This window comes from Notamacropus eugenii, chromosome 5 (genome assembly GCF_028372415.1).
Source record: "Notamacropus eugenii isolate mMacEug1 chromosome 5, mMacEug1.pri_v2, whole genome shotgun sequence".
Lineage (NCBI taxonomy): Eukaryota > Metazoa > Chordata > Mammalia > Diprotodontia > Macropodidae > Notamacropus > Notamacropus eugenii.
The window spans coordinates 13,867,986-13,940,074 of NC_092876.1; the positions used below are offsets into that span (position 1 = coordinate 13,867,986).

The 72,089-nt window shown below is 41.8% G+C and overlaps 1 protein-coding gene across 1 annotated transcript; it reads left to right on the forward strand.

Annotated features, from left to right (window-relative positions):
- Positions 1 to 19,309: 19,309 nt before the first annotated feature.
- Positions 19,310 to 31,605, forward strand: LOC140503492 (immunoglobulin superfamily member 1-like). Its single transcript, XM_072607526.1, has 7 exons — positions 19,310 to 24,765; positions 24,976 to 25,251; positions 27,070 to 27,366; positions 27,692 to 27,991; positions 28,967 to 29,266; positions 30,040 to 30,321; positions 30,733 to 31,605. The coding sequence occupies exons 1-7, from the start codon at positions 24,747 to 24,749 to the stop codon at positions 30,864 to 30,866; spliced, it is 1,608 nt and encodes a 535-aa protein (XP_072463627.1). The 5' UTR covers positions 19,310 to 24,746; the 3' UTR covers positions 30,867 to 31,605.
- Positions 31,606 to 72,089: the final 40,484 nt, after the last annotated feature.

The following is a 72,089-nucleotide window of genomic DNA, read 5'->3' on the forward strand; positions in this document are numbered from 1 at the left end:
GTCATGTTGCTTAGAAGAATTAAAATGAATGGGAGAAATCATGTAACAAGCCAAAACATAATCCAAAAGAAAAGTATCTGCTACATTCTGTGATTGAATTCCATAGTTCTTTCTCTGAATATGGAAGGCATTTTGCCTTCAAAGACCACCGGGAATTTTTTAAGTCCTTGCATTGCAATGAAGTTCTAAGTCTACCAGAAAAAATCCTCACACACTGTGGTCGTTGTTGTGTACAAAGTTCTCCTGGTTCTGCTCCTTTTGCTCAGCATCAGATCATATAAGTCTTTCCAGGCCTCTCTGAAGTCTTCCTGTTCATCATTTCTTGTAGCACAATAGTATTGCATTACATTCATATACCACAATTTGTTCTGCCATTCCCCAACTGATGGGCATCCCCTTGATTTCCAGTTTTTTGCCACCACAAAGAGTGCTACTATAGATATTTTTGTACATGTGGGACCCTTTCCCATTTTCATGATCACTTTGGTATACAGGCCTAGAAGGGGTATTACTGGGTCAAAGGGTATGCACATTTTTGTAGCCCTTTGGGCATTGTTCCAAATTGCTCTCCAGAATGGTTGAATCAGCTCACAGCTCCACCAACAGTTAGTGTTCCAACTGTCCCACATCTTCTTCAACATTTATCATCTTCCTGTTTTGTCATGTTAGTCAATCTGATAGGTGTAACATCATACCTCAGGTCGTTTTGATTTGCATCTCTCTAATCAATAGTGATATGAAGCATTTTTTCATATGACTATAGATATCTTTAATTTCTTCCTCTGAAAACTGCCTATTCATATCCTTTGACCATTTATTAATAGGGGAATGACATGTATTGTACATTTGACTCAGTTCTCTATAGTATAATTTGTCTCATTCTATAAAGAAATCCTTGGTAATTTGTTGATATGGAAATGAGCCTACAAAATAATTTGTTTCAGTATTGTCTCTTCATCCTAGCATGACTCAGTCATAAGCAATTTTGAGGCAGTGACAGATAGGATCCCTATTTTATTGGATCCCCATTTTACTCCAGTCAGTTTGATATGATTCCAGAAAGGTGGTGTTTATAAGGTCTGTGTATCAGACCCCCAAGACTGTAAAGTGAAGATTCTAGTTCACTTGCTTAATCATAGGAAGCTAAGTAGAGGGCCTTGACCCTTGTTGCATTGTGGTGACCAAGCACAGTGTCACAAAAGTGACTCAATTATGTAGAAAGTCCCCCAGCTATTTTTGTTGTTCCCCCTGTCCTTCATCATCCCTCTATCACCCAAAATGGAGAGATGACTATGAGTATTTGGCAAATAAATGACCCTGTTTGCTGACCTGTATCCTGCCTTTGTATGAGCCCATCGGTTCACGGAGATGTTTTCACCTCTCTTTATCATCCCAGAGCCACACCATGTTTCTGCTCATCAGCTTGGCAGGATCTCCTGAAAGCTCAAGATATGTCTATCAAGACCTGCTCATTAGCTTGTTTGTCAAATGGTAGGATTCAGTATTTTGTGTAGACCCCCATGAAGAGTCAAGGGAAAGGTGTATCAACCAGTGAGATTCTGTATTTTTGGTTTGCTTCATCGGTATTGTCTGGGTATCAAGCACTATAAAACTAAGGCCCTCAAGGAAGCAGGCATTTCAGATCAAGAGGGAGATCTGAGGTCCACTTCATTAGAGGGGACCATGGACTTTTTAATGAAATGCCATTGTCTCAGAGCTCTGACCACAACATAAAAGCCAACAAGATCTTCATTCAAATCCCATTCTAATGGTTCTATAGCTAAGGGCAATTCATTTAACCTCTCAGGGCTTTTAGGCAATTTTTAGATTCTTAAGTTGCACGGGAGATGGCCAGGTGCATTGATAGTGTGAATTTCATCACCTGGCAGTTCCCTGTACCAATGAAATCACATGCAGGGTCACTAACCCCATGATTAAAGTTTGTCTTTATTATTGAATTCCTATGTTTCCTGTTTTTGCCTTGATACTAGAAGCTCTTTGTTTTTATCTCTTTCTAATGAGTTTTGTTGGCAACATTAAGATTCAGGGGTTCCTTGGGTTCGTTTTGGATCATGAAAATTTACCAAAATTTCTGTTTCTATTGATTTTTAAAAAAAAATTTGACTCTCCCTGGTTCACCAATCAAACCATCCTATCATCTTCAAGAAAGTAGAACTTTTAAAATAATATTTTATTTTTCAATTACATGTAAAATCAATTTGTAATATTCATTTTAAAAGATTCTGAGTTCCAAATTCTGTCTCTCATTCCCTTTTTTCTCCCTTCCTTGAGTTGATAATCAATTTGATATAGGTTATATATGTTCAATGATGCAAAACATATTTATATATTAGTCATGCTGTAAGAAAACAGACAAAATATGAAAAAAATAAAGTAAAAAATAGTATGCTTCAGTTTGTATTCAGACACCATCAGAAAGCATTTTTTTATCATGAGTCCTTTGTAGTTGTATCAGATCATTATGTTACTGAGAATAGTTAAGTAATTCACAGTAAATCCTCATACAATATTGCTATTACTATGTAGAATGTTCTCCCAGTTTTGCTCGCTTCACTTTGCATCAGTTGAAGTAAGGATTTCCAGCTTTTCTGAAAACATCCTGCTTGTGATTTTTTGTAGCACAATAATATTCCATTATAATAATATACTGCAACTTGTTCAGTCATTCCTCAGTTAATGAACATCCCCCAGTTTCTAATTCTTTGCCACCACAAAAAGAGCTGCTTTAAATATTTTTGAACATTTAGATCTGTTTCCTTTTATTTTGATCTCTTTGGGATGTAGACCTTGTCATGATATTTCTGCATCAAAGTGCATGCATAGTTTTATTGCCCTATTTTTGCATAGTTCCAAATTGCTTTCCAGAACGGTTGGATCAGTTCACAAAAGTGTCCCACTTTCCCATATCCCCTCCAGTGTTTACCATTTTTTTTTGTGTCATATTAGTCCATAGACATGAGGTGGTACCTCAGAGTTGTTTTAATTTGCATTTCTCTGATCAATAGTGTTTTACAACAATTTTTTTTAATGATTATAGATAGTTTTGATTACTTTGTATGAAAACTACCTGTTCATCACCTTTGACCATTTGTCATTTGAGGAATAATTTATATTCTGATAAATTTAGGTCTGTTCCCTATATATTTGAGAAACTGAATATAAAATTGCTCCCCCATACCCCTGCTTCCTTTCTCCTATTGGCTGAAATGGTTTGTTAAGATGAAAAAACTTTTTAAATTTAATAAAATCAAAATCATTCATTTTACATCTCGATGTTCTTGTTGGTGAATCGATTCAGTTGTTTCTGAGTCTCCATAATCTTATTTGGGATTTTCTAGGCAAAAACACTGGAGTGGTTTGCCATTTCCTTCCCAGATCATTTTACAGATGATTTAGTGAGGTTAAGTGACATCCCAAGGTTGCACAGCTAGTAAGTATCTAAGCCCAGATTTTACTCAGGTCCTCCTGCCTCCAGGCCCAGTATTCTATTCACTGAGCTACCTAGCATCTCACAATGCTCTCTATATCTTGTTTGGTCAAAAATTCTTCCATTATCCATAGTTCTCACAACTAAACTACTTCTTGCTCCCCTAATTTGATTATGACATCACGCTATCTAAATCATGTATCGTTTTGAACTTTTGTTGATATATGGTGTGAGATGCTGACCTATACCTAGTTTCTACCAAACTGTTTTCTATTTTCCTGGCACTTTTTGTCAAAAAGTGAATTTCTGTCTGCAAACCCCAAATCTTTAAATTTTTCAGACATTAGATTATTATGGTCATTCAGTACTGTATGTTGTATACCTAATCTGTTCCACTGAGTCACCATTCTACTTGTTAGCCAATAGAAATTTTTTTTTTGATGATTACTGATCTGATATGGCCACCTTCCCTTATATTTTTCATTAATTCCCTTGAAATTCTTGACCTTTTTTTCCTCCAGAGAATTTTGTTTTTAATTTTTTAGTTCTATAAGGTAATATTTTGGTACTTTGATTGCTATCACATTAAATACGTCAATTAATTTAGGTAGAAAAGTCATTTTTATTATGTTAGCTCAGCCTATACATGAGCAATTAATATTTTTTCCAGTTGTTCAGATCTGATTTTATTTGCGTGAGAAATGTTTTGTAACTGTGTTTATATAGTTCCTGGGTTTATCTTGGCAGGTAGAATACCAAATATTTTATATAATTTCTGTCTATTTTAAATGGAATTTCTCTTTCTATCTCTTGCTGTTGAGTTATTTGGTAAAATATAGAAATACTATTGATCTATGTGGATTTATTTTACATCCTATAAATTTGCTATAGTTTTTAATTATTCCAACTAGCTTTTTAGTTGACTTTCTAGGATTCTTTAAGTATATCATTATATCATCTGCAAAACATGATAGTTTTCTTTTCTAATTCCCTATTTTAAGTACTTCAGTTCCATTTTTCTTCTCTTATTACTATTACTGTACTATATAAGTATAATACTATACTATTACCTATTACTTCTCTTATTACTACCCTCTTATTGCTATTATTAGAGTTAACATTTCTAGTACAATATTGAAAGATAGGGGTGATGATGGATATCATCTGCTTCACTGCTGATCTTTTTGGAAAGGCTTCTAGCTCATTCCCATTACAGATAATCCTTGCTGATTGTTCTAGATAGATACTATTTATCAATTTAAGGAAAACTCTTATTATTTCTATGTTTTCTAGTGTTTTTTTTATAGGAATAGGTATTGTATTTTGTCAAAAACTTTTTCTGCATCTATTGAGATAATGATATAATTTCTGTCAGTTTGGTTACTAATATTTTGACAGTTTTCCTAGTATTGAATTGACCTTGCATTCTTGCTATAACTTCCCACTTGTCATAGTGTATGATCTTTGTGATATATTGATGTTACCTTCTTGCTAATACTTTATTTAAGTTTTTGCATCAACATTCATTATGAAAATTGGCTTATACTGTTCTTTCTCTGTTTTTGCTCCTCTTGGTTTAGATAACAGCACCATATGCATGTCATAAAACCAATTTGAAATTATTTCTTTGCCTGCTTTTTCAAATAATTGATTTTGATTTGGAATTAATAATTCTTTAAATGTTTGATAGAATTCACATGTCAGTCCATCTGGTGTTGTTGGTTTTTTTCCTTAGGGGCCTCCTTCATGACTTTTCAATTTCTCTTTCTAAGATGGGATTATTTAATTATTCGATTTCCTTTTTGATTATTCTGGATGATTTACATTTGTGCAAATGTTCATACATTTCATTTGGATCGTTACGTTTATTGACATGTAATTGAACAAAATAGTTTCTAATAAATTGTCCAATTTCATCTTTATTGTTAGTGAATTGAATTTTTCTTTCTTTTTTGTTTTGATCAATTCAACTAATAGTTTATCTATTTTTTCTATTAAAATTAGCTCCTAGATTTATTTTAGTTTAATTATTTTTCTTTTTCCTTTTACTTTCAGTTCTAATAATCTTTTCTTTGATTTTCAGGAAATCCCTTGTTTTTAACTGGGCATTTTCATTTGTTTCTTTAGTTGCATGTCCAAATCATTGATCACTTTTTTCTCTGTTTTATGAATACAAGTCATTAGAGGAATACATTTTCCCCAAACTGCTTCTTTGGCTGCATCCCATAAACTTTGATATGTTGTCGCATCATTCTCTTTAATGAAATTAGTTATTATTTCTATAATTTGTTCTTTGACCCACTTATTCTTTAAGATTAGATTATTGGATATAGTCTCTTTGTCTAAGAGCATGATTGATTGCTCCCTTGCCTTTTTTTTAAACTTAAGTGTAATAGATTCTGCTCTAGACCCTAACCTTTACTCTGTTTCTCTGTTTCAGGTGTGTTTCTTGTAAACAATATGTGTTGAACTCTAAATTCTAATCCATCTCTATCCACTTCCATTTTATGTGTGAGTTCATTGTACTTTTAATTCACAATTATGATTATTGTGTATTTCTCTCCCTCCTGTTTCTCACCTTGTTTATCTTTCACTCTCCTTCACCCTCTCATTCTTATCAATGTGTTTTGCTTCTGACTGATAATGCCTCCCCTGATCTGCTCTCCCTTTTATCAGTTCTCCCTTCTCTTAATCCCCTCTTCTACCACTTCTCTGTAGGGAAAGATAGATTTCAGTATCTATATGAGTGTAATATGTTATTTCCCCTTTGAGCTAATTCCATCGAGGGTAATGTTCATGCCTTTCCCCCCACATCCTCATTTCCCCCTTCCCTGTAAAAGCTCTTCCTTTCCTCTTTCTTTGTGTGAAATAATTTATCTCATTCCACCTTTCCCTTCCCTTTTCTCCTTCAGCAAACTCTTTTCTCACTCCTTCAATTATATTTTTTTTAGTCTTCCCATCAGAGCCAACTCACACTTAGCTTTGGATCTATATGTACTCCTTCTAACTACCCTAAAATTTAAAAATTTCAGTTTTGTTTCATTTTTCTAAAAAATAAAACAATATCCCTCCCCCCCACAAAAAGACAAGAAGATGGGAACACTTATTATTAGGGGTATTATAGAAACATAGGTGCACTCTTGTGTTGTTAATGGAGTTGTGAATCAGTGCTACAATTTTGAAATGTAATTTGGAATTATACAAATAGTGTGACCATGAATGTCAATAATCTTTAACTCAGACATTCTAGAGGATATAGAGATTGGTTTTATTCAGCAGGGAGGGCATTGATAAAAAGAGAAGACCCCGAATATACCAGATCATTTATAGCAACACACTTTGTTATAACAAAATATTTGAAACAAAGTAGATGACCATCGATTAAAAAATGAACAAAAAAATGTTGATACATGGATGTTACAGCATATTACTGTGATATAGCAGAGAATGCATATGCTGAATTCAGAAAAGCATGTAGATATTTACTCAGTTCAATGCAGAGTAAAGTAAGCAGAACCAACACACATACACACTCACACATACACACACGCACACATACTTTGGACCATCTGTCATGTCTATAATGCACTCCCCCTGACTCCTGCCTCACATTAACCCTACATTCATTTAAGTCACTGCTCATACCCACCCTTCTCACACAAACTTTTATATAATCACAGGGATGCATTTTTTCCTTGAATTGATCCTGTATATATTTGTTCTGCACAAACATCCACCTGTGCACATGTTTTCTCACCTGAAAGAATGGGATCTCCCTGAGAACATTTGTCTTTTATCCCCAGCACTTTGCTTACAGACTGGCCAACCCTGATTGCTTAATAATTGATTATGATTATGCATCAGATAAGGAGCAGTGATCATCTGACCTGCCATAACACATGTGTACCCATCCACTTTTTCCATTCACAGGAAATGAAAATTAAGTCATTCTTACTTTTTCTTTTCATTTTTCCTTCCTTTTTCCTTTTTTAACTTTTCTTTTTCCTACCTACTCCCCTTTTCCCTCTGGATTCTGAGCCATGGCCTGCCCAACCTAAATGTCTCTCTGACCAGCAGACTCACTTCTATCAGGCTTATCTATTTCACTCTAATTCCCTCCTGTCTCGCAGCAGGCCATGTAGCAGAAACTTCGTAGATGGTCACTGAGTTTGAGTTGGGTCTTGTCCAGGTGGGAGTTTGCCTGCTTCAGGTGGCTCTGTGCTAAGATAATGCTGAATTGTACAAGGCATACCAGAACTGACAGCTTTTATGATGAAGGGCTCCCAAATATCCTATTGAAGGATCAGCTTTCAGGGTAAGTACCATACCTGATCAAACTGCCATCAAAGCAGCCAATGGGCTGAAAGGGGCTGCCATTGCAGCATCTTACAAGAGATACCTGGGTCATCTCCAGTCATCCTGATGAATATCTGGTCACTGGATTCAGAAGGCTTTGGAGGAGAAGTTAGGCTGGTGACCTTGCATAGCTCTTCATCACTCACAACAAGGTCAAGTGCAAGTCATGTCATCATTTCTTGAATGGCATGGCCTTCTTCGGCAATGAAAGATGAACACAACAACAGCAACCAGACATGCAGTACCTGAGCCATTCAAATTCCTGGGAGTCTGGTGTCCCAAGACCGCACCAAATGCCCATCTTGCCATGTTCATGATTTCAAGTAATTTGGCATCAGGAAGACCTGAATTCAAATTCTGCCTTAGAAGCTTATTAGCTCTGTGAGCCTGGCCAGTTAACTTAACTTCTGTAGACCACAGTTTTCTTTAAAATGGGAATAATATTGAGCTTAACTCCCATGTTTTTGTGAGGCTAAAATGAGAAAATATTTGTAAAATACTCTGTAAACCTGAAGGTGGTATATAAATGATGGCCATTTTTTGTTATGTTATTCACCCCAAACCAGCAGAAGATGAGATTGACCCAGAAGGACTATCACACATGGAACCTATCCTCAAGAAACAACTGAGTCCAGGGTCTGAGGCATAGTCTTCCAAGGGCAATGGCCTTAGGCCTTGGTGTCCAATCTTGGTCTTTTCAGGGTAAACCTTTTGTGAGGGACCCAGGTCATTTCCAGTTGAGTCTCAGTAGTTTTGGCCCCAGTCTCCTTCAGTAGTCTACAATACTAGTTACCCATTAGATTCTTGAGTCCTTACAAGTTACATTTACCTTAAGACAGCAAGCATCATGGTCCCTCATTCGTCACCATAAGAATGGAAATTGTGGGGCCTGGGTTTAAGAGGTATAAGGCAGCTGTATGGGACACCACATCCTGGGTCAGCCTCTAGTTCATGTACCTTTTCCCCTCTGTACCGTTCAGGCAGGGCAGCTGAGGATGGAGCTGAAGACCAAGCATTTTCCCCACAGTCACTTTCCTGATCTCCATCGGTGAGTGTCCATGATCAGGCCTGGGGAGGGAGGGACATGGTGACAAGTTCCTTGGCTGAGGGACAGAGAGGAAGCGTAAGGAGGAGACAGAATCAGTTAGGGTGGAGCAGCAACCCAGGCTCTGCTGAAAGGGCTCTTCCTTCATATTCTGACTAAAACAGAATTAGAGATTCATAGGCTTGGGTGAGAGCTGGGAATGGGTCAGGGTGCACTGGAGGGGAGGCATCTCTTACAGGGAGCTTCTCTTACAGGGCTGTGTCTGAACTGGATGGTGAGGGCACAGATAGATGAGTCCTGCCCCCAATATCTCACTATTCTCTCTTCCCTTCTTGAGCCAGATCAATCCCAACAACTCTCCCAGCAGGGACGTTGGGATGAATGGATGAGGTGCCTCTGGGATGGGCTTCTGAACCTGAAGTTGAAAGATGCAGGGGCCAAAGGAATCTCTGAGGATCCAACTTGTTTCCTTCTCAGACTCCCTTCTGAGGTCCACCTTCTGGGTTGTCCTGAGTACTGTGGTCCCTGGGGAAACAGATGTGACCCTCAGGTGTCAGGACCACCTGTGAAGTGACTGATTCCAGCTCTGGAAGGATGGAGAGCTCAGACTGTAGAGAAATGCTTCCTGGCAACAGGCAGAGTTTGTGCTCAGGAATGTGGATGATTGGAGAGATATGAGAAGCCACAACTGCTGCTCTGAGCAGGGTCCCTTGTGGTCAGAGCTCAGTGAAGCCTTGGCCCTGGTGGTAACAGGTGAGGAGGTGCTGATCTACAACCATCCTTGGTGGGGGGGAGGCCAGTCCTGAGAGAGCAGCCCAGACCCCTCTCTGGTGAATCACTTACAAGTGGGACAAACCTTCAGGCTTGACTGCTTGCCTCCCCCTACCATGCCACTTTCCCAGGCTCTGGGAATGCCTGGCCTCCCTCCTCACATGCTGGGGGCATAGATAAGGTTGTGAAATCTTTCCCCTCAGTAACCCTGTGAGGAAGGAACACATGTGCCATGACTTGCCTTTTAGAGATGGGGAAACTGAGGGCTGGAAAGGAAGTAAGGTGACTTGAGCAGGTCAAAGGGCTTTTCATGTGGGGGCCAAGATTTGAACCCATGTTTCCCAGCCTCAAACCACAGGATCTTTTCCTGTCTGGTCACTGTCCCCTGATGACCCAGCTGGGAGAACTGGACTGCTCCTTCCTCAGAGCATACACAGCAGCCTTTGAGATAAAGGGCCCACAGCTGTACCAGAAGAAACTTTATTTACTTATTTATAAATTATTTATTTATTTATAAGTTATTATTTTATAAATTTATGTAAATTTATAAATTATTTATTTAGATAAACTTTTTCTGTCTCCTCCAAGGCCCAAAATGGCAACATCCAACCTATCCAGTTGTATCTACCCTTGTTCCCTTTTGCCCTCATTATGTTCTCCTCAGTCTGAATGAATTACAACCATCATCTTTCATCATATTCTCCCCTTCTCCCTTTGCTCACCCAGTTCCCCTTTCCTGTGATGCCCTCCCACCTTCATCCATCACTTTCCTACACACACTTAAAGTCTAGCTCAGATCCTGGCTGCTTCAGATGTTGTCCATGATTAAATCAAATGACCCTTTTCTTGGCCATTGGCCCTTTCAGTGTGGTGCCTACCTCTCTCTTGGGTGCCTTCACCTTCTCAGCTATTTCAGGGAATGATTTGATGGGGTTAGGTGGAGAGATCAGGTTCCTAACTTTCTTCCTTCCTCCTTTCACAGGAGCTCTCCCCAAACCCTCCATTTCAGCCTCACCTGCCTCCACAGTATCCCTAGTGACAACAGTGACCATGTGGTGCCATATCTCAACAGGCATCCACTCAGGACTACAATTTCGCCCTGCTGGAGGCAAAGAGCCTGGAGCTCTTGCAGAGACAGAGACTTCTAGGGATCTGCACTCCTTTCTCACTTCTGACTGTGAGACCCAAGGACACTGGGAGCTACAGCTGTATTTACTACAGTAAGACAGCCCCCCACATGGGGATTGCATCCCAACCAGACCCTGGGGCTGACTGTCCTTGGTGACTGAAGATGGGAATATCTGGGCTGGGTTGAGCTGGGCTTCAAAGAGTATTTTAAAAAAATATAGGATTATGTATCTCCAGTTCTTTCACCTTAATGTATTGAAATGCTGTCTACTTTTTACTAGTTCCCTTTCCCTCAGTTTCAAAACCTACCCCACTGCCATGAACAAATGATAATCTAATTCCCTGGTTTTAGAATTTTGCTTATTTTTTTCCTTTTCTTTCTTGATTTTGTCTAGTTATTTGTTTTTCCCCTCTCCTTTCCTCTCGGCTAAGTAATTGAGCTGTAACCCATTCCTCTATTGACTTTCAACTTTTTCATTAAAATTTCATTTTCTGTACATTTTTGTAAAATACGATAAATTTCCTCTCATTCTCTTCATGATTTAATTATATTTTCTGTCTAGTAATCCTGTCCACATGAAACCACAATACCAAATTTGGATACTTTCATTTGCTTCCTCCCAGTGTCTCTGCAATATTAGTGGTAGGTGATAGTAGTCATTTATAGTGCAGGGTTCCTGAGACACACTGAGAAAGGGTAGCATCAGGATTCTTTAAGGATGCAGCAAGAAAAGCAATTTGATACCTAAAGGGACCTATATGAATTGTCTTCAAATAAAAATAAAGGGACCGTAACTGGGAACCGTATTACACATTTTGGTATATGGGCTCTCTGATCTTGAGCCCATTTTCCATTGCACTCTGTGTGTGCAATGATGAAAGGATTTGTCAATGACATTTGGGGGTATAGCAACGTTTTGGGCCAAATATTCTTGCTCTTTTATCTGAATGAATACACTTTCCAGAAAGCTAATTACCTTTAATTGACTATTGTTATCAACTGACAGTATGGGGGACACAGTGATGGGGACTCAGGAGCGGTAGAAGCCACCCCCCCAAACCACACCTCTGCACTGAATACGGTCCCCCAAATTCTTTGGTAACATGTAGAGACTTCAATATTTCTTGCTGTCATTTTCATTCCTAGATTCTCCTCTTCCTTTTCTGAGATTCACAATATCCAAATCATTTTCTCAACCCAATCCTGCTTAATCTTCTCTACTAATTACCAACACACTTACCTTCCTCAGTGAGTTTTACCCTGACAGTCTTCCTCCTTAGTCCATTTTTTTTCAGTAAAAAAATAAGGTAAAAGACGAGAAGACATCCTTATCCCACTCCTCAACAAAGGGGAACTCCATGATTTTGGTACATTGCACATATTTTTAGACTATATTATGTATTGAATGGATTTGCTGTTTTTCATCTTCTTTTTCTATTTTCCCTTAATAATGTCATGAGTTTTATGGGGAGATGGTCCGTGAAGGAGAAGTACCAATGGTATACTAGAAGAACTACTGAGGAAGTAAAAATTCAAAACTATTAGTAAAAAGTTATTTTTAAAATAAAGGTACCAATGATGTAACTCAGTCTTTTATTAATCAAGCTAAATTTTATTAACTAGACTAAAAGGGCAGCTAGGTGGTGCAGTAGATAGAATACCGGTGCAGAGGATAGAGCACTGGTGCAGGAGTCAGGAGGACCTGAGTTCAAATCTCACCTCAGACACTTGACACTCACTAGCTGTTTGATCTTGGGCAAGTCACGTAACTCCAATTGCCTCATCTTGGGTCATCTCCAGTCATCCTGATGAATATCTGGTCACTGGATTCAGATGGCTCTGGAGGAGAAGTGAGGCTGGTGACCTGCACAGCCCTCCCTCCCTCAAAACAAAGTCAGGTGCAAGTGATGTCATTATTTCTCTGATGGCATGGTCTTCAACAATGAAGGACTAACACACAGCCAGGCTAAATATATCTCAGTTCTTTTAGCCTATCCACATATGTAATGATCTTCCATTTTCCAGTATTCATTATTACATTAACATTTCTGGGGCTCCAATTTCTTCATCTAAAAAATGAGTGGATTGGAGTAGATCTCCATTGAGTTCCTTTCTCTCAGTAGATTGATGATCATCAAGATCATTCCACACAGGAATTTTTTCTCCAGTTTATCCACATTCTTCTTACAGGATTACACTCACCACTAACCAGAGTACTCTGGATGTGGTCTGACATAGGGATGGTACAGTAGCTCTGTCACAACATGTATTCTCAACACCACTTTTCGAACTGCGGGAGATAATATCTGCAGTGGTAAGTGTTACTGCCTTACCACATTGTTTATATTTCAGCCTTTCCACTCACAAAACCACCAGATCATTAGATGAAAAACTGAGGGTGATATTTTCACTATACCGTTAAAGTTGAGTGTAAGTATATACACATATCTGTATCTATCTTGGAATGTATCTTTGTTTGGATCATCCATCATATTTATAATGTCCTCCCCCCTGACTTTTGCCTTACAGGATCCTTCCATTCATAGAAGGCCCAATTAATGTCAATACAATGAAAAATGACTGAAGGAGCTCTACTAAATTCCTTTTATGACACAAATATACCCAAACCAGGAAGAGTCAAAAGAGAAAGAAAATTATAGACAAATTTATTTAACGAATATTGATGCAAAATTTAAATAGGATGTTATCAAAGTGATTAACATCACAAGAATCATACACTTTGACAAGGCAGATTTTATACTGAGTGTGCAGGGTTGGTTCAATATTAGGAAAACTATTATTATAATTGATATCAATTAAAAAACAACAGAAGTCAAATGATTATCTCAATAGATGCTGACAAAACACAACACCTACTCCTATATTTATCTAAAACCATTAACAAGCACTATTTCTAATGCAATGAGCTAGAAGACTTCCCAATACAATCAGGGGTGAAGAAAGGATGTCAATAAGCTACAGCAATAAGAAAAGAAAAAGAAATTGGAATAGGCAATGAGGAAACAAAACTATCCCTCTCTGCAAACAATATGACATTATACTTAGAAAATCCTAGAGAACTAACTAAAAACCTACTTGAAATGATTAATTACTTTAGCAAAGTTGCAGGATACAAAATAAACTCACAGAAATTATCAGCATTTCTGTATATTACCCACAATCTGGCAGCAAGATAAGGAAAGAGAATTTCAATTTAAAATAACTGTAGACAATATAAAATACTTGGGAGCCTACCTGTCAAAACAGACCCAGGAACTATATGAATCCAAGTATAAACCTTTTCACACAAATAAAGTCAGATCTAAAAATTAAAAAAACTGCCAATTGCTCATTGATAGGCTGAGGTAATATAGTAAAAAAGACAAATCTTCCTAAATGAATTGATTTATTCAATGCCATACCAATCAATCTATCAAAAATATTTTATAGAGGTAGAAAAAATAATAAAATTCATCCAGAAGATTAAAAGCTCAAAGATATCAAGGGAATCAATAATATAGAAAAAGGTGGTCTAGCTGAATCAAAACTCAAGTTATATTATAAAGTAGAAATTATCAAACAATCTGGTACTGGCTAAGAAATAGAGGGGTGGATCAGAGAAACAGATCAGGTGCAAACTACATTATAGCATATGGTCATAGTAATCTAGTATACATAAATCTAAAGATCCAAGCTTTTGGAACAAAAATTCATTATTTGAAAAAACGGTGCTGGGAAAACTAGACAATATTATAGCCATAACTGGGTAGAATGAACATTTCACTCAGTATCAGTTCATGTAAGTCTTGGTTTTTCTGAAGTCCACCTGCTCATCACTACTTATAGCAAAATAGTATTCCATTACATTCATACACCACAACTTGTTCAGCCATTCCCCAATTTATGGACATTCCATCTGTTTCCAGTTCTTGGCCACAACAAAAACAGCTTCTATAAATATTTTTGCACATGTGGGGCCTTTTCTCATTTTTATGATCTCTTTGGGATACAGTCATAGAAACAACATTGCTGGGAAAAGCGGTATGCACAATTTTTATGAGAGATAATTTGCCCCATTCCATTTCTCCCTTTCTCCTCCCAATATATTTCTCTCTCACTGCTTGATTTCATTTTTTAAAGATATGATCCCATCCTCTTCAATTCACTCTGTACACTCTGTCTCTATGTGTGTGTGCGTGTGCGTGTGCATGTGTGTGTGTGTAATCCCACCCAGTACCCAGATACTGAATAGTTTCAAGAGTTACAAATATTGTCTTTCCGTGTAGGAATGTAAACAGTTCATCTTTTGTAAGTCCCTTATGACTTCTCTTTGCTGTTTACTTTTTCATGCTTCTCTTCATTCTTGTGTTTGAAAGTCAAATTTTCTTTTCAGCTCCGGCCTTTTCATCAAGAATGCTTGAAAGCCCTCTAATTCATTGAAAGATCAATTTTTCCCCTGAAGTATTATACTCAGTTTTGCTGGGTAGGTGATTCTTGGTTTTAGTCCTAGTTCCTCTGACTTCTGGAATATCCTATTCCACGTCCTTGGATCCCTTAATGTAGAAGCTGCTAGATCTTGTGTTATCCTGATTGTATTTCCACAATATTTGAATTGTTTCTTTCCAGCTCCTTGCAATATTTTCTCCTTGACCTGGGAACTCTGGAATTTGGCCACAATGTTCCTAGGAGTTTCTCTTTTTGGATCTCTTTCAGGTGGTGATCTGTGGATTCCTTGAATACTTATTTTGCCCTCTGGTTCTAGAATCTCAGGGCAGTTTTCCTTGATAATTTCATGAAAGATGATGTCTAGGCTCTTTTTTTGATCATGGCTTTCAGGTAGGCCCATAATTTTTAAATTGTCTCTCCTGGATCTATTTTCCAGGTCAATTGTTTTTCCAATGAGATATTTCACATTATCTTCCATTTTTTCATTCTTTAGGTTTTGTTTTGCGATTTCTTGGTTTCTCATAAAGTCATTAGCCTCCATCTGTTCCATTCTAATTTTGAAAGAACTATTTTCTTCAGTGAGCTTTTGAATCTCCTTTTCCATTTGGCTAATTCTGCTTTTGAAAGCATTCTTCTCCTCATTGGCTTTTTGAACCTCTTTTGCCAATTGAGTTAGCCTATTTTTCAAGGTGTTATTTTCTTCAGCATTTGTTTGGGTCTCCTTTAGCAGGGTGCTGACCTGCTGTTCATGCTTTGCTTGCATGTCTTTCATTGCTCTTCCCAGTTTTTCCTCCACCTCTCTAACTTGATTTTCAAAATCCTTTTTGAGCTCTTCCATGGCCTGAGCCCATTGAGTGGGCTGGGATACAGAAGCCTTGGCTTCTATGTCTTTCCCTGATGGTAAGCATTGTTCTTCCTCATCAGAAAGGAAGGGAGGAAATATCTGTTCACCAAGAAAGTAACCTTCTATAGTCTTATTTTTTTCCCCCTTTTCTGGGCATTTTCCCAGCCAGTGACTTGACTTCTGAGTATTCTCTTCACACCCACTTCGCCTCCAGGTCCGCCCAGTCAGCACTTGGGGTCTGAGATTCAAATGCTGATTCCCAGCCTCAGGGCTTTGGGAGGGGGCAGAGCTGCTATTCAGTGTGAAATTAAGTTCAGGTGCTCAAGTGGCGGCAGGGCCGCCACACGGGGCTCAGTTCCCTCAGGGGGTTTATGCAGAGACCTTCAACAATGGATCCAGGCTCCTGCCTGCTTGGGAAGCCCTGGTCTGCTCCTGCCTCCGCTGCTGCATCCTGAGGGGGCCTGAGTTATGGGGGCACCCCACTTCCCTCTCGACCCACCAAAGAGACCCTCTCACAGACCCTTGTCACCTGTAGGTGGAGGGACCCACATGGCCGCTGGAGATTGCGTCGCTGAAGCCTGCTCGTATCTGCTCCTCTCAGTGCTGTGTGGGCAACTCAGGGCTCAGCTCTGGGGCCAGGGCGTGATGGACCTTTTGTGAGAGGTTTACAGGGCTCTCTGGAACAGAAGTCTCGTCAGCTCCGTTGTTCTGTGGCTTCTGCTTCTCCAGAATTGGTTAGGAGTTCTTTTTTACAGATATTTTATGGGCGGTGGGTTCAGAGCTAGCCTATGTGTGTCTTTCTACTCTGCCATCTTGGCTCTGCCCTGGTATGCACATTTTTGTAGCCCTTTGGTCATAATTTCAAATGGCTCTCCAGAATGGTTGAATTAGCTCACAGCTCCACCAACAATGAATTAATGTTCCAACTCTCCCACATCTTCTCCAGCACTTATCATCTCCATGGTTTTTCATGTTAGCCACTCTGATATGTATGATGTGGTACCTCAGAGTTATTTTGATTTGCATCTCTCTAATCAATTGTGATTTAGAACATTTTTTCATGTACCTATGAATAGCTTTTATTTCTTCCTTTGAAAACTGCCTATTCATATTCTTTGACCTTTTATCAATTGGAGAATGACTTATATTCTTGTAAATTTGACTCAGTTCTCTATATATTATGAGACCTTTATCACAGACACTAGTTGTAAAAATTCTTTCCCAGTTTTCTGCTTCCTTCCTAATCTTGGTTGCATTGACTTTCTTTGTGCAAAACTTTTCGATTTAATGTATTCAAAATTATCCACTTTCCATTTCATAATATTCTCTATCTCTTATTTTGTCATAAATTTCTCCATTCTCCATAAATCTGGCAAATATACTATTTCTTGCTCCCCTAATTTGCTTATAGTATCAACCTTTACATATAGATCGTGTACTCATTTTGACTTTCCTCTAGTATACAATGTCAGGCATTGGTCTATGCCTAGTTTGAGTCACACTATTTACAAGTTTTCCCAGTGGTTTTTGTCAAAAAATGAGTTTTTATCTCAGTAGACTGCTATAATCATTGACTACTGTGTCTTGTGTATCCAACTTTCCCCACTGATCTACCCCTGTATTTCTTAGCCTGTAGCAAGTGGGTCTGATGATTGCTGTTTTATAATACAATTTTGAGATCTGGTATGGCTAGCCCAGCTTCCTTAGCATTTCTTTTCATTAATTCCCTTGTTATTCTTGACTTTTTGTTCTTCCAGATGAAATTTGATAGTACTTTTCCTAGCTTTAGAAAATAATTTTCTGGTAGTTTGATTGGTATGGCACTGAATAAGTAAATTAGTTTAGGTAGAATTGTCATTTTTGTTATATTAGCTCAGCCTACCCACAAGCAACTGATGTTTTTCCAGTTACTTAGATCTGACTTAATTTGTGCAAAAAGTGTTTTGTAATTGTGTTCATATAGTCCCTCGGTTTGCCTTGACAGGTAGACTTTCAAATATTTTATTGTGTCTACTATCTTCAAGTGGAATTTCTCTTTCTGTCTCTTGCTGTTGGACTTTGTTGGTAATATATAGAAATGCACATGATTTATGTGGGTTTATTTTGTATTCTGCAACTTTGCCAAAGTTGTTTATTATTTCAAGTAGCTTTTTACTTGATTCTCTGCAATTCTCTAAGTATATCATTGTGTCATCTGTAAAAAGTGATAACTTAATTTCTTCTTTGCCTTTCCTAATTCCTTCACTTCCTTTTTCTTCTCTTACTGCTAAAGCTAACATTTCTAGTATCATATTGAAAAATAGTGGTGATAATGGACATCCTTGTTTCACCCCTGATCTTATTGAAAATACATCTGACTTGTCCCAATTACATAAAATGCTTGTTAATTTGTTTAGGTAGATACTACTTATTATTTTATGGAAGGCTCCATTTATTCCTATGTTTTATAGTGTTTTAATGGGAATGGATTTTGAATTTTGTCAAAAACTTTTTCTGCATCTATTGATATAATCATATGATTTCTTTTAGTTTTGTTGTTGATATAATCAATTATGCTGATAGTTTTCCTAATACTGAACCAACCTTGCCTTTCTGGCATAAATCCTACCTGATCACAATGTATTATTATCATGACTATTTGTTGTATTCTTTTGGCTAATATTTTATTTAATATTTTTCAATCAATATTCATTAGGGAAATTTAGTATATAATTTTCTATCTGTTTTGGCTTTTCCGGGTTTAAGTATCAGAGCCATATTTGTGTCATAAGAAGAACTTGGTAGGACTCCTTCTTTGCCCATTTCCCCAAATAGTCTTTATAGTATTTTAACTGTTCTTTAAATGTTTGATAGAATTCATTTTTAAATACATTTGACTCTGGAGATTTTTTCCTAGGGAATTCATTGATGGCCTGTTCAATTTCTTTTTCTGAGATGGGGTTATTTAAATATTTTCCTTCCTCTTCTGTTAATCTGGAAAATTTGTATTTTTTAAAAATATTCATCCATTTCAGATAGATTTTCAAATTTATGGGCGTACAGTTGGATGAAGTAATTTCTAAACATTGTTTTAATTTCCTTTTCATTGGTGGTGAGTTCACCCTTTTCATTTTTTATGTTAGTGATTTGGTTTTCTTCTTTCTTTTTTAAATCAAACTGACCAAAAGCTTATCAATTTTATTGTTTTTTCATGAAACCAACTCAGTTTTATTTATCAGTTTAATAGTTTTCTTAATTTCAATCTTATCAGTCTCCCCTTTGGGTTTCAGTATTTCTGATTTGGTATTTATTTGGGGATTTTCAATTTGTTCTTTTTCTAGCTTTTTCAATTGCATGCTCAATTCATTGATCTCCTCTCTCTTTTACATTCATGTCATGTAAGCATTCAAGGATATCAAACTTTCCCTAACAATTGTTTTCGTAGCATCCCATGTGTTTTGATACGTTGACTCTTTATCATCATTCTCTTGAATGAAGTTTTTGATTGTTTCTATGGTCTGTTTTTTAACCCCCTCATTCTTTAGGGTTAGATTGTTTAGTTTCTAATTAATTTTTGGTCTATCTCTCCATGACACTTTATTACAGATTTGAAAAGATTTGAAAAGGATTCATTGACTATCTGTGCCTTTCTGCACTAGATTGTGACGTTTCTATGCCCTGTTACATCATCAATTTTTGTGTATGTGCCATGTAATACTGAGAAAAAAGATATAATCATTTTTATCCCTATTCAGTTTTACCCAGAGTTCTATCATATCTACCTTATTCAGAATTCTATTCACCTCCTTAACTTCTTTCTTGTTTATGTTGAGGTTAGATTTTTGAAGTTCAGAGAGGGAGAGGTTAAGGTTGCTCACTAGTATAATTTTGCTGTCTGTTTCTTCCTTTAACTCCTTTTAACTTCTCCTATTAGAATTTGGATGCTACACCACTTAGTGCATATATTTTTAGTAATGATATTACTTCATTGTCTATAGTGCCTTTTGTCAGGCTATACTTTTCTTCCTTATCTCTTTTGATTAGATCTATTTCTGCTTTTTCTTTGAGATTAGGATTGGTACCCCTGCTTTTTTTTTTTTTTTTACATCAGCTGAAGCATAACATATTCTGCTCCAACATTTTACCTTTATCCTGTGTGTATCCCCCTGTTGCAAATGTGTTTCTTGTAAACAACATATTGATGGATTATCGTTTTCAATCCATTCTGCTATCCACCCCATTTTATGGGAGAGTTCATTCCATTCACATTCACAGTTATGATTAATCTATGTGTCTTTCTCTCCATTGTATTTCACCTCATGTTTATGCTTTTATTTCTCCCTTCCCTTCCTCAACAAAGTTTTACTTTTGACCACGATCTCCCTCAATCTTCCCTCCCTTTTATCAGTCCCTCTCTATTTTATTCCTCCTTTCCTTTACCACTTTTCCCCTCCTTTTTAATCTCCCCTCCCTTTTCTTTCCTCTTTCCCCTCCTACTACCTGTAGGGCAGGCTTGATTTTTATACTTAACTGAGTATGTTGTTCCATCTTTGAATTGAGTCAGATGAGAGTAAAGTTCAAGCAATGTGCACATCCCTTCCTTCTTTCCCTCTATTGTAGTATGTTTTTGTGCGTCTTCCTATGATGTAATTTATCTTTTTCTGTCTCCTCCTTTTCTCTTCTCACATTATAATCCTTTCACATCCTTTAATTATGTTTTTTATCATCGCATCAGTTAATCTATATCTACTTCTTCTATCTATGTATATCCCTTTTAAATGTCATAATAAATGTATAATTCTCAAGATTAACAGGTCATCCTATGTAGGGATGTAAACAATTTGTCCATATTGAATAACAAGTTTTCTCTCTCTTTACCTTTCTCTTCCTTTCTTAAGTCTTTTATCTGAAGATCAAATTTTCTATTGAGCTTTGGTCTTTTCATCAGGAAAGTCTGGAAATCCCTTATTTCATTGAGTGTCCATCTCCTTGCCTAAAGTATTATGCTCAATTTTGCTGGGTAATTGATCCTTGATTATAGACCAAGTTCCTTTGCCTTACAGAATATCATATTCTAATACCTCCAGTCTTTTAATGTAGAAACTTCAAGGTCCTGTGTTATCCTGATTGTAGTTCCTCGATATTTGAATTGTTTGTTTCTGGGTGCTGGAAGTATATTCTCTTTAACTTGATAGTTCTGAAATTTGGCAACAGTATTCTTTGAAGTTTTCAATTTGGGATCTCTTTCAGGAGGCGATAGGTGGACTCTTTCGATGACAATTTGCCCTCTGGATCTAAGACCTCAGGGCAGTGTTCCTTGATGACTTCTTGGAAGATATTGTCCAAGTTCTTTTTTTTCCATCATGGCGTTTTGGTAGTCAAATAATTCTTTGGTTTTCTATCCTGGATCTATTTTCCAGGTGAGTTTTTTTTCCAATGAGATATTTTACATTATCTTCTATTTTTTTCATTCTTTAGATTTTATTTGACTGATTCTTGATGTCTCATTACCTTCTACTTGTCCAATTCTAATTTTTAATAATTTTTTTTCTTCAGTTAACTTTTGTACCTCCTTTTCCATTTGTCCAATTGCTCCTTTAAAGGAGTTATTTTCTCCAGTTGGGTTTTGTACTTCCTTTTCTATTTGTCCAATTTTCCCAGTTAGACTTTGTGTTTCTTTATTCATTTATTCAATTTTCTTTTTAGGAGCTGTTCTCTTCAGTGAATTCCTTTTTTAATTTTGTCAATTGTATTTTAAAAACCATTAGTCATTTTTATCTTCTACCTCTCTAATTTGTCTTTTAAAATGATTCTTGAGCTCTTCCAAGAATGCTCTTTGGGCTTGAGACCAGTTCATATTCCCTTCTGAGTTTTCAGTAATGAGTCCAATGTCAGGTTACTTTCTTGGTGAACAGGCATCTCCTTCCATCCTTTAGGATGAGGAAGAACAAGGCATACTGTCAGAGGAAGTCAAGACCTCTGCCTCCAGTACCTCCAAAATGAATATGAAATGGACTCAGGCCATAGAAGAGCTTGAAAAGTGTGTCAGCAGCCTGCTAAAAGAAAACTAAAAAAATACTGAAGAAAATAACACCTTCAGAAAGAATCTAACTCAATGGAAAAAAAGAAGTCCAAAAAAACCAATGAGAAGAAGGAGGATTTAAAAAGCAGAATTAGCCAAATGGAAAAGAAAGTTCAAAAGCTCACTGAACAAAATAGTTCTTTAAAAGAGAGAATCGAGTTCAGGGAAACTAATGACTATGAGATAAATGAAGAAGTTACAAAATAGAACCAAAAGTTTGAAAAAATAGAAGATAATGTGAAATATCTCATTGGAAAAACAACTGACCTGGAAAATAGATCCAGGAGAGACAATTTAAAAGTTATGGGACTACCTGAAAGCCATGATCTAAAAAGAGCCTAGATATTATCTTCCATGAAATTATCAAGGAAAACTATCCTGATATTCTACAACCTTCTATGGTATTATTTTTTCCCCTTTTTTGGGCATTTTACCAGCCAGTTACTTGACTTCTGAATCCTTTGTCAAAAGGAGGGTCCTAGTGCTCTTCCTCTTCCCAATATCATGCTCAAGGCTAAGATTCTGATCAGCTGCTCAATTCCAGCAGAGGCTATAAGCTGAATTGCCTAGACAATGGACCCAGGCTGCTTTTGCGTAGCTGCCTGCTGCCTGCTGCCACCATCACCTGGGACCAGTGCTGGGGGAACTGTTTCCCTCTCTCACAGCTTGGAGTGCTCTCCAACGCTAACCTTGGAGCTTTCTTTGTCCCTTGTGGGTTGAAGAATCTGGTACCCTCCCTGCTGGGAATTCTGTCCTGGAGGTCTGTTCAGGTCCTGTTCCTCTCAGTGCTGTGTGGCCAGGGCTGGACTCTGCTCCACTCAGGGTCCCGTGAGATAGACCTTTCCTGTTGGTCTTCCAAGTTACCTTTGGCTGGAAAACTTTTTCACTCTGTTGTTCTGTGGCTTGTACTGCCCTAGAATTTGTTCAGTCATTTTTTTTACAGGTGTTTTGTTGGCTGTGGGGGAAGTGCTAGAGTATATGTATCTTTCTACTCTGCCATCTTGCCTCTGCCCTCGTGTTTCAGTTTCAGGGGCTCTTGTGAACCCAGCCAATTCTCCCTTACTTTTCCTTTGTGTATTCTAGAAACCATGTTCTAGCATTAAAAAAAAATCCATTGAAGGTAGAGCTGTGCCACCCCTCTAAAAACTGATATGCCTAAATGTTTTGTACTATAATATATTTTTATCCTTATCAGGACAGTGTAAGCTCCATGTGGGTTGTACAATTTCTTTTTTCCCCTCTTTGTATCCCCAGAACCTAGGACAGCACAGGCCTTATAGTACAAGACTAATAAATGATCATTGAGTTTCAACTGAGTCTTGTCTAGGTGAGAAACTGCCTGCCTCATGGGACTGTGATCCAGGGAAGTACAGAGTGATGATGGGCAAGACAGTCCAGAACTGACAGCTATTGTCCTGAAGATCTTCTGAGGGGTGCTTGTCAAAGTTCATCTCTGAGTGTAGGTGCGATGCCTGACCAGACTTTTCATAGGAGCAGCCAACACCATGATTGCTCATTCCAGGGCTGAAAGGGCCTGCCTTTGTGGGGTCCTGCTGGAGATTCAGTGACTGAGCCATTTATATAGCTGGAGGTCAGCAGCAACAAATTTCTACAACATTTGGTGTCAGATTCATAATTTTAACAGATCTGAAGCCAATAAAATTTGAGATCAAAACTTGCCTTAGACACATTAGCTGTAGGAATTTAAGCAAGTAACTCAATCTCTCTCTATTTCAGTTTTCTCATCTGAAAAGTGGTGATGATTTGAAACCTACTCTTCATATTGTGGAGAGCTTTAAATGAGAAAATAAATGTAAAATATTTTACAAACCTTGAAGTGCTAGATAAATGATTGTTGCTGTCGTTATTGTTGGCCCCAAGAGAACAGAAAATGAAAGAGACCCCAAAGTCACATGATGCATGAAACATGGGCTCTCTAACCAGCCAAGCCAAGGGTTTAAGGCTGAGTCTTCTGGGGCCATGGAATTAAGCCATTCTGCCCAGTCTTGGTCCTTTCAGGGGGCACAGTCACTATTAGGCAAGTCTCAATAATTTAAACTCTGGTCCTGTGCAGTGGTCTTCAATACTGGACACATCAGGGCCTTTGGTCCTTGCCTTAAATAACCTTAATACACACTGATTCCCTCAAAACTCAGCCTTGAAGGATCATAGTACCTTGTTCATCAGTATAAGAGTGGAAATAATGTGGCCTTAGTAAACCAAGGTCGGGGGTAAGGCAACAGGACTGGCTACCACATCCTGGGCTAGACTCTACCCCACCCACCTTTTCACCTCTGCACAGTAGAGACTGGACAGCCCAGGACAAAGCTGAAGACCCACCATGGACCCCATAATACCTCTCCTGCTTTCTATTTGTAAATCTTTAGGGTCAGGCCTGGGGAGGGGGAAAGGCATTGTGACAAGGTCCTTGTCTGGCTGACTCTGAAGGACAAGGAAGAAGCCTAAGGAGAAGACATAACCATTTAGGGCAAAGCTGTACCCCAGCTCAAATGGCTCTTCCTTCATATTCTTTCCAAACCTGACTTAGAGGTTCAGGGGCTTTGGGGAGAGCTGGGGATGGGTCAGCATGGGCTGGGGGAAAAATCTCTAACCTGAGCTTCTCTTACAGGGTTGTGTCTGGACTGGATGGTGAGGGCACAGACGGGTGAGTCCACCCCCCAACATCCCACTCTTCCCTTTCCCCTTCTTGAGCTAGATCAATTCAGACATCTTTTTCCAGGATCAGCAGGGAGGGAAATCAAGGACACTGAGTTGAATGGATGGGTTGCCTCAGGGAGGGGCTTCAGAATCTGGTGGTGAAGGAGACATGGGAGTTTTAGAAATCACTGGAATCAGGAATTTGTTTCCTTCTCAGACCTCCTTCCCAGGCCCACTCTCTGGGCTATCCCAAGTCCTGTGGTCCCAGGGGGAGCAGATGTGATCCTCAGGTGCCAGGGCCACCTGGGCAGTGACCGATTCCAGCTCTGGATGGATGGAGAGCTCAGAGAAGAGAGAAATGCCTCATGGCAGCAGGCAGAGTTCGTTCTCAGGAAAGTGGATGACTGGAGAGATGCCAGAAACTACAGCTGCTGCTCTGGGCAGGGGCTTTTGTGGTCAGAACTCAGTGAAACCCTGGCCCTGGTGGTGACAGGTGAGGGAGTGCTGCTCTACAACTATCTGTGGTGGGGAGCAGGCCAGTCCTGAGAGAGGAGCCCAGAACACTCTCTGGAGAATCACCCACATGATTTGTCCCTCACAAACCCTCAGGCTTGACTACCTGTCTTCTCTGACCACCCTTGCCTCCGAATGCTCTGAGTCACCCTAGCTCCCCAGATCACATTGTAGGGGCATAGATAAGATTCTGAAATCTTTCCTCTTAATAAACCTATGTGGAGAGCATATGCACCATGACTTACCTTTAGGAAATCTGAGGTCTGGGAAGGAGGTAAGGTGACTTGAGCAGCTTGACAGGTTCTTTAAAGTCAGGGCCAGGATTTGTCTCCTACCCCCAAACACAGGGATCTTTCCCCATCTGGTCAGTGTCCCCTGGTGACCCAGCCCAGAATGCTGGCCTGCTCCTCACTCAGATGATACGCAGGAGCCTTTGGGAGAAGGAGCACGCAGCTTAACTAGAGCAAACTTTACCTAGAGAAACTTTCTGTCTCTTCTAAGGCCCAAAATGGCAACATGCAGCCTGTCCAGTTGTGTCTCCCCTTTGGCTCATCTGCCCCTACAAAATTCCCAACAGTCTGGACAGATGACAACATCACCTCTTCATGACCCACTCTTCTGCCTTTGCTCACACAGTTCCCCCTGCCTGAGAAGCCCTTCCCACCTTAATCCAGCACTTTCCTTCACATGCTTAAGACCCAACTCAGATCGTGGCTGATTCAGGATACTGTCCCTGTGTGTATCCACTAGCAATGTCCTGACCCTTGGTCTTCCTAGTGTCTTCCCCACCTCTCTAGTATGCTTACTCTAGCATCAAGGTCCTTCCCACCACCATAGTCTGCTGTCTATCTGGCCTATGTTAGCAGGCAGTGTGGTAAAAGGAAAAGCACCTGAGATCAGGGCTGCAGCAGGGTGTTCAAATGCCTGATCCCCAGGTCCCAGATGAGTGAATGTGGGTCAGTCCCCAAACTCTTGAGGGCCTTGTTTCCCTCTTCTGTCACATGAAACTCATGGACAAGATTGTCTAATGGGGTTATTTGAGCTAAATCCTGGGATCCCTGAGACTGTGAGCTCCTGAGGGCAGCAGGGGTGGGGTCTTCCCTAATCCTGTGGGGCTCCCCAATCACTTTGCAGGAGGTTTCTGATAGGAGGGTAATCAGAGAGAGCACAAAAACTGGAGAAAAGCAAATTCTATTCAGAACTGTCCTGATGGAGCCCCCATCCTCCTTTGCCAGCCCCAGCCCACCCAGGGACACACAGTTCTGCCAGCTCTGCTCTGAATTCACTGGGGGGTGGGGTGGGGAGGTAGAGGGAGACAGGTCAGGGACCTGGCACCAGGTAGCAGTGTGGGGAAATGGGTAGAATCCAGGACTGGGAATTTGGATTTCTATCTAACCTCCCAGTCATGGGAGGACAGAGCTTTGCAAACCTCAGACCTTAACAGAATTTTGCAGTGAATGTACATCAGGATACTGCCTTGGTCCAACAGGCTCAGGCTGAAGGGCAGAGCTGAGTGGAGGTGTGAAGAGGGGCAGGTGAGGGAGGGCAATGTCCTCTGTCCATGTCCATCCTCTCATTGCTCTGTACATTTATAACCTTCATGTGCCCAGAATATCTTTCTGAAGGTGGCCCAGGAGGCCAGTTATCTAGTCATAAACAGGTTTACAGGAGTGGGCAAAGGGGCCTCTCCAAGGACCCCTGCCCACCCTCTCCCTTCTCAGCTCTGGTTTAGGGAGTGATATAAGGAGGTAAGTGGGGGAGATCAGGTTTCTAACTTTCTTCCTTCCTCCTTTTCCAGGAGCTCTCCCCAAACCCTCCATTTCGTTCTCACCTGGTTCCACAAGACACCCAGGGACAACAGTGACCATCTGGTGTGACATGTCACCACAATCCTCTCAAGACTATAGTTTTGCCTTGGTGGTGGCAAAGAACCTGGAGCCCTTGCAGAGACAGAGTCCTGGAGGGACCTGGGCTACTTTCTCCCTTCCTTCTGTGAGGCCTGAGGATGCTGGGAGCTATACTTGTATTTACTACCACATGACAGCCCCCTACAGAGGGTCCCATCCCAGTCGGACCCTGAAGCTGACTGTGCCTGGTGACTGAAGATGAGAACCCCCCGATCCTGATTTCACTGCCCACACAGGGACCCACAAAGCTATGGGGACAGCATAAAATACTGGGAATTCTGTAAGGATGGATGGGAGGAGAGTGGAGGAGATCTAGGGACCCTCTTTTGTTCTACATGGACTCAGCTTTGGGCCCCAGGAAAGTGGGGGTATTCCCAGCTCAAAGCAGGCCCCAGACAAGAAAGTAAGAACAGAAAAAGATTGCTATTTCCCCTCTCACTAAAGGGTTGAGGGGATGGGGGAAGGCCTAGAAATGACATCTGAACTTGACTTCTGGTTCTCCTTTTCCCTTAGGACGACTCCCCAAGCCCACTCTGTGGGCCCAACCAGGGCTTGTGCTGGCCCCAGGGGCCAACATCACTCTCTGGTGCTCAAGGCCCAAGCTGCCTTCCCTTAGAGAGGTGAATTTCACTCTGTGGAAGGCTGGGACTCAAGAGTCCTTACAGCACCAGATCTCAACAGATCTCTGGACTAACTTCTCCCTCCCTCCTCTGAGGCCTGAGGACACTGGGAGCTACAGCTGTACTTACAGTGAAAGAGCAGTGTCTGCCAGAGAATCAGAGCTCAGTGAGGTCCTGGAACTGGTGGTGCCAGGTGAGAGGTGTGTGTGGGCCCCAGAATAGGTCTGAGAATGATTCCTCTGATCTCTGCCCAGAGAGACAAGACAGATATCTCTGCCCTAGGGCCTGGCAGGAATATGGGATTTTGGAAGACATGAGGCATTTCTCTTGTGATCTAGACTCTTGGGAAGAAAGATGATGGTGGGGGCTGAGTTGTGGATTAGGAGACGAGTAGCAAAGACCCAGAGCTGAAAGGGGCCTTGGAGGTTCTTGAGGTCAAATCCCCCCATTAGCAATATGAAAATAGGGCCCAGAGAGAGGAAATGAGTTGGTTAGAGTCACACAAGTGAATGAGCCTGAGACTTCTTCTTCCTGGACCATGATGTGAGCCCTGGTTTTAGTTTCACCCGTGGACCTGTCTGGGTTAGCCCAGGTGAAAAGTGAGGGATCATGGCCTTTCCTCCCTTGAGTCATCAGAGAATTGAGACCATCAGTTGGGTGAGCTCCCTCCAATGTGAAAATCTCCTTAAATTCTTAGCTATTGGCAGCTAGAAATGTATGAGTGATCTTCTGGTCAAACCCCTTATTTACAAATGAGATAACTTTGGCTTATGGGCAGAGAGGTGGTCAGTGGACAGAATTCTGCGTTGGATTTAGAAAGACTCATCTTGTCGATTTCAGATCTGGTCTCAGACACCTACTTGCTATGTGACCCCAGACACCTACTTGCTATGTGACCCCAAGCAAGTCACTTAACTATGTTTGCTTCAGTTTCCTCATCTGTAAAATGAGGTGATAAAGGAAATGGCAAAGCACTGCAGTATCTGTGCAAGAAAAACACCTTAAATGGGTTAATGATGACTCATAAATGACTGAAAAACAACTGAAGAACCAAAGTGAGAATTTGACAGGGCAGGTCAATAGCCTGTCGTCCCAAAGAGCCTCAGAGGCAGAGCAGGGACTTGAAACAGTTGTCTTGACTTCCTGCCTCATTTTCTTTCTCTCACAGGATCTCTCCCCAAGCCTTCCCTCTCAGCGCTCCCAGGCCTTGTGGTGGAACCTGGGATGCATGTGACTCTCCAGTGCCGACAGCCCCCTCAGACATTCCTCAGTGGTGTGACATTCACTCTGCTGAAGGTGGGGACCCCTCAGGCCTTGCAGAGTCAGAGCCCAACTGGGAACTCGGCTGACTTTCTCCTCCTCTTTGTGAGGGCCCAGGATGCTGGCAACTACAGCTGTGTCTACCATTGGAGAATGGCTCCATACCAGGTGTCTGAGTCCAGTGAGGTCCTGGAGATCTGGGTGACAGGTGAGGGTGTGTCCAGGCTCCCAAGGCATAACGTAGAGGTTTTGGACTCAAGCCTGAGAGACAGGTCAGAACTCCAGAGAAGACTTACTTTTCTGGGTTCTTTCTTGCCATCATGAAGTAGAGTTTGGGGCAAGGTCTAGGGGTCTCTAAGGGGACAGCTAGGTGATGCAGTGGATAGAACACCAGTGCAGGAGTCAGAAGGACCTGAGTTCAAATCCCACCTCAGACACTTGACACTCACTAGCTGTGTGACCTTGGGAAAGTCACTTAACCCCAATTGCCTCATCCTGGGTCATTTCCAGTCATCCTGATGAATATCTGGTCACTGGATTCAGATGACTCTGGATGAGAAGTGAGGCTGGTGACCTGCACAGCCCTCCCTCACTCAAAACAAAGTCAAGTGCAAGTAATGTCATTATTTCTCTGATGGCATGATCTTCTTCGGCAATGAAGGATGAACACACACAGGGGTCTCTAAGCACAGGAAGAGCCAAAGTGCAAAGACAGACCAGTTCAGGTGCTTCTCCAAGCTCAAGGGACAAAGATGGAAGGAAAAAAATACTCTGTTTCTATGCAGCCCCAGAGAACATGTGAGGTTTAGCTTCCATGACTCCAGGAAAGGAGACTTTGGGCAAGGAATGACCAAAGGTTCAAAGGAAGTGAGAGCTGATGGTCAGGGAGTTTTCAAGGACCTCCCAGCTCTTGTCTCCCCACCGGTCCCATTATGACTGTGCAGGGTCATTTAGGGTTTCTGGCCTTCTTTGGGTTTCCAGATGCACTCCCTAAGCCTTCCCTCTCAGCCTGGCCTCAGGTGGTCTCAGGAGCCAGTGTGACCCTCCTGTGTCAGGCGCCCTCATGGAGTAGTAGCTTTGTTCTGTACAAGGATGGAGATGAGAAAAACCTGCTGAGCATGGATAAAACTCAAGATGGGGCGAAGTTCTTCCTGACTCACATGGCTCCCAAGGACTCTGGGAGTTACAGCTGCAGCTACCAGCTTGGCACAAATGGAAATCTCTGGATACAGCACAGTGACCCCCTGCTGCTCATAATGACAGGTGAGAGGAAGAAACTCCCAAGACCCTTTGGTGGTGCCAATGACCACTCCCTCCATCACCCTATAAGGAAATAAAACCAAAGTTTTGCCTCTGGCCAAGAGTCACAGGAGAAAGGAGAAGAAAAATTTTGACACTGTCCCCAATTCCAGGCCCATGGGGCCCAGGGTGTGAGGTGGGACATGGGTTTCCCCCATATATCTCCATAATTCCCCCTTCCCATCTTGGTTTCTGAATTTCTATACCTAATTTGAAGGGACAAAGCTTCTCTGAGTAGGATTTGTGCCAAACTATTGGACACTGGCGGTGAAGGGGGCTGTGGAGGACAAGGAAGCTCTGGGACATTCGCAGAGGCCAGATGAGGGTCTTCTCTGGGCAGTCATTCATGAGAATTCTTCTCTCTCCTCATCCTAGCACCAGACCCCAGTTACACCCTCATCGTCACTCTCAGCTGTGTGGCCTTCCTCTTCCTCCTCCTCTGCCTCCTCCTACTGGAATTCTGCTGCCAAGGTCCCAACCCTATGGATGAGTGTGGGAGGACGGAGTGAAACCCTTGAGTTCTGAAAGAACAAGGGGATGGTTGAGGCCTGGGGCCTTCCTTTCCTCCTGTGGAATCTGCTTTGATTTTGCTTCCCTTCTGATCTCTCTCCCCAGGGACCTAGCAGAGAGACAGCTCTAGGAGTTGAGGACTCATGTCCTCTTTCTTTAGTCCCCTGTTCCAACCCTGCCATGTAACTCTGGATTTTCTTCATGAACAAAGTCCCTGGTGAGGGGGAGATGCTCCCAGAACCTCCCAGAGTGATCTCTGTCACCTCACCCCAGGCCTATGTCCTCCTCTCCCTACAGGTGCTTCTCCTGCCCTTCTCTTTCTCAGGGTATCTGACTCCCCAAAGAAACTGTGGCCTAATGGTAATTTACATGGGAAAATCTTTTCCATCCATTAATAGGCCCATGTAAACTGCCTGGTTGTGGAAGTCTGACCTGTGGTAGGAGGAGCTTGCTGAACCAGTGGAACATGAGAAGGCAGAGCTAGAGTGCATTTAGAACAGAGCTGAGAGGAATTTAGTCTTGAGAGCAGTCAGAGCTAGGAAGGAGGCAGGTTACTGGCTAGTGTGAGTGAAAGAGCTTGCTTGTGATTTGTTTAACTGAGCTGGTTTGTGGGAAGCCTAGCAGAGGGAAGGCTTGGGGCTGGTACTGTTCTCTGCATTGATATTATGTATGGATTTCTTTGTTACTATGATGGATTTGGTTTTCTGGTGTTTGAATAAATTTTTTGGTTCTGTCTTCCATGTGGAGAGTCTGTTGTATATCGTGATTCAGAATTGTGCCAGGATATTCATGGCCACCATAGGCACTGTGAATATTGCATTGGTGCTACAGTAAGTTATCTGGGAAGGAAAGGGGCATGATCATGGATCAGACAGAGGGTGTGGGGGTTGGCAGGTCTGGTCCAGGATCTAGGGGAATGGAGGAGCCCTCAGGGAGTGACCCATATTCAGCTGAAGATAAGGACCTTGAAAAGGAGGCAAACAGTGTGGAGAAGTCCTAGCAGCTCACTCTCTATATCCCTGTGTCCTTGGACTGATGGGTAAGCACTGAGACCCCTCTCCTCTTTAACCCTCTCCCCTCCCTCATTTCTCTTCTCCCTCAGCCCCATTTCATCTGACCTCTGATATATCTTACCCAGGTCCCCATCAATAAGCATCCATGATGCCTGTTGGTGTAGCTCCAATGCAATATTCACAGCTCCCACGGCAGCCATGAATATCACAGCACAATTCAGAATCATGAAATACTACTGACTCTCCACATGGAAGGCAGAACCAAAACATTTATTCAGACCTAAGTCCATCACAGTGATAAAAATCTATACACAATAACAATGCAGAGGGCAACACCATCCCCAAGCCTCTCCCCTGCTAGGCTTCCCACAAACTAGGTCCATAACACTCATCATAAGCAGGCACAAACAATCGCAAAATCACTCACGCTACCCAGGAGCCTGCATCTTTCCTAGCTCTGACTGCTCTCAAGACTAAATTCCTCTCAGCTCTGTTCTAAATGCACTCTAGCTCTGCCTCCTCCTGCTTCACTGGTTCAGCAAACTCCTCCCACACAGGCTCCATGTGACTTAATGGACCCATTAATGAATAGTAAAGATTTTCCATTTCAAATTACCATTACAGTTGGGGATGTCCAGTTGGGGCAAGAGTTCTGCAAACCAAGTGCATCCTCTGACCTTGACCTGCTAGTCTCTTGCAACACTGATTTCTGATCAAGGACAAGCCTGACTTTGCCCATGGGGCATCACTGTATGGAAAAGTGTCCTTAGTACAGTTGGCCTTGTGTTCCAGGCATTGAAAACTGGAACTATAAGCCTGGATAGTCAGGGCATTGATCTCACTCCAGTCATCCCAGGGAACACAGTATCAGCTCTCCTTCCCCCCAGTGCCTAATATTATACTTTCCTGAGGTCCCAGCTTATGTCCCCAGGATACATTGGGTTCTTTGACAACTCAGACTTTCAGCCTCCAGTTTGTGTACCTATCTGTCTTGTCCTCCCCAAAGTCCTGCAGATTCTTAATAAATGTTCATCTAATGGAACTTCATGATAGGCTGGGCTATGAGCATCTTCTTTTGCCATCTCTTTTGGATGGGTCCCTCTTTTTTACTTCACATTGACTAGGTAAGTACAAGTGTCTCCTGAGGACCATACGAGCTAATGATTGGCATGGACATTCGGCTGGACCACCCTTAGAGTACCTGATTAAGCCCACCCTGCAGGACCCCTCCCACCAGGGTCACTGGACAAACTTCCTGTTGCTATATCTTTTCTCTTCCCACCACATCTACTCAAGCCCTCAGATGACCCCAAATCCCAAAAGGAAATGAAGTTTTCCCCAGCCTCTCATAGATCCCAGATTTTTAGGTTGTAGGGAAGGTGATGTCTCTCTCTCTCTCTCTCTCTCTCTCTCTCTCTCTCTCTCTCTCTCTCTCTCTCTCTCTCTCTCTCTCCGTTTCTGTTTGTCTCTGTCTCTGTCTGACTCTCTCTTTCTCTCTCCTGTTGCTTCTGCCACCCACTTAAGCATATGCTCCAGCTCCCCTGGCTTAGACACATGGGATGTTTCCTAAAGATACTCTATTAGAAACTAAGGAGACTATTGAATAAAAGGGGAGCAGGACAAGAGAATGAGGCATTTTGCATGTTCAGTGTGTGGAAAGCACAGTTGACAATTCCCTCAACCTGATCCTAGATGAGGCACAGCTGCCAGGGTCCTCACTCATTCCTCACCTGATCCTCACAGCTTTCCTCAGCCCCATTTTTCATGGGCCTGCTCTTTATCCTCACCCGTCCTGTTAGGGGCAACTCTCTCCTCCTGCCTCTTGTGCTTACCAGCCTGGGTCACTCAATGATTACATGAGGGCACTCTGTAAAATAGGCAGCTTAATTTGTCTATGAAAACTTAAGCGTCGTTACCCAACTATATAATAGATGCATGATTGTAACTAGTACAAAAAATGTTCAAGAAAGAATACACTTCAAAAGGTGCTTGTACAGCTATTGTGAATATCAATGAAAAAATACAGTTTCATCTAAGGCAATCAAAGATTATTTAGTTTTACACTAGTGATCATTAGTCACATGGATAGTTCATTCCCCAGGTTCACCTGGGGCATTGCAAAACAATTTGGTTACTGGTTAGGCAAGCCTTCCTCTTCTGTGACCTGCTGACCCATCTGCCCACAAATCCTAGTTTATTGGATTGGCTGATTATACTGCTCATCAGAAGTAAAGTCCTGCCTTTCTGAACTAGAACTGGTAGAGGTTGGTTTTTGTAATCTTTATATTTTCAGAGACTCAGATGTCAACAAGTTCGTGTGACTGCTGCCCAAACACCAGGAAGCTAAATACAAAACCAGTGGTGTCCTTCTGGGTAGAGTTGTACTCATGTACCAGAAAAGCCATACATTTGCTTCATCAAGATTGCTGTTCTTTTTTCAGTGTACCTGATTGTGACACATTCCAGTCTGGTTGTCATGTTCACCAGGACATGGCTGAAATGCTGAGGTTGTGGGTCCCCTGAATAAAACGTTGTTCTAGATTTCTTCATGCCAAAAAAAGCTAACATTTCTTTGTACATCATGATTTCAGTCCCTGCATTGGTCCAAATGGAAATAGTCAGCAAATGCATATGCTGAGAGATACTTCTCCCAAAATATTGTAGCAACCATAGAAGCTGTCTCCTTACTAATTATACAAATCTGTGCATACATTGATTGTCAAGGAAGTGATCAGTTACCATCAATTTGTGACTTATTTTCTTGCTCTCCCCTTTTGCATGACTGGAAATGAGTAACCTGTATCAATCTGCTTGCTCTCTCAGTTTTGGGTGAGGAAGAAAGAAGACAGAGAACTCTGAAAACAAAAAAGTATATATACTATTCTTAAAAATTATTTCACATGTAAATGGGAAAATAAATGGTAAGGAATAAAAAATATAACTTTCACTGAAATTTTGTATTTTTAAGACATCTCCAAACTTTCTCTCAGTTTTCCTACCATTCACCTTTCCAGAAAGCCATGTCACATAATAAAAATATTTTTAAAATGAATCATCATATTAAAAATGACTGAAAATATATGTAATGTGTCACACTCAAGGCTCCCCTTCCAAAACAGAGACAAATATTCTGGAGATGAAGTGCATCATAGCTCTGTTCTTTAGAGCCAAACTTTGTCCATGTAATTTTGCATCATGCACTTTTGACAGTTTTGCGCATGGTCTTTCCATTTGCAAGGTCTTATTCCATTTACACATATTCTCTCTCGGTTTGGGTGACTTAACTCTGTATTGGTCCATGTAAATCTCACTATACTTCCCTGTAATCATTATGCTCACTTCTAAAAAAGTCAAATTCCATTACTCTTCTGTACCTTGATTTGTTAAGCTATTCTCTAATGAGAGTCACTTACTTTGTTTTCAGTTCTGTTACCACTAAAAGTGCTGCTGACACTGTGGACTCTTAAACAGGAAATATTTCCTAAATGACATAAAGAAAAGCAGGAAGAGCCATGACCTTTAGCCACTAGAAGAGAAGAGCAAGAATCATCAAAAGATTATATAACAGTATATAATATAATAGTATGGATCACATGATCAACAAGATGAAGGACTGGACATTTTCTCTAATCTCCCCCAAACCTCTTCAACACAGAAATCATGAGCCAAGGATAAAGCTGCTTCTGTTGTCTCCTGGTATCCTAAAGATTAAAAAAACCCAAATAAACCAGGAAATTATTTCTTCCCTGAGCTCACTCAACGTCACTCCCCCACCTCCCATGCTACAGGCAGTGAAGTTACATTTAGCCAACCCAAAGATCTGGCCCAAAGGGTTTCCAACAAAACCCAAACCACACACCAAATCCTCCACTACTTTTCCCAGTGCTGTGGAAGTCCTGGCTCCAGGCTATGGACACTTGCTCAGGTAAATCCTGCTCCAGGAGCAGAGGTTGATGGTTCTACAAAATCAGCAGCACATCTGCATTTCTTGGGAAGAAGCTTCCTAGGAATGCAAAAGATTTCTGCAGGAGAACCAGAGAGAAAGGGAGAAGATATTTGTCTGGGCTATAAATAGAGCCCTATGTCACATTCCACTTCCCACCTTCTCCCAGGGCCTTGGAGAACCAAATGACAGAAATCAACCTCAGAGCACCTAGGGCTGCAGCTGTCTGCCTGCTGGGGCTGTGCAAGAGGACTGAGAAACAGAGGAAGTCACATAAGATATTGGAGCAGGACACTGTTCTCAGTCCAGTGTGAGCTGCAAGTGCACAGAGGGGAAGCTGAATTTCTCACACTTGTGGTGGTTTCCAGCCTTCATGATCCTAAAACGCTGAGGATAAATTGGAAGGTCTGTTGGAAAAGCCTGTGGAACCAGTGTGGGAGAGTGAAGGGGTCTGGCCCCAGCCCCAAGGTGGAAGAAGGGGAAGGGGGGTGGAGGAACCCACGGCAGCCATAGCAGCAGCAAAAACAGCTGTAGCCACTGTTTTTGAAGCTCTGTGCCCATGTATTATGGGGGGATTGAGCAACTGACTGTACACACTCCCACTCCCACTGGAAGCAAAGAACTACCTTGACAAAGAGCTCAAAAGTCAAATAAATGGTTGGGGAAATGAGCAGAAATCAGAAAAGAATCAGACTATGGAATCTTCCTTTGGTGACAAGGAAGACCAAAGCATGCATACTGAAGAACACAAAGTCAAAGCTCCTCCATCCAAAGCCTCCAAGAAAAATGTAAATTGGTCTCAGGACATGGAAGAGCTCAAAAAAGATTTTAAAAATCTAGTAAGACAAGTAGAGCAAAAATTGGGAAGAGAAATGAGAGTGATGCAAGAAAATCATGAAATACAAGTCAATTGTTTCCTGAAGGAGACCCCCAAAAATACTGAAGAAAATAATACTTTAAGAAATAGACTAATCCAAATGGCAAAAGAGATCCCAAAAGCCAATGAGGAGAAGAATGCCCTACAAAGCAGAATTGGCCATATGGAAAAGGAGATCCAAAAACTCACTCAAGAAATCATTCCTTAAAGATTAGAATGGAGCAGATGGAAGTTAATGAGTTTATGAAAAATCAAGAAATTATAAAACAAAACCAAAGGAATGAAAAAGTAGCAATGTGAAACATCTCATTGGAAAAAACAACTGACCTGGAAAACAGATCCAGGAGAAACAATTTAAAAATTATGGGACTACCTAAAAGCTATGATAAAAAAAAGAACCTAGACATCATCTTTCAAGAAATTATCAAGGAAAACTTCTCTGGTATTCTAGAACCAGATGGTAAAATAAATATTTAAAGAACCCACCGATCACCTCCTGAAAGAGTTCTGAAAAGAAAAACTCCTAGGAATATTGTAGCCAAATTCCAGAGTTCCCAGGTCAAGGAGAAAATATTGTAAGCAGCCAGAAAGAAAAAAATTGAGTTTTGGAAATACAATCAGGATAACACAAGATCTAGCAACTTCTATATTAAGGGATCAAATAACTTGGGATATGATATTCCAGAAGTCAAAGGAGCTAAGATTAAAACCAAGAATCACCTACCCAGAAAAATTGAGTATAATGCTTCAGGGGCAAAAATGGTCATTCAATGAAATACAGGACTTTCAAGCATTCTTGGAGAAAATACCAGAGGTGAGTAGAAAATTTGACTTTCAAATTCAGGGATTAAGAGAAGCATGAAAAGGTAAACAGGAAAGAGAAATCATAAGGGACTTACTAAAGTTGAACTGTTTACGTTCCTACGTGGAAAGATAACATTTGTAACTCTTGAGAGTTTTCTCAGTATTTGGGTAGTTGAAGGGATTACATATATATATATATATATATACACACACACATACATATATATACATGTATACATGTATGTATGTATATATACATATACATACATACACACACTCACATACACATACACAGAGAGCACAGGGTGAGTTGAATAGGAAGGGATGATATCTTAAAAAATAAAATAAAGGGGTGAGAGATGAATATCTTGGGAGGAGACAGAGAGAAATGGAACAGGGCAAATTATCTCTCATAAAAGAGTCAAGAAAAAGTTTTTTCAATGGAGGGAAAAATGGGGAGGTGAGAGGGAAAAAGTGAAGTTTGCTCTCATCACATATATGGCTTAAAAAGGGAATAACATGCACACTCAATTTGGTATGAAAATCTATCTTACACTACATGAAAGTAGGTGAGAAGGGAATAAGTGGGGTGGAGGATGATAGAAGGGAAGGCAAATGGAAGGAGGGGATAATTAGAAGTAAACATTTTTTGGGAAGGACAAGGTCAAAAGAGAGAATAGAATAAATGGGAGGCAGGATAGAATGAAGGGAAATATCGTCTTTCACAACACGAATTTTATGGAAGTCTTTTGCATAACTACACATATATAACCTATATTGATTTGCTTTCCTTCTCAGTGGGGATGGGTGGGGAGGAGAAAAGGAGAGAAGATGGACCTCAAAGTTTTAAAAATAAATGTAAAAAATTGTTTTTTCATGCAACTGAGAAATAAATAATACGGGCAATGTGGTATAGCAATCCATCTTGCCCTACAAGAAAACAGAGGAGATGGAGATAAGAAAAGGGAGGGGTGAGATAGAAAGGAGGGCAGATTGGAGGAAGGGATAATCAAGATGCATTCTGTCTTGGGATTGGGGGGGGGAGAAAATTTGGAACTCAAAATCTTGTGGAAATTAATGTTGAAAGCTAAAAATAAATAAATAAAATTAAAAAAAGGTGTAAAAAATGGGAAAAAAGTTAATCTTTCCTCTGTCGTTTGTGTGAGTTAATCTATCTCATTCCACTTCTCCCTTCACCTTTCTCCTAGTGAAAGCCCCCCTTTTCCACCTTCATTTATTCTTAAAAATCACAGTCATAGTCAACTCACAATGGAGTCATCTATCTATGTACCCTCCTTCTAACTGCTCTATAGTTTTAAAATCTCATTTTTGGTTCATTTTTCTAAAACAAAACCTTTTCCCTCCAAAGCAAAAGACAAAAAAGATGGTCACATTGATTATTAGGGGCATTGTAAAAATATAGGCACACTATTTTATCGTTGGTAGAATTGTGAATTGCTGCAACAATTATGAAATATTTTTTGGAATTATAAAAATAGTGTGACCAAATGTCAATAATCTTATTTGTAGTCAAGGTGAGCACTGATAAAAAAAGAGAAGGCTGAAGTATACCAGATAATTTATAGGAACACGTGTTTTAATAACAAAGAATTTGAAAGAAAGTAGATGACAATCAATTAGAAAATGGATAAAGAAATGTTGATACATGAATGTTGCAGTATATTACTGTGATATAACAAACAAGACATATGATACATTCAGAAAAGCATATAAATATTTACTCAAATGAATGGAAAGTTAATCAGAACCAACACATACACAAACACACTACACATACTATACACATCACACACACACACACACACACACACTCTAATTTCAGGAAATGGAAAGAACCACCACAAAACCCCCAACACTGAATGTGACAAAATGACAAGGAGCAAGTATGGTCTTTGAGAGGCATGAAAAAAACACACTAACCCACTGCTCTACAGGAAGGAGCTCCATGGGTGTGGTACACTGCATATATTTTCCAACTACTTAAATGTATTGACTGAGTTTGTTATTTTTTCTTCCTTTTTCCTTTTTTTCCTTTAACAATATTCTTAATTTTATGTGAAGATAGGGGCAAGAGGCCCAGGAATACTGGAAGAAATTCTTATGATAAAAGCTAAAATATTAATAAAAATCTACATTAAAAATAAAAATACCAGTGATGCCTCAGTCTTGTACTATGCAGGCTTAAAATATTTGGTTTTTTAAACTATATTCATATGGACTGGCTTTGCATTTTCTAACCCTGAGCATGTCACTTAAATTTCTGGGCTACAGTCTCCTTATATATAAATGAAGATACAGGAATAAACTGCCACTGAACCCTCTTCTAGCAGTAGATCTAGGATCTATGATGCTATGACTTCTTCAGATCACTCTGCATGGGATTCTCTCCAGTTCACCCACATTCTTCCTACAGGATCACGCTCACTGTTGAATACAGCGCTCTGCAAGCGGTCAGGCTTGGGCATAGTACACTACATGTGTTTTTAACTCCACTTCTTTAAATGCAGGTGACAATCTCAGCAGGGTTTGGAGTTGGGATCTCAGCACGTTGTTTGCATCTCAGACTTTTCATTCACTAAAACAACCAGATCATTAGATTGAAAAATTGACTGTAATATACATGTAAATACACACATTATGTATATTCACACAAATGTATATGTATGTCTATATAAATATACACATAAATTCATATATATATATACACACACATATACATCTACATAAATATATAGGCACACACAGACACACATATAGTTTGGACCACCTCTCATGACTATAATGCACTGACCACTGTCTCATATTGCCCTTCCATTCATTTAAGACTGCCCACACCCACCCTTGTCACACAAACTTTTATATACTCACATGCATGCATTTTTTTTGCATTGACCCTGTATGTATTTATTCTGCACTTGTTGTCTCCCTTGAGAGAATGGAAGATCCCTGAGAACATTTCTGTCTTTTATCCCCAGCAGTTGGCTTAGAGCCTGGCCAACTTTGGTTGCTTAATAATTGATTATGATTGTGCACCAGACAGGACCAGTGGCCGCCTGTCTTGCCATCACACATCTGTACTCATCCTCCTTTTTTCATCCACAGAGAATGAAAATTAAATCAATCTGACCTCTTTGTGAAGCAAAGGGCTGACTACATGCTCCCCAATGCCTCTGCTTTGGATTAGGAGCCATGGGCTGCCCACGGCAAAACGTCTCTCTAAGCACTAGACTCTCTTCCATCAGGATAATCTATTTCAGCTTAATTCCTGTCCTGTTTCCCAGCCCTCTCTCCCCTACTCTTCCTTTGTTCCCTCTGCCATTAGTAAACTTTCGTTGAATGAAGAACTGTACCTCCCAATCCCAAATCACTTTGCACGAATATTTTGTACCAACGCATATACTTCAAAATAATTTAGTCTTTTCCACTCATGTGTCAACTTCATGAGGGCACTGCTGTGACAGGGCAAGTCACATAATACAATTCTAATAAAACGTCATTGAGTTTGAGCTGGATCTTGTCTAGGCAGGAGGCTGTGTACCTAACGGGGCTCTGTGTCAAGATTGTAGTAGATGATGATGAGCAAGGCAGCCCATATGTGGACCTGTCTTTCTGTAGTAAATACAGCTGTAGCTACCAGCATCCTCAGTCCTAACAAAAAAAGTGAGAAAGCAGGCCGGGTCCCTGCAGGGCTCCATCTCTGCAAGAGCTCTTGGCCGTTTGACTGCACCAGGGCAAAACTGTAGTCCAAAGTGGGTACCTGTGGTGATATTTGGCACTAGATGGTCACTGTTGTCCCTGGCGATATTGTGGAGCTAGGTGAGGCTGAAATGGAGGGTTTGGGAAGGGTCATATGAAGGGAGGAAGGAAGAAATTTAGGGATCTGATCTCTTCCCATAATCCCTTCAAATCATTCCCTGAGCCAGAGCTGAGAAAGGGAGGGTGCCCAAGAGAAGTATAGGCAGCATGCTGGGAGGGCCAAGGGCCAGGACAGTGCCATTTGACACAGTCAGGGACAGCATCCTGGAACATCCAGGATCTGAACTAGGCTTTAAGAACGTTAACTGCCTAACCTAGGAAAGTGATGGATGAAGGTGGGAAGGGCATATTAGGCAGGGTAACTGTGTGAGCAAAGTTAGGACAAAGGGAGATATGATGGGAGGTGATGTCATCTGTACAGACTAATGGGAATGTTGTGAGGAAAGAAAGGAAAAAGGAGAGACCCAACTGGACCCAGGCTGGATGTTGCCAGTTTGGGCCTTAGAGGAGACAGGAAAAGTTTATCTAGAATACTTTTGCTCCGGTAAAGCTGTGTGCCCCTTCTCCCAAAAGCTGCTGTGTATCCTCTGAGGAAGGAGCAGCCCAGCTCTCCTATCTGCGTCACCAGGTGACACTGATCAGATAGGGAGAGGTCTCTGGGTTTGAAGAGACATGGGTTCAATTTCCGGCCCTGACAACAAGGAACACTTTGTCATAAGCATATGCCTGACCCATGAGACAAAGGGGCACATAATTACAGTTGAATGGTAGTGAGACACCCACATGGAAAGCAAATGTTGCCAAGGCTATTTACTGTTCTGATGCTGACAGGCCTCCAAAGTCATGCAAGAATCCATTGATTACATCCTCCTACCACTCACTGAATCAATGACACAGAGATAATTGTCTGCGGAATTTCTTCATGGTCAGAGTGCAGGCTCCTCCATATGGTAAAATGAGAGAGGCCAGAGCATCATTACTTTCAGTGACATTACACAGCGTGTGAAAACATAAGCAAAATAAAGAGACAAAAATGTACTGAAATCAGGACAGGAAAAGAAGGGCATCCACATGAGAAGGGAGAAGTTCAAGCCCCTGCCAATGGGAGATGTGATTTGGTTCTCACCTCTGATGACACAAGTGCTAAGATGGATGTAGTGTCCTCTTCTTGTCAGAATGATGGCAACACCTCTTAGCCAGAGTTTTCTTCCTGTCACCTTCTTCCTTACGTCATTGTCACTGTGTTTAGTGATAGATTATATCCGTGGTGAACCTTGGGCCTTAATCTTACATGTTTTATCAAATGCTTCTCACTTTAATCTGTCATACATTTGGTGGCAGGAGGTCCCAGCAATACCTTGTGAAATTTACTAAATGTGATAGTGAAAGTGCATAAATATTTATTAATTAATTACTGCCACTCTGTGGCAACTCTCTTGTAATGAAGCAAAATAATGAAGTAAAGCTAACATCATACTTATCTCATTTGAAAGCTCACATGACATCCCAAAATGTATATCATCCTCCTCTGTATTAAAAAAATAAAAGAAATTTGTTCTCATCCCCACATTATTTTTAAAAAAAAAAAGGAAAAGAAAAGCAAATTTCTGGTTAAAAATCTGAACAGTCATATGAAAGAAGTCCTTCACAGGTTGCACACATACACACACATCTGTGTAGATCTATATAGATATTTATTTTTATATGTCCTCACGTGTGTATATATATGCATATATGTGTGTATACATCCAAGTGTGTAGTGGTGTGTGTGTGTGTGTGTGTGTGTGTGTGTATTTCTGCCCCAAATCCATCTTCTTCCTGTCAGGAAGTGGATAGTAGATTTCATCACCCATCATCAGGGATTGTGGATGGTCACTGTGTTAATCAGAATTCTGATACGTTAAAAAATTGGTTTTTTTTTACAGTGATGTCATTTCATAAATTGCTTTCCCTGGCCCTGTTTATTTGATTCTTCATCTGTTTATATAGGTCCTCAACTGTTGAGTTTCATGAGGTTTTTGCTATAGTTTAAATTGTTCTCCTAATTCTTCTCTCTTCACTCTGCCTCCATTCATAAAAATCTTTCCATGTTTTTTCTTTTCTTTTTTATTATATATATGTATTCATTTTATTTATTTTTAGTGTTCTACAATCACTACCTTAAAGCTTAGATTTTTTCCCCCTACCTACCTCCCCACCCTCCCCAAGATGGCATACAATTCTATATAAGATCTACACATATATTCTTATTGAATGCAGTTTCACTATAGTCATGCTGTGTAAAAGAACTAAAATAAATGGGAGAAATCATATAACAAACCAAAATATAAAACACACACATAAAAGAAAATGATCTGCTACATTCTGCAGTTGAATTCCATAGTTCTTTCTCTGGATGTGGAAGGCATTTTGCCTTAGAATACCATAGAGAATTTTTTTTTATGTCCTTGCATTGCTCTGAAGATCCAAGTCTACCAGAAGAAACTCTCACACACTGGTCATTGCTGTGCACAAAGTTCTCCTCGTTCTGCTCTTTTCACACAGCATCAGATCACACCTAGATCATGTACCCATTTGGACTTTATTCTTGTGTATGGAATCAGGCATTGGTCTATGCCTAGTTTCTGTTACACTGTTATCCAGTTTTCCCAGCAATTTTTGTCAAACAGTGAGTTCTTATCCCAGAAGCTGGGGGCCTTAGGTTATCAAACAGGAGATTGCTATATTCATTGTATACTATGTCTTGAGTACCTAGCATATTCCACTTGTCTACCCTTCTGTTTCTTAGCCAGTACCAAGTGATTTTGATAATTGCTGCTTTATAATACAATTTGAGATCTGGTAGCACTAGGACACCTTCCCTGGCATTTTTTCATTAATCCCTTTGATATTCTGGACCTTTTGTTCTTTCAGATGAATTTTGATATTTTATCCAGCTCTAGAAAATAATTATCTGATAATTTAATTGGTATGGCACTAAATAAGTAAATTCATTTAGGTAGAGCTGTCACTCTCCATGGTTCATGAACTAAACCATCATATCATCTCCAAGAAAGCAGAACTTTTAAAAGAATATTTTATTTTTCAATTATATGTAAAAATAATTTTAACATTCATTATCAAAAATTCTCAGTTCCAAATTCTGTCCTTCACTCTCTCCCATCCTTCTTTCTTGAAATTACAAGCAATGTGATGATATAAGTTATACGTGTTCAATCCTACAAAATATATTTCCATATTAGTCATGTTAAAAAAAAGACAAAAAGAGATGAAAAAAGTGAAAAATAACATGCTTCAGTCTGTATTCAGATGCAATCAGTTTCTTCTCTGAAGATGGATAGCACTTTTCATCATTAGTTCTTTGGAACTGTCTTGGATCACTGTTGCTGAGAATAGTGAAGTCATTCACAGTTAATCCTCATACAATATTGCTGTTACTGTGTAAAATATTCTCCTGGTTCTGATAACTTCACTTTACATCAGTTCATGTAAACATTTTCAGAGTTTCTGAAAACATCCTGTTGGTCGTTTCTTATAGCACAATATTATTGTAATAAAGTCACATACTGCAACCTGTTCAGTCATTCCTCAATTGATGGACATTCCCTCAATTCCTGATTCTTTGCCACCACAAAAAGAGCTGTTGTAAATATTTTGAACATATAGATGTTTCCTTTTTAAAATCTCTTTGGACTTTGTAGTGACATTTCTGTGTCAAAGTGTATGCATAGATTTATAACCCTTTTTTGCATAGTTCCAAATCACTCTCCAGAATGGTTGGATCAGTTAAAAAAGCATCCCACCTTTACCGTAGCCCTTCCAAAATTTATCATTTACCTCTTCTATCATATCTACCATATAATAGGTTCAGATGGTATCTCAAATTTGTTTTAATTTAATTTATGTAATCAGTCGTGTTTTAGATCAGTTTTTTTGTGACTACATGTAGCTTTGATTACTTTGCCTGCACACTGCCTGTTCGTAATCTTTGACCATTTATCATTTGAGGATTAACTTGTATTCTTATAAATTTTACTCAGTTCTCTATATATTTGAAAAATGAAGTCTTTATCAAAAACTCTTGCTGTAGAAATTCTCCCCCCTCCCCAATTTTGGCTTTCTTTTGAATATGGGCTGCATTGATTTTGTTTATACAAAAGTTTTTTAATTTAATATAATAAATATTATTCACCTTACAGGTCGATGTTGTTGCTATTGAATTCATTCTAATTTCCAAAACTCTGATGTTCTATGATTCCATTTGGGATTTTCTTGGCAAGGATACTGTAGTGGTTTGCCACTTCCTTCTCCAGCTCATTTTACAGATGAAGCAGCAAAGACAAAAAAGTTAAGAGACTTTCCCAGGGTTAAACACCTAATAAGTGTCTGAGACCAGATTTTAATCAGGTCCTCCTGACGCCAGGGCCATTGCTCTATCCACTGAGCCACCTAGGATGTCAAATTGTTTCCTGTCTCTTCTTTCTTCATAAATTCTTCTCATCACAGATCTGACACATAAACTATTCCACACTCCTCTAATTTGTTTATGGTGTCACCTTTTATGTCTAAATCATGTATGTACATGTTCTGACCTTTTATTGGTAACATGGTGTGAGATGCTGGTCATAACTAGTTTCTGCCACATTGTTTTCCAGTTTGCCTAGAAGCTTTTGTCCAATAATGAATTTCTTTCCCAAAAGCTTGACTCTTTGGATTTTTAAAACATTAGATTACTATGGACATTTATTACAGTGTATTGTGTACCTAATCTGTTTCACTGAACCACCACTCTATTTTTTAGCAGGATGAGATTTTTTTTTTTGATGGTTACTGATATGGTATGTCTGTATCACCTTCCTTTGCATATTTTTTCATTAATTGCCTTGACATTCTTCACCTTTTGCTCTTCCAGAAGAATTTTGATTTTTTTTTGTAATTCTAGAAGGTAATATTTTGGTACTTTGATACCGCATTGAATAGATAGATTAACTTAGGTATAATTGTCATTTTTATTATGTTAGTTCTGTTTACCTATGAATAATAATTTTTTTTGCAGTTGTTGATCTGATTTTATTTGCGTGAAAAAGGTTTTGTAATTGTGTTCATATAGTTCCTAGATTTATCCTGGCAGGCAGAATTCCAAGTATTTTATATAATCTACATTTATTTTACGTGAAATTTCTCATTCTATCTCTTGCTGCTGGACATTGTTGATAATATATAGAAATACTGATCATTTATGTGGGCTTATTTTGCATCTTGAACCTTTGCTATAGTTGTTAATTATTTCAACTAGTCTTTTTTAGTTGATTCTCTCAGATTCTGTGAGTACAGTATCATATAATCTGCAAAGAATGATCGTTTCCTCTAAGTCCTTCAATTTATTTTTTCTTTTCTTATTGTTAGAGTTAGAATTTCTAGTACAATATCGAAAAATAGTGGTGATAATTGGCATCCTTACTTCACTCCTGATCTTACTGGGAAGGATGCTGGCTTATCCCCATTTCAGATAATGCTTACTGATGGTTTCAGATAGATGCTACTTATAAATTCAAGGAAAACTCCATTTATTTCTATTCTTCGTGGTGTTTTTAATAGTAATGAATATTGTATTTTGTCAAAGCTTTTTCTACACCTATTGAGAGAATGATATAATTTTTGTTGGTTTAGTTGTTGCTATGGTCAATTGTATGGACAGTTTTCCTAATATTGAACCAACCTTGCATTCTTGGTATAGAATCCAATAGTCATAATACATGATCTTTGTGATATATTGGTATTATATTCTTCTTAATATTTTATTTATGTTTTACATCAGCATTCATTAGGAAAACTGACATATAGTGTACTTTCTCTGTTTTTACTCTTCCTGGTTTAGACATCAGTGCAACATTCATGTTGTAAAATAAATTCGAAAGGACTTATTTCCTGTTTTTTCCCCCAGATAATTGATATTGCATTGGACTTAATTATTCCTTAAATGTTTGGTAGAATTCACTTGTGCATCTATTTCGTCCTGGGAATTTTTTCCTAGGGAGTTCATTTATTACTTTCATTTTTTTCTAAGGTGGGATTATTTAATTATTCCATTTCTTCTTTGGTTATTCTGGGCAATTTATATTTGTGCAAATGGTCATCCATTTTATGTTGATTGTTAGATTTATTGGAATATAGTTGGGCAAAATGGTTCCAAAAAGTGCTTTAATTTTATTTTTATTGGTTGTGAATTCATTCTTTTCACTTTTGATATTGGTAAATAATTTTTTTTTAAATCAAATCAACCAAAGGTTCTATTTTGTTGTTTTTTCCCATTAAAACTAGCTCCTAGATTTATTTATTAGTTCAGTGTTTTTCTTACTTTCAATTTTAATAATCTTTCCCTTGATTTTCAGGAAGTCCAATTTAGTACTTAATTGACATTTTAGATTTGTTCCTTTTCTATATTTTTTTAGTTCCATAGCCAAACTATTTATCTATTCCCCCCCCCCCCCCCATTTTGTGAATGTAAGCCATCAGAGATGTTAATTTTCCCCAAAATGTTTCTTTGACTACATCCCATAAATTTTGGTATGGTGTGTCGTTTTTGTCATTCTTTTTAATGAAGTTGTTGATCATTTCTATGGTTTGTTTTTTGACCCACTCATTCTTTAGGATTAGATTATTAAATTTAGTTGCTTTGTCAACAGTCATGATTTCTCTCCTGCCTTTTCTTTTTTTTACTTAAGGTCAAGCATAGTAGTTTCTGCTTCAGACTTTTACCTTTATTCTTTTCTCAAGTGTGTTCCTTATAAACAACGTATTGTCAAATTCCAATTTTTAATTCATTCTGCTATCCATTTCCATTTTATTCATGAGTTCATTCCATTCTTAATTTGCCAATTAGGATTGCTGTGTTTCTCTCTCCATCCTATTTTCCCTCCTTGTTTATCCTTCTTTTCTGTCTCTCTCTGTCTGTCTCTCTGCCTCTGTCTCTCCTTTCACTCTATAGTCCTTAAAAGTCTATTTCACTTCTTACTGCTCCCTTCACTAATCTACTCTTCCTTTTATTAGCACTCCCTTCTCTTATCCCCCTCTCCTTCCACTTCTCTGTAGGGCCAGATAGATTTCTATACCCAAAGGAGTATACATGTTATCCCCACTTTGAACCAAATGCAATAAGATTAAGGTTCAAGCCTCGCCTTTCTTCCCCCAGATTTCCCCCTTCCCTATAAAAGTTATTCCTTTCCTCACCCTTTTGTATGAGGTCATTTACCCATTCCACCTATCCTTTCCCGTGTATCCTAGCATCAACACTTTTCCCTCTCCATTCAATTTTTAAAATCATCCCATCAGAGTCAACTCACAGTTGACCCTCTATAAAGGTATATTCCTTCCAACTTTCTTAAAATGTTAAAATCTCATTCTTTGGTATATTTTGTTTTTGTTCTTGTTTTTATTTATTTATTTATTTATTTAACTTTTAACATTCATTTTCACAAAATTTTGGGTTCCAAATTTTCTCCCCTTTTGTCCCCTCCCCCTGCCCCAAAATACCGAGTGTTCTAATTGCCCCTGTCTGCCAATCTGCCCTCTCTTCTATCATCCCTCTCTGCCCTTGTCTCCATCCTATACCCCTTTCCCCGTATTTCTTATTTCCTAGTGGCAAGAACAGTACTCGACAGTTGTTCCTAAAACTTTGAGTTCCAACTTCTCTTTCTCCGTCCCTCCCCTCCCCTTCCCTTTGGAAGGCAAGCAATTCAATATAGGCCAAATCTGTGTAGTTTTGCAAATGACTTTCACAATAGTGGTGTTGTGTAAGAACTAATTATATTTCCCTCCATCCTATCCTGTCCCCCATTACTTCTCTCCTTTCTTTTGATCCTGTCCCTCCCCATGAGTGTTGACCTCAAATTGCTCCCTCCTCCCCATGCCCTCCCTTCCATCATCCCCCCCACCCTGCATATCCCCTTATCCCCCACTTTCCTGTATTGTAAGATAGGTTTTCATACCAAAATGAGTGTGCATTTTATTCCTTCCTTTAGTGGAATGTGATGAGAGTAAACTTCATGTTTTTCTCTCACCTCCCCTCTTTATCCCTCCACTAATAAGTCTTTTGCTTGCCTCTTTTATGAGAGATAATTTGCCCCATTCCATTTCTCTCTTTCTCCTCCCAATATATTTCTCTCTCATTGCTTGATTTCATTTTTTAAAGATATGATCCCATCCTCTTAAATTCACTCTGTGCACTCTGTCTCTATGTGTGTGTGCGTGTGTGTGTGCATGTGTGTGTGTGCAATCCCACCCAGTACCCAGATACTGAATAGTTTCAAGAGTTACAAATATTGTCTTTCCATGTAGGAATGTAAAAAGTTCAACTTTAGTAAAGTCCCTTATGACTTCTCTTTGCTATTTACTTTTTCATGCTTCTCTTCATTCTTGTGTTTGAAAGTCAAATTTTCTTTTCAGCTCTGGCCTTTTCATCAAGAATGCTTGAAAGTCTTCTATTTCATTGAAAGACCTATTTTTCCCCTGAAGTATTATACTCACTTTTGCTGGGTAGGTGATTCTGGGTTTTAGTCCTAGTTCCTTTGACTTCTGGAATATCCTATTCCACGCCCTTGGATCCCTTAATGTAGAAGCTGCTAGATCTTGTGTTATCCTGATTGTATTTCCACAATACTTGAATTGTTTCATTCTAGCTGCTTGCAATATTTTCTCCTTGACCTGGGAACTCTGGAATTTGGCCACAATGTTCCTAGGAGTTTCTCTTTTTGGATCTCTTTCAGGTGGTGATCTGTGGATTCCTTGAATACTTATTTTGCCCTCTGGTTCTAGAATATCAAGGCAGTTTTCCTTGATAATTTCATGAAAGATGATGTCTAGGCTCTTTTTTTGATCATGGCTTTCAGGTAGGCCCATAATTTTTAAATTGTCTCTCCTGGATCTATTTTCCAGGTCAATTGTTTTTCCAATGAGATATTTCACATTATGTTCCATTTTTTCATTCTTTAGGTTTTGTTTTGTGATTTCTTGGTTTCTCATAAAGTCGTTAGCCTCTATCTGTTCCATCCTAATTTTGAAAGAACTATTTTCTTTAGTGAGCTTTTGAATCTCCTTTTCCATTTGGCTAATTCTGCTTTTGAAAGCATTCTTCTCCTCATTGGCTTTTTGAACCTCTTTTGCCAATTGAGTTAGCCTATTTTTCAAGGTGTTATTTTCTTCAGCATTTGTTTGGGTCTCCTTTAGCAGGGTGCTGACCTGCTGTTCATGCTTTGCTTGCATGTCACTCATTTCTCTTCCCAGTTTTTCCTTCACCTCTCTAACTTGATTTTCAAAATCCTTTTTGAGCTCTTCCATGGCCTGAGCCCATTGAGTGGGCTGGGATACAGAAGCCTTGACTTCTGTGTCTTTCTCTGATGGTAAGCACTGTTGTTCCTCATCAGAAAGGAAGGGAAGAAATGCCTGTTCACCAAGAAAGTAACCTTCTATAGTCTTATTTTTTTTCCCTTTTCTGGGCATTTTCCCAGCCAGTGACTTGACTTCTGAGTGTCCTCTCCAGCCCCACCTCGCCTCCAGATCCACCCAGCCAGCACTTGGGGTCTGAGATTCAAATGCTGCTTCCCAGCCTCAGGGCTTTGGGTGGGGGCAGGGCTGCTAGTCAGTGTGCGATTAAGTTCAGGTGCTCAGGTGGGGACAGGGCCGCCTCACAGGGCTCAGTTCCCTCAGGGGGTTTATGCAGAGACCTTCAACAATGGATCCAGGTTTCTGCCTGCTTGGGAAGCCCTGGTCCGCCCCTGCCTCCACTGCTGCCTCCCGAGGAGGCCTGAGTTATGGGGGCACCCCACTCTCCTCTCGACCCACCAAAGATACCCTCTCACAGACCCTTGTCACCTGTGGGTGGAGGGACCCGCGCGGCTGCTGGAGATTGGTCGCTGAAGCCTGCTTGGATCTGCTCCTCTCAGTGCTGCGTGGGCAACGCAAGGCTCAGCTCCGGGGCCAGGGCGCGATGGACCTTTTGTGAGAGGTTTGCAGGGCTCTCTGGAACAGAAGTCTCGTCAGCTCCATTGTTCTGTGGCTTCTGCTGCTCCAGAATTCGCTGGGAGTTCTTTTTTTACAGATATTTTATGGGCAGTGGGTTCGGAGATAGCGTATGTGTGTCTTTCTACTCCTCCATCTTGGCTCCGCCCTCTCATGTATTTTTTCATGCATTGACCCTGTACATATTTGTTCTGCACAAACATCCACCTATGCACACGTTGTCTCACCTGAGGGAATGGAAACTTCTTAAGAATGTTTCTGTCTTTGAATCCCCAGCACTTGGCTTAGAGCCTGGCCAACCTTGGTTCCTTAATAATTGTTTTTGATTTTGTACCAGACAAGACCAGTGACATATGACCTGCCATCATGCATAGGAACCCATTTCCTTTTTCGACCGACAGAGAATGAAAATTAAGCTCATCTGACGTTTTCCTGAAGTAAAGGGAAGACTACTACCTCACTACTGACTCCCCAAAATCCTCTTCTCTGGATTCTGAGCCACGGACTGCCGAGGCCAAAATGTCTCTCTGACCACTAGACTCTCTTCTGTGAGGCTCATCTATTTCACCCTAATTCCATCCTGTTTTCCAGTTCTCTCTTCCCTACTCTTCCTTTGCTTCCTCTATCACTACCAAATATTCACTGAAGAAACAACTGTGCCTCTCAACCCAAAATCACTTTGCATAAATATTTGGTGCTGACATGGATATTTGAAAACAGTTTTGTCCTCTCCAGGAAAGTGTAAGTTCCATGAGGGTACTACTTTTCTTTATTTTTCCTCTTTGTACTCCTAGCACCTAGGACAGGGTAGGTCACACAATAGGAGCTCAATAAAAGGTCATTGAGCTAGACCTGAATTTTTTCTAGGCAGGAGGCTCTGTGCCAAGAATGTACTGAAGGCTGTAGTGCAAGGCAGCCCAGAGTTGGCAGCTGTCATTCAGAAGGGCTTCTGAGAGGTCTTGACCAAGGGTCAACTTTCAGGGTAGCTATGGTGCCTGACCACACAGCAAACAGCAGCCAATACCATGGCTAGTCATTCCTGGGCTGAAAGGTACTACCTTTGTGGTGTCCTACAGGAGATGCAGTGACTAAACCGCTTAAATAGCTAGTAGTCAGGTGTCCCAAGACTGCAACAAATTCCTATAGTACTTGGGGCCAGATTTACACTGGCATCAGGAAGACCTGAGTTCAAATCCTGCCTTAGCTGCATCATCCTGGGCAGTTAACTTAACCTCTGTCTACCTCAGTTTTCTCATCTACAAAAAAGGGATAATGTAGAGCCCACTTTCCTGTTGCTGTGAGGATCAAATGAGAAAACATTTGCAAAATACTTCACAAACCTGAAAATGCTATATAAATGATGCCCATCTGGTGTTCATGTTCTTCACCCCAACCAGCAAAAGATGAGATTGACCCAGAAGGACTGTCATGTGTGGAACATGTTCTCAGATTCTAGGATCTGAGGCCTCATATTCTGGACCCATGGTCTCAGGCCTTTGTGCCCCATCTTGGCCCTTTCACGGTGAGGCTTTCATGGGGGCTCTGGTCATTTCCAGCAAAATCTTGGTATTTTTTGGCCCTAGTCCCCTTCAGTGGTTGTCAACACTAGATACCATTCAGAGTCATTGGTCCTTTGCTGGCTATGTTTGCCTTAAGACTCTCTGAAGCCCTCAGAGCTAAGTCTTGAAGAATCATGGTCCCTCATATATCATCATAAGAATGCAAAGTGTGGGGCCTTGGTTTAAAGGGTGTAAGTCAACAGAGTTGGCCACCATATTCTGGGCAAGCCTCTACCCTGCTCACCTTTTACCTTCTACACAGTCGAGGCTAAGCAGCCCAGTGCAAAGCTGAAAACCCAGCACGAGCCCCACAGTCACTTCCCTGGTCTCCATTGGTGAATGTTTAGATTCAGGTCTGGGGAGGGAGGAACACTTTGATAAGGTCCTTCACTGACTGATGCTGAAGGACCTGGAGTAGCCTAAGGAAGAGACAGAATCAGTGGGGGCAGAGCATGACCTCTGTGTTTGCTCAAATGTCATTTCCTTCATATTTCTACCAAAACAGATTAGAGGTTCAGGGTTTTAGTGAGAGCTGGGGTTAGATCAGTGTGAGCTGGTGGGAGGTGGCATCTGTAACCTGAGCTTCTCTTACAGGGCTGTGTCTGGACTGAGTGGTGAGGGCACACACAGGTGAGTCCTGCCCCCAACATCCCATGTTCTCTTTTCCATTCTTGGGACATATCAATAACCACAGCCTCTCCCAGTGAAAGCAGGAAGGGAAACAGGGGACATTGTGAAGAGTGGATGGAATGACTGATGGAGGGCTTCAGAATTCAGGGGTGAAACATTTGGGCCAGAGGAATCTGGAAATTGGATTTGTTTCTTTCTCAAACCTCCTCCCCAGGCTCCGAGACCTGAGGTTCCCAGGGGAACAGATGTGAACCTCAGGTCCCAGGGTCACCTGTGGAGTGACTATTTCCAGCTCTGGAAAGATAGAGAGCTCAGAGAGGAGAGAAATGCCTCCTGGCAGCAGGTAGAGTTTGTGCTCAGGAGTGTGGATGATTGGAGAGATGGGAGAAGCTACAGCTGCTGCTCTGGGCAGGGGTCCTTGTGGTCAGAGCTCAGTGAAGTCCTGGCCCTGGTGGTGACAGGTGAGGGGGTGCTGGTCTACAGCTATCCCTGGTGGGGAGGAAGCCAGTCCTGAGAAAGCAGCCCAAACCACTCTCTGGAGAGTCACCCACAAGCTGGACCAACCCTCGGGTTTTACCACCTGCCCCCCTTACTACTCCTACATCCTCAGACTCTAGGAAACCCTTGCTCTCCATTTCACATGTTGGGGGTGTAAATAAGGTTCTGAAATCTTTCCCTTCAGTAACCCCATGAGGAGGAGAGCACATGCACCATAATTTCCCTTTCAGAGATGAGAAAACTAAGGCCTGCAGAGGAAGTAAGGGGGCTTGAGAAGGTCAATGGGTTCTTTAGTGTCAGTGGCAGGATTTGAACTCCTCTCTCCCACCCTAAACCCAGTGATCTTTCCCCATCTGGTCAGTGTCCCCTGGTCTCACAGTCATGAAAGCCAGGCTGCTCCTCCCTCGGAGGATACACAGCAGTCTTTGGGAGAAGGAGCACACAGCTTGACCAGAGCAAATTTTATCTAGAAAAACTTTTCCTGAATCCTCAAAGGCCTAAACTGGCAACATCCAGGCTGTCCGGTTGTGCCTCCTCATGTTCTCATTTATACTCACTAAATTCCCATGAACCTGGACAGATGACAGCATCACCTCTCTTCATGTCCCACCATTCTCCCTTTGCTCACACTGTCCCCCTTTCTTGGGATGCCCTTCCTACCTTCATCCATCACTTCCCTACACATCCTTAGAGACCAGCTCAGATCTGGGCTTCTGTGGGATGGTGCCCCTGATTGAATCAAGTAACACTGTCCTGGTCCTTGGCCCTCCCAGCATAGTACCTACCCCGCTCTCTTGTACCTACTCCAGCATCAAGGTCCTTCCTACCACCCCAGGCTGCTGTCCATCTGGCCTGTGTTAGAAGGCAGTCTGTTACAGATGGTTCAAATAATTGCCCTCCCCCAGGTCCTAACTGGGTGACTGTGGGAAAGTCCTTGACTTTCTGTGGACCCCAATTTTCTCTTCCATGTCATGAAGCTCAGGATTAGATTATCTAATGGGGTCACGGAAACCCTCATGTTCCCTGGTACTGTAAGTTCTGTGAGGGCAGTAAGGGTGGAGTCTTCTCAAACCTTTGGGGCTCCCCCATCACAGAGTGGGAGGCATCTGATAAGTGGGTGATGAGTGAGGCCAGGAAAACCAGAAAAAAATCTGATTCCTCAAAGAACTTCCCAGAGGGCCCTCATCCTCCTCTGCCACCCGTGCCCATCCAGGGTCACACCCAGCTCTGCCAAATCTGTTCTAGATTCACTGAGGGGTCGCATGGGGGACAGGACAGGGAACTGGCACCATACAGTCATCTGTGCAAGTGAGTAGGGCCCCTGAGTGGGAATCTGGGTTTTTTTGTCATGGGGTTATTGGGAGGATAGAGCTTTGTAAACCTTAAAGCTGAACAGAAGGGTCTGAAACGGCCAGTGGTGGTGCATCAGGATCCTGCCTTGGTCCAGCAGGCCCAGGTGAGAGGGACTGAACTGGGGCCCTTGGAGGAGGGGAGAAAGGGGCGAGGGGATGACCTCCTTTGCCCATGTCCCTTCTCCTCCCATCTGTCTGTACATTCACAGCCTTCCTGGGACTAGGAAGGTGACCTGAAGGTGACCCTTCTTTCTGAAGGTGATCCAGAGCCCAGTTACCCAGTCATGAACAGGTTTACAGGACTGGGCAAAGAGGCCTGGCAAGGGACCCTCAGGGCATCCTCCCCCTGCTCAGCTCAGTTTCAGAAAACGATTTGAGGGAGTCAGGGGGAGAGATCAGATCTCTAACTTTCTTCCTTCTTTTACAGGAACCTTCCCAACACCCTCCATTTCAGCTTCATCTGACTCCTCAATAGTTTCAGGGTCATCAGTGACCAACTAGTGTGGCATGTCCCCACAGGCACCGCCTCAGGACTACAGTTTTGCCCTGCTGGAGAATAAGAGCTTGGATCTTTTGCAGCAACAGAGCCCTCCAGGAATCAGGGCTATTTTCTCCCTTCTGTCTGTGAGGGCCAAAGATATTGGGAGCCACAGCTGTATTTACGACAGGAATACAGAGCCCTACAAGGGGTCCCATCCCAGCCAAATGCTGGAGATGACTGTGCTTGGTGTCTGGAGATGGAACTCTCAATATCCCCATATGCATCCCTCACATAGAGGCCCACAGAGCTATGGGGGCAGTGTGAAATCATAAGAATTCTGAGAGGATGGTTTGGGGGAAGGCTGGAGGGCACCCTGGGATCCTCTCCTGTTTTACATGGGCTCAGCTTTGGGCCAAGAGATGGTGAGTGTGTTTAGAGCTCAAGGCAGGCCACAGACAAGAAAGTGAGAACAATAGCAAAATTGCTGTTGCCCATTTCACTGGGGCATTAGGGTGGCGGTCTAGAAATGACATCTTACCTTGACCTCTGTTTCCCCTTTCCCCTCAGGATGTCTCCCCAAACCCACGCTGAGGGCCCAACATGGGCTTGTGGTGGCCCCACAGGACAACATCACCCTCTGGTGCTCAAGGCCCAAACTGTCTTCTCTTGAGGAAGTGACTTTCACTCTGGGGAAGGCTGGAACTCAGAGAGCAGCAGATCTCAGCACATCTCTGTACTAGCTTCCTCCTCCCATCTGTGAGGCCTGAGGATGCTGGGAACTACAGCTGTACTTACAGGGAAAGGAGAGTCTGCTAGAGGAGCAGAGCCTAGTGAGGACCTGAAGCTGGTGGTACCAGGTGATGTGTATGGATGCATGAGCCCCCCCAAAATGCTGAGAATTATCTCTCTTCTCTCTGTCCAGACAGGGGCCTCCCAGAGACGGGCCTGATGTCCATACATGTGGCTCTGCCCAGGGTCCTGGCAGGACCTTGGAGCCTTGGAAGACATGATAGATTTCTCTTGTGATCTAGACTCTTGGGAAGAAAGATGATAGTGGGGGCTGAATTGTGGGATAGAAGACTCATAGAGATCCAGAGCTGAAATAGATCTTGGTGGTTCTTGAGGCCAAGCCTCCCATTACCAATGATCAACAGAAGGACCCGAGAGAAAGGCCTTGTTCAAGATCACACAAGAAGTGAGTGACTGAGCCGGAAAATGAGTCTGAGTCTTCCCACTCTTGGACCATTATCTGAGCCCAGGTTTTTAATGTAGCCCTGGGCCTGTCTGGAATAGCCCAGATGAAAAGTGAGGGGTTATGGTCTTCCCCTCCATGAATCATCAGAGGCTTCAAAACATAGATTGGATGAGCTTCCTCAAATGTGAAAATTTCTTAGATTCCTGCCTATCTTCAGCTAGAAATGTATGATTTTTTGGTCAAAGCCCTCATTTACAGATGTGTTCACTGAGGCTCACGGGTAGCTGCATGACCCAGTGGATAGAATGTTAGGCTTGGAATCAGGAAGCCTCATCTTCCTGAGTTCAAATCTGGCCTCAGACACCTACTAGATTTGTGACCCTGGGTAAGTCACTTAACCTTGTTTTACTCAGTTTCCTCAACTGTAAAATGTGCTGAAGAAGGAAATTGTAAACCACTCCAGTGTCTTTGCCAAGAAAACCCCAAAAGAAGTCATGAAGAGTCATAACTGAAACAACTAAGGAACCAAAGTGAGACTCAGGCAGGGTTAGTGAATGGTCCATGGTCACAAAGGGACCCAGAAGCAGAGCAGAGACTTGATCCAGGTACCCTGACTCCCAGCCCCTGTTCTTACTCTCACAGAATCTTTCCCCAAGACTTCTCTCTCAGTCCTCTCAGGTTGTGTGGTGGAGCCTGGAATTCTTGTGACTCTCCAGTGCCAACAACTCCTTCAGACATTCCTCAGTGGCCTGACATTCACTCTGCTGAAGGCGGGAACTTTCAGATCTTGCAGAGCCAGAACACAACTGGGACCACAGCTCACTTTCCCCTGCTCTCTGTGAGGGCCCAAAATGCTGGCAATTACAGCTGTGTCTACCATGACAGGATGGCTCTGTACCAGGTGTTTGAGCCCAGCAAGGTCCTAGAGATCTGAATGACAGGTGATGGTGTGTCCAGGTCCCTAAGGCATAAGGCAGAGGGTTGTCAGGAGTGAGAGGCAGTTTAGGAAATCTGGGAGGACATGTTGTTTGGGCTCTTTTGACCATCATGAGATAGAAGTTGAGACAAGGTCTGAAGATCCTTAAAAAAGGGGAGGGCAAAGGTGAAAGGATGGACCAATTCTGGTACTGCTTCAAGCTTTAGGGTCAAGGACAGAAGGAGGAACAGCCTCCCTGTTTCTAGGCAGTCCCAGAGAACATCTGGGGTTTACCATCCACCTCTCTCCAAAAAGGAGATTTGGGGCAACAAAAAAACAAAGTGCCAGTGGAAGCAGGGGCCTATGGTCAGGGAATCTTTAGTGAGCTCCCAGGTCTTGGTACCCCAGCCCTTCCGAACTGTGGAGGGACCTTGAGGAGCCCTAACCTCTCATTGTGTTTCCACATTCACTCCCTAGGCTTTCCCTCTCAGCCAGGCCTGGCCCAGAGGTGGCCTCAGGGGCCGATGTGACCCTTCTGGGCTGGGGATCCACCTGGGGTTCTAGGTTTGTTCTGTATCAGGGAGATGAGAAAACCCTGCCAAGCATGGGTCAAGTTGGGGCCCAGTTCTTCTTGACTCAGGTGACCCCCAAGGACTCAGGCAGTTACAACTTCAGCTATAAGTTTGATACCAGTGGACAACCCTGGATACAAAGCAGTGATCCCTTGCAGCTTATAGTGACAGGTGAGAGGAAGAAGCCCATGAGACCCACTGGAGGTGCCAGTGACCCCTCCCTCTCTCACCCCTACAAGGAAATGAAACCAAGGCCTCAGTTCTGATCAAGAGACACAGAAGAAGGGAGAAGTAAAGTTTTGATACCATCTCCAATTCCAGGCCCATGGGGCCCAGAGTGTGAGCTGGGACCTAGGTTTCCCCCACACTTCTCTGTGACTCCCCCTTCACTATCTTGGTTTCTGGCTTTCTATTCCTAATTGGAAGGGATGAAGCCTCTCTGAGCAGGATTTGTGCCAAACTATTGGACACTGGCCGGGATGTGGACTGTGGAGGAGGTCAAGTTCAGGGACAATTGCAGAGGCAGATGAGGGTCTCCTTGGGGCAGTCATTCATGAGAATTTCTCCCTTTCCCCCTTCCCAGCATCAGACCCCAGTTGCACCCTCATTGTCACACTCAGCTGGGTGGACTTCCTCTTCCTCCTCCTCCGCCTCCTCCTGCTGGAATTCTCTTGCCATGGGCCCAGCCCTCTGTGTGAGTATGGGAAGAGGGAATGAACCCCTTGGGGCCTACAGGAACAAGGAAGTGTGGGATCCACTTTCCTTCTATGGGATCCACTCTGATGTTGCTTCCCTTCCCATCTCTCCCCCCAGGGAACTTGCAGGGAGAGAGCTCTAGGAGGTGAGAACTCAGCTCCTTTTCCCATAGTCCTGTGTTTTGTCCTTGCCCTGGACTCTCTTCCTGGATAGGATCCCTGATGTGGAGAGGATGCTCCCAGAGTGACCTCTGTTTGCTCACATCCTAGGTCCTCCTCCTCTCCCTATAGGTGCCTCTGCTGCCATGGTCCTTCTTGGGACTTCTTGCCTCTGCCCGCAGCCTGAGACCCACAAGAAGATATCCTTGTAAGTTAACTGGGAAGGAAAGGGGCATGATCCTGGGGCAAGCAGAGGGCATGGTGAAGGGCATACCTGGTCTGGGGGCCAAGGGAGTGGTGGAGCCCTCAGGGAGTGTCCCTTATTCAGCTGAAGATAAAGGTCCTTGAATAGAAGGCAGACAGTGTGGAGACATCATCAGAGCTCACTCTCTAGGCCCTGTGTCCTTGAACTGAGGGATAAGCACAGAGACCCGTCTTCTCTGTCCCTCCTCCTCCTACAATTCTCCTCTCAGCCCCATTTCATCTGACCTCTGATACATCTTACTCAGGTCCCTTCACTGAGCAACCATGATGCCTGTTGGGGATGTCCAGCTGAGAGAACACATTTCAAAGGTGCTTGGAATAACTAATGTGAATATCAATAAAAAATATAATTTCATTCAAGGCACCCAGTGATTAGTGAACTCGACATTAGTGAGCATTGCTCACAGGGATAACTGATTCCTTAGTTTCACCTGGGGTGTTTTAAGGCAATTTGGTCTTTGGTGAGAGAAGTCTTGCTCTCCTGTGACCTGATGAGCCATCTGTGAACTGAGTGTATCCTCTCTGACCTTGGCTTACCAACCTCCTGCAGCACTGATGCCTGGCCAAGGACAAGCCTGGTTTTGCCCACAGGGTGTCGCTGTATGGAAGAGTAACCCCAGTACAATTGGCCTCGTGTTCCAGGCTTTGAGTTTGGGAGAAATAGCCTGGGTAGTTAGGGACTGATCTCATGTGGGTAGTTGCAGAGGATTACATTTCAACCCTCCTTCCCCTAGTGCCTAAGATTATACTTTCCTCTGGTTAAAGCTGGTCTCCCCAGGAGACAGTTGGTACTTTGAAGATGCAGACACTTAGTCTGTGGTTATGTATCCCCAGTATCTGCAGGTTGTTAATAAATGTTCACCTAATACAATTTCATGGTAGACTGGGTTCTGAGCATCTTCCTTTGGCATTTCTCTTGGATGGTTCCCTCCTATCTCACACTGACCAGCTAAGTACAAGTGTCCCCTGAGGGTCATACAAGCTAAGTGTTGTCATAGACTTTGGGCTGGACCCACCTTAGGGTGCCCAACGAAGTTCCCCTGCAGGAGCGCTCCCACCAGGGTCACTGGACAGGCTTCTTGTTGCTATGTCTTTTCTCTTCCCACCACATCTGCACAAGCCCTCAGATGCCCCAAATCCCAAAAGAAAATGAGATTGTCCTCAGCCCCTCATAGAACAAAGTCCAGATATTTTAGTGGCAGGGATAGACACCTCTCTCTGTCTCTCTGTCTCTGTCTCTGTCTGTCTCTGTCTGTCTCTGTCTCTCTCTCTTTCTCTCTCTTTCTCCCCCTCTTTCCCCTCCTCTCTCTCTTGCACCTGCCACCCACTTATGGACATACTGAAGTACTGAAGCTCCCCTGGCTTAGGTACATGGGATGTCTCCTAAAGAGACTCTCTTAGAAACTAAGGGAACAATTGATTAAAACATGGAGCAGGACATGAGGATGAGACATTTTGCACGTTCAGTTTGTGGACAGCACAACTGATGATTCTCTCCACCTCATCCTAGAAGGAGGCCCAGCTGCCAGGGTTCTTCCTCATTCCTCACTGGATCCTCAAAGCTTCCCTCAGCCCCATTTTCCATGGCCCTGCTCTTTAGCATAACCCTTCGTTTAGGAGCAGCTCTCTCCTCCTGACTCTTGGGCTTCTCAGCCTGGGTCACTCAGTAATTACATTAGTGTGTTATGGAAAATAGGCAGCTTAGTTTGTGAACTCATATTAATCATAGTTACTCAGCTATACAATGTATGCAGGATTCTAAGTAATTAAAAATATTCCAGAGAGAACACATTTCAAAAGGTGCTTGGAGTAATTAATGTGAATATGAATAAAAAATATAATTTCATTCAAGGCACCCAGTGATTAGTGAGCATTGGTGACAGGGATAACCGATTCCTCAGTTTCACCTGGAGTGTAGTAAGGCAATTTGGTCCTTGGTTAGAGAAGTCTTGCTCTCCTGTGACCTGATGAGCCACCTGCCCTATACCATGGCTATTTGATGAGATTGGCCAGTTATTCTTCTCATCACAACTTCTCATCAGGTCCTTGCTGGACCAGAACTTCAAGGGCCCAAGATACATCATAACATTATTAGGTCTTGGGGTAGAGTATGTCCAGGGTTGTTTATTTGAGATGCTTATTTCTAACCACTCCCTGGCTTACACAGATTTGCATGACTGGCTGGTGGTTCCTATGGTATGTTACATAGTATCTGGATTATAGCAGGCCCTTAATACATGTTTATTCTCTCTGTGGGACCAACTCTACTGACATGAATGTCCATCACTCTGAACTTGCTCAACAGAGAGTCTCACTTGCTGGCATTCAGTGGTTGAAAAAAAATGAATCATCTTTGAAGTGTGCCCACCAGTCTCTCAGACTATTTTGTAAATGAACAAATTGTCCTGTGTTTCCACTACGAAATGTAGAGTGGGTCTTACCTCTGCTCCCTTGTGTCCTCATGAACACCAAGACTGCCCAGCAGAAGTCATGAACTTATTGAAAGTTGTGACAGGAGATTTGGGCAGCCTAGCATTATTTCTTTCAGGATTTCTATGGGTTGCAGCTGAGATAGGTGGTAAGCATCATTTAGCTTCTTTCTCAGCAGAAGGGTGTACTGATGGTTGGTTTCTGCAGTCTCTGTATCTTCAGAGACTGAACCATCAACAAGTGTGTGGAGCTGCTGCCCACACACCAGGATGTTGGATATAAACCCAATGGTGTCCTTCTGGGTAGAGTTGTAGGAAGTGCCGTTAAAGTCATAGGTTTGCTTCACTGAAATTGTTGTTCTTTTCTCAGTGTACCTGACTGTGACACTTCCCAATCTGGTTATCATGTGTTCACCAGGAGTGGTTGAAATGTTGAAGTTGTGGGTCCTCTGAGTAAAATGTTGTTCTAGACTTCTTCATGTCAACCAAAGCTACCACTTCTTTAGACCATGAATTCAAAATCTCTACATTGGCCCAAATACAAACAGACAGCAAATACATATGTTAAGAAATACTTCTCTGAAAATATTTGTCAACCATGGAAGCTGTCTTCTTGCTAATTAAATAAGCCTGTGCATACATTGTCAAGAAAGTGGTCAGTTACCACGATTTTCATTTTCTTGCTTTCTCCTTCAAAAAGGAAAAAATAAGTCACATAAATCTTAAACATTTGCTGATGCTAATCATTTTCAAATATGCAGCATTTGTTACATCTGTGCAGCATCCTCACCACATACCATATGTGTCTCACACTTCTTAGTGACATCTGTGCCTCTCTTTGGCCTATAAAAACTGTTCCTTGCTCATCAGAGTTTTTTCTTGAGTCATATGTCCAAAGTCATCATGTAAAGCTTTTGTGCCTACAGAGTAATACATTCTGGACACTACCAACTGATATCTGGCATCATGGGAAAGATAAGTGACAATCTGGTTGGTACACCTCCCACTTTTGCCTTTGCTTCAACCATATGACCTCTTGAAGGGACTGATTCTTGTGCCCTTTGACATGGCCACTTTTATTGCATTTCAAAGTCCTTCATCAGGCATCTACTCTCTTTTCCAGTCATCCTTAGGCATCTGGGCTAAATGGGGTTGGCTCAGTGTGCTGTTAGCGTGCTATCTGGTGGAAGTCTGGTGAAAGTTCCCTCTGCACTGTCATCTCTTTGTACTCCAGCTCCTTGGGTTCTACCCATGTAAAATGGGTGATGAACCTTTCACTTCTCTACATATCAGCTGAACTTCAATACTACATGGATCTCTCAAAAAAGGCAGCTGAATACATGTCTTTCTTTGGTCAGTAATGGACATTGACCTTGTGGACTTGAACCCATTTCTTGTTAACAATATCCACCTTGGTGCTGGCCAGCTAAAAGAGCTCCATCCTTATAAATACACTCTTAGAGCAGACCTCCAAGGCTCTGACTGCAGCCCTTCACTCAATCCCAGTGTCTGACACTCTGACTGATATGTCTAATAAATGTGTATTAACTGATTGACTGAAGAACTGTTCTCCACAGCTGGAAAGCAGCTCCAAGGCCTCATATAGTAGAAAAATGAACCTCTTTCCTATTGTATGGACTATACTAATTGCATCATGTCCAATCTCAAAAGTCAGAATGAGACTTCTGAAGAGAAGTTGATGTTTTTTGCCAATTCACAGTTTTGAAAAGATGCATTGTATATAGAAGCAGGCTGGGGCTAAGTCAAAAGGGCTTTTCTTAGTCCCAGGCTCTGGCTCCTTCAGTACCCCAAATATTTCTGGACACTCTGGTCTGCCAGGCCTAGAGACCTGAGGGCTACCCGAGTCTTACCTTACCTATCGCAGGTCTTCGGCTGGCCAAACCAGATAAACGTATGAGAGAAGAGACTTTCCGGAGTCGAACAAGGGTTAGGCTTTATTCAGGATCTTGGTTACATGTGCAGGGGGAACTCTTCCTTAGGAGAGAGAGAGAAATCTCCCAAGGAGGCAAAGATCTTACAGTAAGAGAATGAAAGCAGAAGTGGAAGTGGGGAGAGAGGCGAGAGGGAAGAGCGGAAGAGAGGAGAGAAGGAAGAGGGGCCTTCTGTCCTGTAAGGGCCCCTCAGCGCTAAGAGCGTCTTCGGGCTTTCCTGACCCTACTTAAGCTCTCCTGCCGCATCGTTTGCACCTCAATACTGTGCCTGTTAGATAACAAAAGGTGTGCCCAGATCTGGGCCAATCTCGAGGGCGGGGATGCTCTCTCCCATCACGTTTCCCACGTTTCCCACGGGAAGAGGCAGAAATGCATGAGATATCCCGGTCTCACACCTCAATTCCCTGCTGTTCCCTGGGGGGCCTCATGAGAACTCTAAGGTTTAGAAGTTCTCACCTTTACCCGCCCGAGACTGTCCACATGGAACTGAGCTTACACCCCCAACACTGGTCCTCTGTACTTCCCTGTGAATAGATCAGAAACAAACCAGGGTCAATTTTCATCACTATTATAAACATCTTTGTCATTGCCAAAATCAGGCTCATATTTCATCAACAAATAAAAATCAAATTCTTGTAACATGAGCCTTAAAAACTTCACTTCTCTTGTTTCTTCAGTTTAAATAGCCCACTCTGCCTACATGCTCCAGAACTGACCTTTAACAGAAAGTTTTGAGTACTTCTCACAATGACGTTATTCTTAAACTTGGCAATCCAGATCTCACCATGATCGACCTTTGGCCCTGTCATTGGACATGTTACTGCATCCTCAGGACTTAGAGACCTTTCCATCTGTATTACAACTTAGCCTTCATCTGCACATTCTCTCTCCACAATAGAATGCGATGCAGACAATCCTGCTTCTCTATTTTTATCTCCAGTGTTTACCATGGTGCCTGACACAGAGGAAGTACATGATAAATACTCTCCACTTTTTATCAGCAGTTCTGCTTGGTTTCATCTCCACAGAATATCATCCCCCCACCCCCTCCCCAATATGTCTAAGGTCAAGATTGCCGTTCCAGTTTTTTTTCTTTATTTAAAGTAAAGCTTAATGGATTCTGGTCCAGAACCTTTACTCTGTTTCTCTGCTTCAAGTGTGTTTCTTGTAAACAATGTATTTTCAGATTCTAATTTTTTAATGCATTCTGTTATCTACTTCTATTTTATGCATGAATTCATCCCATTTAAAATTCATGATTATGAATACTGTATATTTCCCTCCATCATATTTCCATCCTTATTTATCCTTCTTTCTCTTTCACTATGCTGTCTTTAACAGTCTGTTTTGCTTCTGACTACTGAATCCCTAAATCGGCTCTTCCTTTTATCAGCCCTCCATCCTCATACCTCCCTCCTGTAACACTTTCCTGGAGGGTCAGATAGATTTCTATGCCCAAATGAGCGTGCATTTTATTCCCACTTTGAGCCAATTCCAATGAAACTAAAGTTCATGCCTTGCCCTCCCATCTCTTCATTTTCCACTTCCTTATAAAAGTTAATCTTTCCTTTGTCTTTTGTGTGAAATAATTTACCTTATTCCCCTTTTCCCTTCCCCTTTCTCCTAGTGCGAAACCCATTTTAACACCTCCATTTATTCTTAAACTCATACTCTCATAATCAACTCACATTTGTGATATCTATTTATGTGTATTCCTTCTATCTGCCTTATAACTTTAAAATCTAATTTTTGGTTCATTTTTCTAAAAAAAATAATTTTCCCCTATAGAAAAGGACAAAATGATGGTCAAGGTGATTATTAGGGTGATTGTAGAAATACAGACACATTATTGTGTTGTTGATGGAGGTGTGAATTTCTGCAACAATTTTGAAATGTAATTTGGAATTATTCAAATAGTGTGACCAAATGTCGATAACCTTATTTAAAGTCAAGGAGGCATTCATTGGTAACAAGAGAAGGCTCCAAATACACCAGATAATTTATAGCAAAATATTTTGTTATGACAAAAAATTTGAAACACAGCAGATGACCAAGAAAAGAGGTAAAGAAATGTTGATACATGAATGTCACAGTATATTATGTGATAGAACAAAGGATATAATGCATTCGGAGAAGCATGAAGGTATTTAATCATTCGAAAGCAGAATAAAGGAAGCTGAACCAAAACACACACATTAATTTTGGCAAAGTAAATGGAAACAACCAACACAAAGTTCCTAAAACTGAGTGTGGCCAAAAGACAAGGAATAAATATTGTCCTTGAGAGGTATGAGAAGAAGCCACTAACCCACTGCTGAGCAGGAAGGAACTCCCCCGGGTGTGGTACACTGCATATATGGTCAGACTTCTTAAATGTATTGACTGATTTTGCTACTTTTTCTCTTCTTTTTCTTTAAACAATATTCCTACTTTTATGGGAAGATTCTCTATGAGGGGGAAATGGCCCAGGTATACTGGCAGAAATTCTCATAATAAAAACTAAAAATATTGATAAAATCTGTATTAAAAATAAAGTTACCAATAGTGCTTCAGTCTTTTACTACCCAGGCTTAACATATCCAATTCTTTAACTATTCTTATATAGAATTTTTTTTTCCATTTTCTAATTCTGACCATGTCACTGTATGGGACTTTCTCCAGATTATCCACATCCTTCCTATATTTTACTCAACACTGCACACAGATCTCTGGATGTGGTGTTTTCAATACCACTTCTCTAAATGCAGGTGACAATCTCAGCAGTGTACAGGGTTGAAATCTCAACACATTGTCCACATCTCATACTTTTCATTCACTGAAACAATCAGATCATTAGATCAAAAATTGACTGTGATATATATGGATATATACATATATATGTATGTACACACAATCGTAAGTATTTGTATATAAGTCTACACATAAATCCATATATATATATATATATATATACACTTATAGAAATACATACACACAGAGACACACACACATATAGTTTGCACCATCTGTCATGTCTCTAATTCACTGACCCCTGCCTCACATTGACACTCCATTCCTGTAAGACACTGCTCACAGACCATGCCTCTCACACAAACTTTTACATGCTCACATCCATGCATTTTTCTTTCATTTATGCTGTATAGATCAGTTCTGCACAAACATCCTCCTGTGCATGTTTTCTTATCTGAGAGAATGGAATCTCCCTGAGAATTTTTCTGTCTTTTATCCCCAACACTTAGTTTAGATCCTGGCCAACCCTGCTTACTAAACAATTAATTACGATTGTGCACCACAGAGGACCAGTGATCGTCTTTCCTGCCATCACACATGTGTACCCATCTCTTTTTTCCATCAACAGGGAATGAAAATTAAATCAATCTGACTTCATCATGAAGGGAAGACTTGACTACAGACTCTCCAGTGCCACTGCTCTGGATATAGAGATGTTGGCTGCCCAGGCCAAATGTCTCTCTGACCACCAGACTCTCTTCTATCAGGTACATCTATTTTACCCTATTTTTCTCCTGTTTCCCAGTCTTTTCCCCCTATTCTTCCTTTGTTTCTTTTTCCACCAACAAACATTCATTGAAGAAGGAACTGTAGCTTCCAACCCCAAACCACTTTGCCTCAATATTTTGTACTGACACATACACTTCAGAATAGTTTTGTCCTCACCAGTCAAGTGTCATCTCCATCTCCATCTGTCACACAATAGAAACTTAAAAAAGAGTCATTGAGTTCAAGCTGGGTCTTGTCCAGGCAGGAGGTTGCCTGCCTCCCAAAATACTGAGTGATGATGTGTAAGGCAACCCAGAACTAGGACCTGCTCTTCTGAAGGCTCCTCAGACATCACCCTGTCAAGGGCTAACTCTCAAGGTAGCTACTATGACTCACCAAATCTTTCAGAGCAGTCAACATCATGGCTGGCCATTCCTGGGCTGAAAGGTGCTGACATTGTGAAGTCCTCCAAGAGACAGAGATAATATAGAGCCCACCTCCCATGTTGTTGTGAGGATCAAATGAGAAAATATTTATAAAATACTTTGTAAACCTGAAAATGCTATATAAATGATGACTATATGTTGGTCATATTGTCCACTCCAAGCCAGCAGAAGATGAGACTGACCCAGAAGAACTACCACACATGGAATATGTACTCAAAGAACAAAAGAGTCTAGGATTTGAGGCCTGGTCTTCCAGGTCCATGGTGTTAGGGTTTGTGCCCAATCTTGATCCTTTCAGGGTGAGCCTTTCATGGGGGACTCTGGTCATTTCCAGGCAATTATCAATATTTTTGGCCTTATTCCCCTTCAATACTAGTTACCCATCAGAGCCATTGGTCCTTGGCAGGTTAAATTTCCCTTAACGCGCCCTGATGCCCTCAGAGCTGAGCCTTGAAAGAGCACAGCCCCTCATTCATCAATATAAGAATGGAAATTGTGGGGCCTGTGTTTAGGAGGTGAAAGACAGCAGGGGTGGCCACCACATCCTGGGAAAGTCTCTCATTTGTCTACCTTTTACCCTCTGCGCACTTGAGGCTGGGCAGTCAAGGACAGAGTCAAAGACCCAGCATGGGCCCAACAGTCATTTTCCTGATCTCCATTGGTGAGTGCCCAGGTTTAGGCCTAGGGAGGGAGTCACATTGTCCTTGATTCCTGACACTTAAAGATAAGGAGGAGCCAAAGGAGGAGACAGAACCATTTGGGGAAGAGCAGGAGCCCGGAGTCTGCTCAAAGGACTCTTCCTTAAAATTCTGACCAAAGGAATTAGAGGTTCAGGGGCTTTGGTGAGAGCTGGGGAAGGGTCAATTTGGACCAGAAGGGAGGCATCTCTAACCTCAGCTTCTCTTCCAGAGCTGTGTCTGGACTGGACAGTGAGGGCACAGACGAGTAAGTCCTGCCACCAACATCCCACTGTTTTCTTTTCACTCCTTGTCTCAAATCAACCCAGAAATCCACTCTCAGGATAATCAGAGAGGCAAACAGAGGGCATTGAAATGAATGGATGAGGTTCCTCAGGGAGGGGCTTCAGAATCTGGTGGTGGAAACATGGGGTTCAGGGAAATCAAAGGAATCTATACTCACTTTCCTTCTCAGACCCCATTCCCAGGCCCACCCTCTGGGCCGTCCCAAGTCTTATGGTCTGCAGGGGTGTAGATGTGACCTTCAGGTGCCAGGGCCACTTAGGGAGTGACAGATTCCAGCTCTGGAAGGATGGAGAGCTCAGAGAGGAGAGAAATGCCTCCCGGCAGCAGGCAAAGTTCATGCTAAGGAATGTGGATGACTTGAGAGATGGGAGAAGCTACAGTTGTTGCTCTGGGCAGGGGCCCTTGTGGTCAGAGCTCAGTGAAGTCCTGGCTCTGGTGGTGACAGGTGAGGGAGTGATGATCTCCAACCATCCCTTGTGGAAAGGAGGTTAGCCCTGAAAGATGAGCCCCAATCCGTCTCTGAAGAGTCATGTACAAATGGGACAAACCCTCAGGCTTTACCACCTGCCTTCTCTTACCACCGCAACTTCCCTAGTCTCTGGGAATATCTAACTCCTCACATTTTTGGGGCATAGATGAGGATCTAAAATCTTTTCCATCAAAAACCCTATGAAGAGGAGAGCCCATGCACCACAATTTTCCTGAGGCCTGGAAAGGAGGTAAGGCGACTTGGACAGATCAGCAGAATCTTTATTGTCAAGGCTAGGATTTGAATCCATGTCTCCCACTCTCAAACGCAAGAATCTTTTCCCATCTGCTTGGTGTCCCAGCAATGAGAGCTGAGCTACTTCTCCCTCAGAGGATATACAACAGCCCTTGGGAGAAGGAGAACACATCTTTACCCCAGCAAACTTTATCTAGATAAACTTCTTCTGTCTCCTCTAAGGCCCAAGATGACAACATCCAGCCTGTCTAGTTGTGTTTCCCCTTGTTCTATTCTGCCCTCACTTGATTCCCATCAGTTCGGATAGTTGACAACATAACCTCCCTTCATATCCCCCTTCTGCAGTTGCTCACACAGTTCCCCCTGCCTGAGATGCCCTTCCCACCTTCATCCATCACTTCCTACACTTTCTTAAAGCCCTGTTCAGATCCTGCCTGCTCTAGGATGCTGTCCCTGATTGCATCAAGTGACAATGTCCTGGCCCTGGCCCTTCCATCATGATGCTTATATCTTTTTTTGCAAAGCTTCCCTTTCTCAGCTCTTTTTCAGGGAACAGTTTGAGACAATTTGGGGAGAGATCAGTTCCCTAAACTTTTTCCTTCCTCTTTTCATAGGAGTCCTTCCCAAGCCCTACATTTCAGTCTCACCTGACTCCACAATATCCCCAGGGACAACAGTGATCATCTGGTGCCAAATGTCACAATGGGCATACCCTCAGCACTACAGTTTTGGCCTGCTGGAGGCAAAGAGCCTGGAGCCTTTGCAACAACAGAGGCCTGCAGGGACCCAGGCTGTTTTCTTCCTTAAGTCTGTGAAAGCTGAGGACAGCTGTATTTACTACAGGAAGACAGTCCCCCACAGGGGGTCATATCTCAGCAATATCTTGGATTGGGACTGGAGATGGTGACTAGAGATGGGAATCCCCAAATTCCCAATTCCATCCCCCACATAGGGACTCACAGATATATGGGGACAGCATAAAATCCTGGGAATTCTGAAGGGATGGTTTGTGGGGAGGCTGAAGGAGACCATGGGGCCCTCTTCTGCTCTACATGGGCTCGGTTTTGGGCCTCAGGATAGTGGGGGTGTTTCCAGCTCAAGCTAGGCCCCAGACAAGAAAGCGAGAACAGAGGCTTGGTAGCTATTTCCTCTCTCATGAAAGAGATAGGGGGCCTTGAAGTGTCATCTCAACCTGAAATTTAGTGTTTCTCTTTTCTTTCAGGACTACTCCCCAAACCCACTCTGTGGGTCCAACCTGGCCTTGTGGTTGACCCAGGGATCAACATCACTCTCTGGTGCTTAAGGACCAAGCTGTCCTCACTTGAAGAAGTGACTTTCACTTTGGGGAAGGCTGGGACTCAGGAGACCTTACAACAGTAGATCTTAACAGATCTCTGGACTAGCTACCTCCTCCCATCTGTGAGACCCAAGGACACTGGGAGCTACAGCTGTGCTTGCAGGGAAAGCACAGCACTGGATCAGAGCTGAGTGAGGCCCTGGAGCTGATGGTATCACGTGTATGTGGGGGGGTGAGTCCCAGAATAACTCTGAATGTGACCCCTCTGCTCTCTGCCCATAGAGGGTCCTCACAGAGACAAGGCCTGGTATCTACACTGCCAGCTCTTCCCTGAAACCTAGCAGGACTCAGGGGCTTTGGAAGACATGAAGCATTTCTCTTGTGATCTAGAATCTGGGGAAGAAAGGTGATGATGGGGACTGAGTTGGGTGTTGGGAGAAGAGTCACAGAGACCCAGAGTTGAAAGGGGCCTTGGAGATGCTTGAGGCCAAACCTTCTCCTTAACAATGAGGAAAGCGAAACCCAGAGAGAAAGAACTTGTCCAAAGTCACCTAAGTGAGTGACTGAGCATGGAAATGAGCCTGAGCCTTCTCCCTCATGGACATGAGTTGAGTCTGTTTTAGGCTGAGCGCTGGACCTGTCTGTGATACGCAGGGGAAAAGTGAGGGTTCATGGTCTTCCCTCTCATGAGTCATCACAGGCCCCAGACCATGGGCTAAGTGAAGTCTATAGCTAGAAATGTATTAGTTATCTTATGGTCAAACCGCTCATTTACAGAAGTGATAACTGAGTCTCATGGACAGCTAGATGGCTCAGTGGGTAGAAGACTAGGCTTGGAATTAGGAAGTCTTTTCTTCCTGAGTTCAAATCTTTCCTCAGACACTTATCAGTTGGGTGACTCTGGTCAAGTCACTTGCCCTATTTCCCTCAGTTTCCTCATGTGTAAAATGAGCTGGAAAAGGAAAAGGCAAACATCTTCAGTATCTTTGCTAAGAAGACCCTTAAAGGAAACATGAAGAATCAGAAATGGCAGAAAAACAACTGAACAACCAAAATGAGACTCAGACAGGGCAAGTGAATGGCCCATGGTCACTCAGAGGCAGAGCAGAAACTTGACTCAGTTGTCCTAACTCCCAACACT

What these genes read in the sequence shown, in the direction of transcription:
- LOC140503492 (XM_072607526.1), top strand. An exon ending in CCTGAAGCTGACTGTGCCTG is followed by an intron (nt 27,367 to 27,691) that starts GTGACTGAAGAT and finishes CTTTTCCCTTAG; the next exon opens with GACGACTCCCCAAGCCCACT. An exon ending in CCTGGAGATCTGGGTGACAG is followed by an intron (nt 29,267 to 30,039) that starts GTGAGGGTGTGT and finishes TTGGGTTTCCAG; the next exon opens with ATGCACTCCCTAAGCCTTCC.